Below are 72,089 nucleotides of genomic sequence, written 5' to 3' on the forward strand. Positions count from 1 at the left end.
AGGGCGCCCCTCAGACAGCAGCCCGCCAATGGGAGCCAAGAGAAGGCTGGCTGGGGGCGTGTCCCTGGGACACCAGGCCAATCAGAGTCGAGCGGAAGTGGCTGGTGGGCGGGCCTTCTGGAGGCTGCCCAATCAGCGTGCTGCAGGGCCGTGTGGGCGGTGCTCAATGCCGCTGGCCAATCACTGACTAGGTGCGCGGACCCTCCTGGGCGTGTCCAAGCACACTGGCCAATGAGATTGCTGGTGGGGTTCTGGGCGTGGCCTAGGCATCTGGCCTATCAGAGCCTGGCTGGCGCCCTGTGGGCGGGCCTTCTGAAGGAATCCCGCCAATGGGAGCTCAGAGCTGGCCTTAAAAGGCTGGGCGTGCTTCCAGGAAATGCGAAGCAGGGTTCAGCCCAGGGCCCTGCCTTGCAGAAGCTGTCCAGTGCGCATATGTATAACTCCGTTTGTGCCTGTGCCTCTGTGGATTTGTGTGTGTGTGTGTGTGTGTGTGTGTGTGTCTGAGGGAGGGAGAGAGAGAGAACAACAGAATCACTGTGGCACAGGTGATTTTGTGCAAAACACTTGGCACATTCTGATTTACAGCTCAATATTGACACCAGGGCAGCTCTCCTTGGCCCTTGGTCACTTTTCTTCTTTTCAGATGTAAAGACACTGAAGAGGGAGAGGTTTTTGCCCTGAGGCTTGCACTGGGAACTAGCAGCTGCCCTGTTTGTGTTGCCAGACTAGGAAACCTGTGGTGCCTGTCCATGTGGAGAGTCTCCTGGATGAGTTCCTTCTCGAGCCTTTTTCGCTCGGTCACGTTGGAGCTGCATATAGCTAATGATTTGGAGATTTTATTCCTTTGGACAATTCTTTTCCTGATGCAAAGTTTCTCTCCAGGTTTTAGCAATCAATTGTGTGAATGTCACATCGAATCCATTGTAGAAAATGACTACATCAGTGTCTCTCTCTCTCTTTCTCTCTCTCTCTATCTCTCTCTCTCTCTATATATATATATATGTATTTAACATCTAGAGGTCTGAAAATATTTTTTAGCTAGAGACCTGCACAGCTCTGGATTAGGGTAGCAATGTGGATACACCTGGCCCTTCTGAGCCACAGTCATGAGAGACATCTCACAGAGCCATATCGTATATCACTCTACAAATCTCTCTCAGCACAAACTACCACTGCCAAATCATCTACTTCCCTCTTGCTCTTTTTGTCCACCGAGTCTTATCCCAAAACTGTAAATCAAAGAAGAAATAGACATAGTGCAGTTCCCTGCACACAGGACAGGCTGAGGCTGGACCAGGGAGATGCAATACGCCAGCCTGCATCTTGGCTGGAGCATCACTATGACTACTTCGAATTTGGAGAGGCGAGGGCAGTTTGGGAGAGTGGGCTGCCGGCCAAGGGTTGCTTCTCAGAGTGGCTAAGACCTAGATGTTCTAAGTGTTACCTTTCCTCACAAACATAAAATAGCAATGCCACTTGTAAGAAGTATGCATGGGCATGGAGGGTTTGTCTTCAGTGCTCTGGCACTGATCAACACAGGGCCAGAATTTCAGTCCTTGTCTGTCTCTGTCATTCTGTCTCTCTGACTGTCTCTACGTGCCTTCTTCACTGGGCCCTTACTGGAAGTCAGTGCATGCATCGTGAACTCAGCCTTCCTGGTGTTGAAATTTTCCTTTCTTTGCCCTTTGGATTATTTAGTCTCCTGCACATGGTGTAGTACAGAGGGGAACTGCGGAGACAGCGTTGCTGCTGCAGGTTCCAGGCATATGTCCATCTCCAGCTGCAGCTGTCCAGGCCCTCTGTGCTTGACTGCCATTCTCCAGGGCCCTGAGGCTGACACTCAGCCTCAATGCAGCCCTCCTCACCTTCCTGCACAGCATCCTTGTCCTTATTCCATGAGAGCCCCGGTCAAGGGAAGTGAAACTCGATCCCCCTGGCACACACACTGTGCTTTCCCTCTATTAAGCCAAATGGAAAGGATCTGTGGTACTGATGGCCACACCAGTGTCCAGATTTTTCCATGCAAAACGGAAGCTTCCAGTGTTCAGAAAGAGGGTGTTTTGATGGCTGTGAAATGTCTTTTCCAAGTGCCTCATGGTGTTTCAAATCCCTTTGAAACCTGAAGTTCTTTATTGTATCTAGGGGATATTTTCACCACTGGCCAGAAGGGCCACCCAACTAGGAGCACAGCTATCCAGGGGTCAGGAGGTCTTCCAGCCTGCTAGCTCCTGGAGGGATTCCTGAGTATGTCCTCAGGGCCCAAGTGTAAAAGGTGTTTCCAATTGCCTTGATTAGCAGCAGCCAGGCCCTCAGGTGAGGGGCGGGGCTGTGATCTTGACTGGAAGCCCCTAATTTGGCCAATGGAGGCATCCATCTTTTTTTGTCTGTCCATAGCAAGGGCCTGGGGAGTTTGTGCTTCCTGCAAGCAGAGCGACATTGTATGGGACACTCATGCAAGCCTACTTCTAGGAATCTCTCTGAGTGTGATGTGTGGACACCAGGACACCATGATCAGGGATGTGAGGCCACAGGAGCAATTGCCTTAGCCGGACCCAAAGGGTAGGTGTAAGGGGCCGGGTTCATCCACTATTGTTTGGTTCAACACACTTCCCATCTATGTGGAAACACAGCCCTTTCTGGGTACTTTCTGGGCTTGTAATCTGCTGCCCTGAGCAGTGGACTGAGAGCCTGGAGGCTGAGTAGGCAGCCAAACGTGACTGGACAGGCTCAAGCCCCTGAATTCTGAGGGGTGCCCCAGCTTCCCCCATTGGCAGTGTTTGGATCATAGTGAGGCATGGCGTTGATTCAGAACTCAGGAGAGTGAGACATGAGAGTCCCTTTGCATATGCATTCTTGCTTAGCCACAATCTGGGCTAGCTGGCTTGCCCTGACCAGATAGGTTCTCTGTACATAAGTTGCAGGAGAGGCTGGCTCCCTTGCCACCCATGCTCTGAGACTACTTCAGGTGATCTCTGAGCACACACAGACACACACAAACAGACAGACAGACACACACACACACACACACACACACATTACTGTCAGGTTGGTAGTAGAGCCTATGGTGAAGGCTGGGGCTGTCTGGGGTCTGTGGGCATGAGAGCTGCTGCCTTACAATCTCTACAAGCCAGGTTTGAACCTGTCATCAATGAACACAGTGTAGGAGGTTTTTGAATTCTGGTCTCTTTCCAACTCATCTATTTCTCTTCTCGCCTTCTCTATCTCTAACTCTCACATGCTCTCACACACTCTGTCTTCACTCATTAATATTTTACTTAGATTCTTATTTTACTGACAGGCCCAGATAGACAAAGAGAGTTACCAGAGCACTGCTGAGCTCTGGCTTGTTGTGTTGGCGAATTCACCTAGGCTACTGGAGCCTCAGTTTGTAAGTCTTTCTGACACAAGCCATATTCTGTCTCCTCATTTCCATGCCAGTATCACTCAGAGTTTATAATAAAGATATACATACATGTATATATATACATATAGATTTATATATCTGTCATTTTTAGAATGTTCGACCTATGTATTTGACCTTCTTTCAGAATTACCACATTTATAACAGCCTAGTTTTTCTGAAATAATTGGCCATATAGTTGGAGCAGGATTCAATACAATTATAAATAATAGAACCTTCCAGTAGCATTTCTAATCGTGTTTCTATTAGCATCCTTATTGTAATTATCATGGCCCAGATCTTCCCTCCTTTTTCTAGTGTAAGCTTCAATACGTATGTGTTTGTTTTCTTTCTCCGGAAATCTTAATGTCCCTGGACCCTGAAGTGTTAGGGAATTTTTGAAGCCGCCCTCTGTTTCTCAGCAGATGGTTTCTATGTTTCTGCTGTCATCAGGTCTTCTTGTGGTTTTTGTCTTTATTTATTTTTATTGTTTCAAGTCCTCCTAGATCATCCCAATTTATTTACATATTTATTCATTTAGTCAGGTATCACATGTGGCATCATTTCTTCTGCTTGAGAGTTTTTCTCTTATAACTGAAGGGAACTTTTGATGCACAATACATTTCCTGGGGCAAATACTACACACATATGGTGAAGGCTTGGGTTGTCTGGGGTCTGTGGGCATTAGAGCTGCTGCGTGACAATCTCTACAACCCAGGTTTGAACCTGTCATGAATGAACACAGCCTAGGGGTTTTTTGACTTCTGGTCTATTTCCAACTCTTCTATTTCTCTTCTCACCATCTCTGTCTCTGACTCTCACAGGCTCTCTCTCACTCTGTCTGAACTCAGGAATATTTTACTTATATCCTTATTTTATTGACAGGCCCAGATATACAAAGAGAGTGGCCAGAGCACTGCTGAGCTCTGGCTGGTTTTGTTTGTGATTTCACCTAGGCTACTGGAGACTCTGATTGGTAGGTCTCTCTGACTTAAGCCATATTCTGTCTCCTCATATCCATGGCAGTATCTCTCAGACTTTATAATAAAGATATACATCCATATACATATATAAATATACATATATATCTCTGTCATTTTTAGAATTGTCAACCTATGTAATTGATCTTAATCAGAATTCACACATTTACAACAGGTTCCTTTTTCCCTACTAATTGGCCACATAGTTGGAGCAGGATTCAATACAATTATAAATAATAGAACCTTCCAGTAGCATTTCTAATAGCATTTCTATCAGCATCCTTATTTTAATTATAATAGTACAGAACTTGCCTCCTTTCTCTAGTGTAAGCTTCAATAAATATGAGTTTCTTTTCATTCTCCCGAAATCTTAATTTCCCTGGACTCTGAAGGGTCTCGGAACTTTTGAAGCAGCCCTTGATTCACAGCAGATGGTTTCTATGTTTCTGCTGTCATCAGGTCTTCTTGTGCTTTTTGTTTTTATTTTTCATTTGTTTCAAATCCTCCTAGATAACCCCCATTTACTTGCATATTTATTTATTTATTTATTTATTTATTTATTTGGTTCTATATTACATGAGGGGTCCATTCTTCTGCTTGATAGATTTTTCTCTTATAATTGAAGGGAAGTTTACACTCACAATACATATCCTGTCGTAAATACTACACACATATGGTGAAGGCTGGGGTTGTCTGGGGTCTGTGGACAGGAGACTGATGCCTTACAATCTCGACAACCCAGGTTTGAACCTGTCATGTATGAACACAGAGTGGGAGCTTTTGGACTTCTGGTCTCTTTCCAACTCTTCTATTTCTCTTCTTGCCTTCTCTGTCTCTGACTCTCACAGGCTCTCACTCACTCTGTCTGCACTCATTAATATTTTACTTTTATATTATTTGACTGACAGGCCCAGATATACAAAGCGAGTCACCAGGGCCCGGCTGAACTCTGGATTGTTTTGCTGGCGATTTCACCTAGGTTTCTGGAGCCTCAGCTTTGTAAGTCTCTCTGTCACAAGCCATACTCTGTCTCCTCATAGCCATGCCAGTATCCCTCATAGTTGATAATAAAGATACACATACATATATGTACATATACATACATATATATATATATATATCAGACATTTTTAGAATTGTTGACCTTTTTATTTGATCTGAATGCAGAATTACCGCATTTATAATAGCCTCCTTATTCATAAATAATTGGTCACATAGTTGGAGCAGGATTCACTACAATTATAAATTATAAACTTTCCAGGAGCATTTCCAATAGCCTTTCTATCAGTATCCTTATTGTAATTATCATAGCACAGAACTTGCCTCCATTTTCTAGTGTAAGCTTCAAATCGTATGCGTTTCTTTTCATTCTCGGAATTCGTAATTTGCCTGGACTCTGTGTGTCAGGGAATTTTTGAAGCAGCCCTCTATTTCTCAGCAGACGTTTTCTATATTTCTGCTGTCATCAGGTCTTCCTGTGGTGTTTGTTTTTATTTTTTTATTTTTTTCAATTCCTCTTAGATCATTCCCATTTATTTGCATATTTATTTATTTATTTATTTCGTCCGATATCACATGAGGGGTCATTTCTTCTGCCTGATAGATTTTCTCTTATAATTGAAGGGAACTTTTGACACACAATACATTTCCTTTTGCAGATACTACACACTACTACAACTGCTACTGCACTGTTTTTGACAGTGACATCCAATGCACAATGGATTAGTATTGCATGGCTCTAGAGAATGTTCGCTATTTAACCTACAATGTTTTTAACCTCACAAATATTTATTCTGTTCTTTCTTGGGGGATGAATGGTTTACAGTCAACAGTTCCATGTAATAGTGGGCACGGGGGGTAATTTTTCCCACTACCCCTGTATTTCTGTACATCCTTTGTAACTTTCTTATTGAGGAGAAGCAAACAGTCATAAATTGAGAGAGCAGGGCCCAAGCAGGAAGAGAGACAGAGAGACATCTGCAGCTCTGATTTGTCACTAGCCCAGCTTTTCCCTAGCTGGGTAAGTGTGACCAGGGGCTCAAAACAGGGTCCTGGGATTCCACATAGTTCCCTGGCAGCTCCACCAGCTGTCCCTCCAACCCATGCTCCCTTCGTTGTCCATGTAACTATGGATCTGCTCTAGGCATTTCTCACCTTCATATGCCAGAAACTTAACACTTCTCCCTTCCACCCATGAAACTTTGACCTTTTGCTAGGGTGCGAAACAGCAACTCCAATCCAAGTTATTTTCGGGAGAAGTGTGTACGTATCTGTGGGAAGGTGTGTGTGTGTGTGTGTGTGTGTGTGTGTGTGTGTGTGTAAGTGTGCATAAGTGTGTTTCAGTTAAGATTACCGCTGTTGTTTCTTTATTCCTGACACAGGGACTTAGGAACTGGGTTGTGTTATGACAAAGGAAGTTTCCACTGCACAAGTGGTTTTTCAAGTATGAATTGGCACATTGGATTGTGGACTCTGTTGTGCATTCTCCCAGGTGGTCCTCAGATGGGTTCTTTCCTTTGCTATTCCCATGCTGTGTGTAATTTTCTGGGTAGACTCAAAGAGGAGTGGCATGGGGAGCTCAGCTGCATTCTGCTGTATGTCCACAAGGTGGCGGCAAAGACCATAGTTGAGTGTAGTGATTCTGTGGAATGAGGAGAACTCTAGGAATTGTGGCCCGTGGACAGCAGGGTTGAAATTGACGTAGAGTGCCCTAGACATCTGTTCTTTCCTGTGGGGTGGGGGGATCCCCCATTTGGCTTTGCAAGTGGAAGGGGTTTCTCTCTTTGCCTGGGATGACTCTACTGGGAGCTTGTGAATCCCTGTGCTCAGCTGCATTCTGCTGGGTGTCCACAAGAGGGCAGCACCAGGGCGGGACTAAGGCTCCATGGGGCAAGTGCCCTGAGGCACTGGGCTAGGAGAGTGGCGACAGTGTTTCTGGGTGTGCCCCAAGAGCATGGCCAGCCTAGCGCAGGCAGGCAGTGTCCTAAGGACGGGCCCAGACAGGAGCTGTGGGGGTCGTGTTTGCAGAAACAGGGCCTTCAGAGGATGGCAGAAAGTCCCCGGGGGCGGGCCTCAGAGCCCGTGCCCAATGAGCCTGAGGGGAGGGCCCAGTGGGTATTCATAGAGACAGCTGGCCAATCAGAGAGGAGGAACGTCACCCTCAGGGGCGTGAAGCAAGAGCTGGCCAATGAGAACAGAGGAGGAGTTGCGTGGGCGGGCCTCAGAGAGCAGCCCACCAATGAGAGCCTGGGTGCTGGCTCTGGGTGGGCGTACCCCTGGAGGTCAGCCAATCAGGGTCCAGCGGAAGTGCCTGGGGGGCGGGCCCTCGGGAGGCTGTCCAATGAACGCCTGGGGCGGGCCTCGTGGGCGGAGCCCAGGAGGCTGGCCAATCATGGGGCAAGGGCGGTGACCTTCCTGGGCGTGCCTTAGGAACTGGCCTATCAGAGGGCGCCCCTCAGACAGCAGCCCGCCAATGGGAGCCAAGAGAAGGCTGGCTGGGGGCGTGTCCCTGGGACACCAGGCCAATCAGAGTCGAGCGGAAGTGGCTGGTGGGCGGGCCTTCTGGAGGCTGCCCAATCAGCGTGCTGCAGGGCCGTGTGGGCGGTGCTCAATGCCGCTGGCCAATCACTGACTAGGTGCGCGGACCCTCCTGGGCGTGTCCAAGCACACTGGCCAATGAGATTGCTGGTGGGGTTCTGGGCGTGGCCTAGGCATCTGGCCTATCAGAGCCTGGCTGGCGCCCTGTGGGCGGGCCTTCTGAAGGAATCCCGCCAATGGGAGCTCAGAGCTGGCCTTAAAAGGCTGGGCGTGCTTCCAGGAAATGCGAAGCAGGGTTCAGCCCAGGGCCCTGCCTTGCAGAAGCTGTCCAGTGCGCATATGTATAACTCCGTTTGTGCCTGTGCCTCTGTGGATTTGTGTGTGTGTGTGTGTGTGTGTGTGTGTGTCTGAGGGAGGGAGAGAGAGAGAACAACAGAATCACTGTGGCACAGGTGATTTTGTGCAAAACACTTGGCACATTCTGATTTACAGCTCAATATTGACACCAGGGCAGCTCTCCTTGGCCCTTGGTCACTTTTCTTCTTTTCAGATGTAAAGACACTGAAGAGGGAGAGGTTTTTGCCCTGAGGCTTGCACTGGGAACTAGCAGCTGCCCTGTTTGTGTTGCCAGACTAGGAAACCTGTGGTGCCTGTCCATGTGGAGAGTCTCCTGGATGAGTTCCTTCTCGAGCCTTTTTCGCTCGGTCACGTTGGAGCTGCATATAGCTAATGATTTGGAGATTTTATTCCTTTGGACAATTCTTTTCCTGATGCAAAGTTTCTCTCCAGGTTTTAGCAATCAATTGTGTGAATGTCACATCGAATCCATTGTAGAAAATGACTACATCAGTGTCTCTCTCTCTCTTTCTCTCTCTCTCTATCTCTCTCTCTCTCTCTCTATATATATATGTATTTAACATCTAGAGGTCTGAAAATATTTTTTAGCTAGAGACCTGCACAGCTCTGGATTAGGGTAGCAATGTGGATACACCTGGCCCTTCTGAGCCACAGTCATGAGAGACATCTCACAGAGCCATATCGTATATCACTCTACAAATCTCTCTCAGCACAAACTACCACTGCCAAATCATCTACTTCCCTCTTGCTCTTTTTGTCCACCGAGTCTTATCCCAAAACTGTAAATCAAAGAAGAAATAGACATAGTGCAGTTCCCTGCACACAGGACAGGCTGAGGCTGGACCAGGGAGATGCAATACGCCAGCCTGCATCTTGGCTGGAGCATCACTATGACTACTTCGAATTTGGAGAGGCGAGGGCAGTTTGGGAGAGTGGGCTGCCGGCCAAGGGTTGCTTCTCAGAGTGGCTAAGACCTAGATGTTCTAAGTGTTACCTTTCCTCACAAACATAAAATAGCAATGCCACTTGTAAGAAGTATGCATGGGCATGGAGGGTTTGTCTTCAGTGCTCTGGCACTGATCAACACAGGGCCAGAATTTCAGTCCTTGTCTGTCTCTGTCATTCTGTCTCTCTGACTGTCTCTACGTGCCTTCTTCACTGGGCCCTTACTGGAAGTCAGTGCATGCATCGTGAACTCAGCCTTCCTGGTGTTGAAATTTTCCTTTCTTTGCCCTTTGGATTATTTAGTCTCCTGCACATGGTGTAGTACAGAGGGGAACTGCGGAGACAGCGTTGCTGCTGCAGGTTCCAGGCATATGTCCATCTCCAGCTGCAGCTGTCCAGGCCCTCTGTGCTTGACTGCCATTCTCCAGGGCCCTGAGGCTGACACTCAGCCTCAATGCAGCCCTCCTCACCTTCCTGCACAGCATCCTTGTCCTTATTCCATGAGAGCCCCGGTCAAGGGAAGTGAAACTCGATCCCCCTGGCACACACACTGTGCTTTCCCTCTATTAAGCCAAATGGAAAGGATCTGTGGTACTGATGGCCACACCAGTGTCCAGATTTTTCCATGCAAAACGGAAGCTTCCAGTGTTCAGAAAGAGGGTGTTTTGATGGCTGTGAAATGTCTTTTCCAAGTGCCTCATGGTGTTTCAAATCCCTTTGAAACCTGAAGTTCTTTATTGTATCTAGGGGATATTTTCACCACTGGCCAGAAGGGCCACCCAACTAGGAGCACAGCTATCCAGGGGTCAGGAGGTCTTCCAGCCTGCTAGCTCCTGGAGGGATTCCTGAGTATGTCCTCAGGGCCCAAGTGTAAAAGGTGTTTCCAATTGCCTTGATTAGCAGCAGCCAGGCCCTCAGGTGAGGGGCGGGGCTGTGATCTTGACTGGAAGCCCCTAATTTGGCCAATGGAGGCATCCATCTTTTTTTGTCTGTCCATAGCAAGGGCCTGGGGAGTTTGTGCTTCCTGCAAGCAGAGCGACATTGTATGGGACACTCATGCAAGCCTACTTCTAGGAATCTCTCTGAGTGTGATGTGTGGACACCAGGACACCATGATCAGGGATGTGAGGCCACAGGAGCAATTGCCTTAGCCGGACCCAAAGGGTAGGTGTAAGGGGCCGGGTTCATCCACTATTGTTTGGTTCAACACACTTCCCATCTATGTGGAAACACAGCCCTTTCTGGGTACTTTCTGGGCTTGTAATCTGCTGCCCTGAGCAGTGGACTGAGAGCCTGGAGGCTGAGTAGGCAGCCAAACGTGACTGGACAGGCTCAAGCCCCTGAATTCTGAGGGGTGCCCCAGCTTCCCCCATTGGCAGTGTTTGGATCATAGTGAGGCATGGCGTTGATTCAGAACTCAGGAGAGTGAGACATGAGAGTCCCTTTGCATATGCATTCTTGCTTAGCCACAATCTGGGCTAGCTGGCTTGCCCTGACCAGATAGGTTCTCTGTACATAAGTTGCAGGAGAGGCTGGCTCCCTTGCCACCCATGCTCTGAGACTACTTCAGGTGATCTCTGAGCACACACAGACACACACAAACAGACAGACAGACACACACACACACACACACACACACATTACTGTCAGGTTGGTAGTAGAGCCTATGGTGAAGGCTGGGGCTGTCTGGGGTCTGTGGGCATGAGAGCTGCTGCCTTACAATCTCTACAAGCCAGGTTTGAACCTGTCATCAATGAACACAGTGTAGGAGGTTTTTGAATTCTGGTCTCTTTCCAACTCATCTATTTCTCTTCTCGCCTTCTCTATCTCTAACTCTCACATGCTCTCACACACTCTGTCTTCACTCATTAATATTTTACTTAGATTCTTATTTTACTGACAGGCCCAGATAGACAAAGAGAGTTACCAGAGCACTGCTGAGCTCTGGCTTGTTGTGTTGGCGAATTCACCTAGGCTACTGGAGCCTCAGTTTGTAAGTCTTTCTGACACAAGCCATATTCTGTCTCCTCATTTCCATGCCAGTATCACTCAGAGTTTATAATAAAGATATACATACATGTATATATATACATATAGATTTATATATCTGTCATTTTTAGAATGTTCGACCTATGTATTTGACCTTCTTTCAGAATTACCACATTTATAACAGCCTAGTTTTTCTGAAATAATTGGCCATATAGTTGGAGCAGGATTCAATACAATTATAAATAATAGAACCTTCCAGTAGCATTTCTAATCGTGTTTCTATTAGCATCCTTATTGTAATTATCATGGCCCAGATCTTCCCTCCTTTTTCTAGTGTAAGCTTCAATACGTATGTGTTTGTTTTCTTTCTCCGGAAATCTTAATGTCCCTGGACCCTGAAGTGTTAGGGAATTTTTGAAGCCGCCCTCTGTTTCTCAGCAGATGGTTTCTATGTTTCTGCTGTCATCAGGTCTTCTTGTGGTTTTTGTCTTTATTTATTTTTATTGTTTCAAGTCCTCCTAGATCATCCCAATTTATTTACATATTTATTCATTTAGTCAGGTATCACATGTGGCATCATTTCTTCTGCTTGAGAGTTTTTCTCTTATAACTGAAGGGAACTTTTGATGCACAATACATTTCCTGGGGCAAATACTACACACATATGGTGAAGGCTTGGGTTGTCTGGGGTCTGTGGGCATTAGAGCTGCTGCGTGACAATCTCTACAACCCAGGTTTGAACCTGTCATGAATGAACACAGCCTAGGGGTTTTTTGACTTCTGGTCTATTTCCAACTCTTCTATTTCTCTTCTCACCATCTCTGTCTCTGACTCTCACAGGCTCTCTCTCACTCTGTCTGAACTCAGGAATATTTTACTTATATCCTTATTTTATTGACAGGCCCAGATATACAAAGAGAGTGGCCAGAGCACTGCTGAGCTCTGGCTGGTTTTGTTTGTGATTTCACCTAGGCTACTGGAGACTCTGATTGGTAGGTCTCTCTGACTTAAGCCATATTCTGTCTCCTCATATCCATGGCAGTATCTCTCAGACTTTATAATAAAGATATACATCCATATACATATATAAATATACATATATATCTCTGTCATTTTTAGAATTGTCAACCTATGTAATTGATCTTAATCAGAATTCACACATTTACAACAGGTTCCTTTTTCCCTACTAATTGGCCACATAGTTGGAGCAGGATTCAATACAATTATAAATAATAGAACCTTCCAGTAGCATTTCTAATAGCATTTCTATCAGCATCCTTATTTTAATTATAATAGTACAGAACTTGCCTCCTTTCTCTAGTGTAAGCTTCAATAAATATGAGTTTCTTTTCATTCTCCCGAAATCTTAATTTCCCTGGACTCTGAAGGGTCTCGGAACTTTTGAAGCAGCCCTTGATTCACAGCAGATGGTTTCTATGTTTCTGCTGTCATCAGGTCTTCTTGTGCTTTTTGTTTTTATTTTTCATTTGTTTCAAATCCTCCTAGATAACCCCCATTTACTTGCATATTTATTTATTTATTTATTTATTTATTTATTTGGTTCTATATTACATGAGGGGTCCATTCTTCTGCTTGATAGATTTTTCTCTTATAATTGAAGGGAAGTTTACACTCACAATACATATCCTGTCGTAAATACTACACACATATGGTGAAGGCTGGGGTTGTCTGGGGTCTGTGGACAGGAGACTGATGCCTTACAATCTCGACAACCCAGGTTTGAACCTGTCATGTATGAACACAGAGTGGGAGCTTTTGGACTTCTGGTCTCTTTCCAACTCTTCTATTTCTCTTCTTGCCTTCTCTGTCTCTGACTCTCACAGGCTCTCACTCACTCTGTCTGCACTCATTAATATTTTACTTTTATATTATTTGACTGACAGGCCCAGATATACAAAGCGAGTCACCAGGGCCCGGCTGAACTCTGGATTGTTTTGCTGGCGATTTCACCTAGGTTTCTGGAGCCTCAGCTTTGTAAGTCTCTCTGTCACAAGCCATACTCTGTCTCCTCATAGCCATGCCAGTATCCCTCATAGTTGATAATAAAGATACACATACATATATGTACATATACATACATATATATATATATATATCAGACATTTTTAGAATTGTTGACCTTTTTATTTGATCTGAATGCAGAATTACCGCATTTATAATAGCCTCCTTATTCATAAATAATTGGTCACATAGTTGGAGCAGGATTCACTACAATTATAAATTATAAACTTTCCAGGAGCATTTCCAATAGCCTTTCTATCAGTATCCTTATTGTAATTATCATAGCACAGAACTTGCCTCCATTTTCTAGTGTAAGCTTCAAATCGTATGCGTTTCTTTTCATTCTCGGAATTCGTAATTTGCCTGGACTCTGTGTGTCAGGGAATTTTTGAAGCAGCCCTCTATTTCTCAGCAGACGTTTTCTATATTTCTGCTGTCATCAGGTCTTCCTGTGGTGTTTGTTTTTATTTTTTTATTTTTTTCAATTCCTCTTAGATCATTCCCATTTATTTGCATATTTATTTATTTATTTATTTCGTCCGATATCACATGAGGGGTCATTTCTTCTGCCTGATAGATTTTCTCTTATAATTGAAGGGAACTTTTGACACACAATACATTTCCTTTTGCAGATACTACACACTACTACAACTGCTACTGCACTGTTTTTGACAGTGACATCCAATGCACAATGGATTAGTATTGCATGGCTCTAGAGAATGTTCGCTATTTAACCTACAATGTTTTTAACCTCACAAATATTTATTCTGTTCTTTCTTGGGGGATGAATGGTTTACAGTCAACAGTTCCATGTAATAGTGGGCACGGGGGGTAATTTTTCCCACTACCCCTGTATTTCTGTACATCCTTTGTAACTTTCTTATTGAGGAGAAGCAAACAGTCATAAATTGAGAGAGCAGGGCCCAAGCAGGAAGAGAGACAGAGAGACATCTGCAGCTCTGATTTGTCACTAGCCCAGCTTTTCCCTAGCTGGGTAAGTGTGACCAGGGGCTCAAAACAGGGTCCTGGGATTCCACATAGTTCCCTGGCAGCTCCACCAGCTGTCCCTCCAACCCATGCTCCCTTCGTTGTCCATGTAACTATGGATCTGCTCTAGGCATTTCTCACCTTCATATGCCAGAAACTTAACACTTCTCCCTTCCACCCATGAAACTTTGACCTTTTGCTAGGGTGCGAAACAGCAACTCCAATCCAAGTTATTTTCGGGAGAAGTGTGTACGTATCTGTGGGAAGGTGTGTGTGTGTGTGTGTGTGTGTGTGTGTGTGTGTGTGTAAGTGTGCATAAGTGTGTTTCAGTTAAGATTACCGCTGTTGTTTCTTTATTCCTGACACAGGGACTTAGGAACTGGGTTGTGTTATGACAAAGGAAGTTTCCACTGCACAAGTGGTTTTTCAAGTATGAATTGGCACATTGGATTGTGGACTCTGTTGTGCATTCTCCCAGGTGGTCCTCAGATGGGTTCTTTCCTTTGCTATTCCCATGCTGTGTGTAATTTTCTGGGTAGACTCAAAGAGGAGTGGCATGGGGAGCTCAGCTGCATTCTGCTGTATGTCCACAAGGTGGCGGCAAAGACCATAGTTGAGTGTAGTGATTCTGTGGAATGAGGAGAACTCTAGGAATTGTGGCCCGTGGACAGCAGGGTTGAAATTGACGTAGAGTGCCCTAGACATCTGTTCTTTCCTGTGGGGTGGGGGGATCCCCCATTTGGCTTTGCAAGTGGAAGGGGTTTCTCTCTTTGCCTGGGATGACTCTACTGGGAGCTTGTGAATCCCTGTGCTCAGCTGCATTCTGCTGGGTGTCCACAAGAGGGCAGCACCAGGGCGGGACTAAGGCTCCATGGGGCAAGTGCCCTGAGGCACTGGGCTAGGAGAGTGGCGACAGTGTTTCTGGGTGTGCCCCAAGAGCATGGCCAGCCTAGCGCAGGCAGGCAGTGTCCTAAGGACGGGCCCAGACAGGAGCTGTGGGGGTCGTGTTTGCAGAAACAGGGCCTTCAGAGGATGGCAGAAAGTCCCCGGGGGCGGGCCTCAGAGCCCGTGCCCAATGAGCCTGAGGGGAGGGCCCAGTGGGTATTCATAGAGACAGCTGGCCAATCAGAGAGGAGGAACGTCACCCTCAGGGGCGTGAAGCAAGAGCTGGCCAATGAGAACAGAGGAGGAGTTGCGTGGGCGGGCCTCAGAGAGCAGCCCACCAATGAGAGCCTGGGTGCTGGCTCTGGGTGGGCGTACCCCTGGAGGTCAGCCAATCAGGGTCCAGCGGAAGTGCCTGGGGGGCGGGCCCTCGGGAGGCTGTCCAATGAGCGCCTGGGGCGGGCCTCGTGGGCGGAGCCCAGGAGGCTGGCCAATCATGGGGCAAGGGCGGTGACCTTCCTGGGCGTGCCTTAGGAACTGGCCTATCAGAGGGCGCCCCTCAGACAGCAGCCCGCCAATGGGAGCCAAGAGAAGGCTGGCTGGGGGCGTGTCCCTGGGACACCAGGCCAATCAGAGTCGAGCGGAAGTGGCTGGTGGGCGGGCCTTCCGGAGGCTGCCCAATCAGCGTGCTGCAGGGCCGTGTGGGCGGTGCTCAAGGCCGCTGGCCAATCACTGAGTAGGGGCCCGGACCCTCCTGGGCGTGTCCAAGCACACTGGCCAATGAGATTGCTGGTGGGGTTCTGGGCGTGGCCTAGGCCTCTGGCCTATCAGAGCCTGGCTGGCGCCCTGTGGGCGGGCCTTCTGAAGGAATCCCGCCAATGGGAGCTCAGAGCTGGCCTTAAAAGGCTGGGCGTGCTTCCAGGAAATGCGAAGCAGGGTTGAGCCCAGGGCCCTGCCTTGCAGAAGCTGTCCAGTGCGCATATGTATAACTCCGTTTGTGCCTGTGCCTCTGTGGATTTGTGTGTGTGTGTGTGTGTGTGTGTGTGTGTGTGTGTCTGAGGGAGGGAGAGAGAGAGAGAACAACAGAATCACTGTGGCACAGGTGATTTTGTGCAAAACACTTGGCACATTCTGATTTACAGCTCAATATTGACACCAGGGCAGCTCTCCTTGGCCCTTGGTCACTTTTCTTCTTTTCAGATGTAAAGACACTGAAGAGGGAGGGGTTTTTGCCCTGAGGCTTGCACTGGGAACTAGCAGCTGCCCTGTTTGTGTTGCCAGACTAGGAAACCTGTGGTGCCTGTCCATGTGGAGAGTCTCCTGGATGAGTTCCTTCTCGAGCCTTTTTCGCTCGGTCACGTTGGAGCTGCATATAGCTAATGATTTGGAGATTTTATTCCTTTGGACAATTCTTTTCCTGATGCAAAGTTTCTCTCCAGGTTTTAGCAATCAATTGTGTGAATGTCACATCGAATCCATTGTATAAAATGACTACATCAGTGTCTCTCTCTCTCTTTCTCTCTCTCTCTATCTCTCTCTCTATATATATATATGTATGTAACATGTAGAGGTCTGAAAATATTTTTTAGCTAGAGACCTGCACAGCTCTGGATTAGGGTAGCAATGTGGATACACCTGGCCCTTCTGAGCCACAGTCATGAGAGACATCTCACAGAGCCATATCGTATATCACTCTACAAATCTCTCTCAGCACAAACTACCACTGCCAAATCATCTACTTCCCTCTTGCTCTTTTTGTCCACCGAGTCTTATCCCAAAACTGTAAATCAAAGAAGAAATAGACATAGTGCAGTTCCCTGCACACAGGACAGGCTGAGGCTGGACCAGGGAGATGCAATACGCCAGCCTGCATCTTGGCTGGAGCATCACTATGACTACTTCGAATTTGGAGAGGCGAGGGCAGTTTGGGAGAGTGGGCTGCCGGCCAAGGGTTGCTTCTCAGAGTGGCTAAGACCTAGATGTTCTAAGTGTTACCTTTCCTCACAAACATAAAATAGCAATGCCACTTGTAAGAAGTATGCATGGGCATGGAGGGTTTGTCTTCAGTGCTCTGGCACTGATCAACACAGGGCCAGAATTTCAGTCCTTGTCTGTCTCTGTCATTCTGTCTCTCTGACTGTCTCTACGTGCCTTCTTCACTGGGCCCTTACTGGAAGTCAGTGCATGCATCGTGAACTCAGCCTTCCTGGTGTTGAAATTTTCCTTTCTTTGCCCTTTGGATTATTTAGTCTCCTGCACATGGTGTAGTACAGAGGGGAACTGCGGAGACAGCGTTGCTGCTGCAGGTTCCAGGCATATGTCCATCTCCAGCTGCAGCTGTCCAGGCCCTCTGTGCTTGACTGCCATTCTCCAGGGCCCTGAGGCTGACACTCAGCCTCAATGCAGCCCTCCTCACCTTCCTGCACAGCATCCTTGTCCTTATTCCATGAGAGCCCCGGTCAAGGGAAGTGAAACTCGATCCCCCTGGCACACACACTGTGCTTTCCCTCTATTAAGCCAAATGGAAAGGATCTGTGGTACTGATGGCCACACCAGTGTCCAGATTTTTCCATGCAAAACGGAAGCTTCCAGTGTTCAGAAAGAGGGTGTTTTGATGGCTGTGAAATGTCTTTTCCAAGTGCCTCATGGTGTTTCAAATCCCTTTGAAACCTGAAGTTCTTTCTTGTATCTAGGGGATATTTTCACCACTGGCCAGAAGGGCCGCCCAACTAGGAGCACAGCTATCCAGGGGTCAGGAGGTCTTCCAGCCTGCTAGCTCCTGGAGGGATTCCTGAGTATGTCCTCAGGGCCCAAGTGTAAAAGGTGTTTCCAATTGCCTTGATTAGCAGCAGCCAGGCCCTCAGGTGAGGGGCGGGGCTGTGATCTTGACTGGAAGCCCCTAATTTGGCCAATGGAGGCATCCATCTTTTTTTGTCTGTCCATAGCAAGGGCCTGGGGAGTTTGTGCTTCCTGCAAGCAGAGCGACATTGTATGGGACACTCATGCAAGCCTACTTCTAGGAATCTCTCTGAGTGTGATGTGTGGACACCAGGACACCATGATCAGGGATGTGAGGCCACAGGAGCAATTGCCTTAGCCGGACCCAAAGGGTAGGTGTAAGGGGCCGGGTTCATCCACTATTGTTTGGTTCAACACACTTCCCATCTATGTGGAAACACAGCCCTTTCTGGGTACTTTCTGGGCTTGTAATCTGCTGCCCTGAGCAGTGGACTGAGAGCCTGGAGGCTGAGTAGGCAGCCAAACGTGACTGGACAGGCTCAAGCCCCTGAATTCTGAGGGGTGCCCCAGCTTCCCCCATTGGCAGTGTTTGGATCATAGTGAGGCATGGCGTTGATTCGGAACTCAGGAGAGTGAGACATGAGAGTCCCTTTGCATATGCATTCTTGCTTAGCCACAATCTGGGCTAGCTGGCTTGCCCTGACCAGATAGGTTCTCTGTACATAAGTTGCAGGAGAGGCTGGCTCCCTTGCCACCCATGCTCTGAGACTACTTCAGGTGATCTCTGAGCACACACAGACACACACAAACAGACAGACACACACACACACACACACACACACACACACACATTACTGTCAGGTTGGTAGTAGAGCCTATGGTGAAGGCTGGGGCTGTCTGGGGTCTGTGGGCATGAGAGCTGCTGCCTTACAATCTCTACAAGCCAGGTTTGAACCTGTCATCAATGAACACAGTGTAGGAGGTTTTTGAATTCTGGTCTCTTTCCAACTCATCTATTTCTCTTCTCGCCTTCTCTATCTCTAACTCTCACATGCTCTCACACACTCTGTCTTCACTCATTAATATTTTACTTAGATTCTTATTTTACTGACAGGCCCAGATAGACAAAGAGAGTTACCAGAGCACTGCTGAGCTCTGGCTTGTTGTGTTGGCGAATTCACCTAGGCTACTGGAGCCTCAGTTTGTAAGTCTTTCTGACACAAGCCATATTCTGTCTCCTCATTTCCATGCCAGTATCACTCAGAGTTTATAATAAAGATATACATACATGTATATATATACATATAGATTTATATATCTGTCATTTTTAGAATGTTCGACCTATGTATTTGACCTTCTTTCAGAATTACCACATTTATAACAGCCTAGTTTTTCTGAAATAATTGGCCATATAGTTGGAGCAGGATTCAATACAATTATAAATAATAGAACCTTCCAGTAGCATTTCTAATCGTGTTTCTATTAGCATCCTTATTGTAATTATCATGGCCCAGATCTTCCCTCCTTTTTCTAGTGTAAGCTTCAATACGTATGTGTTTGTTTTCTTTCTCCGGAAATCTTAATGTCCCTGGACCCTGAAGTGTTAGGGAATTTTTGAAGCCGCCCTCTGTTTCTCAGCAGATGGTTTCTATGTTTCTGCTGTCATCAGGTCTTCTTGTGGTTTTTGTCTTTATTTATTTTTATTGTTTCAAGTCCTCCTAGATCATCCCCATTTATTTACATATTTATTCATTTAGTCAGGTATCACATGTGGCATCATTTCTTCTGCTTGAGAGTTTTTCTCTTATAACTGAAGGGAACTTTTGATGCACAATACATTTCCTGGGGCAAATACTACACACATATGGTGAAGGCTTGGGTTGTCTGGGGTCTGTGGGCATTAGAGCTGCTGCGTGACAATCTCTACAACCCAGGTTTGAACCTGTCATGAATGAACACAGCCTAGGGGTTTTTTGACTTCTGGTCTATTTCCAACTCTTCTATTTCTCTTCTCGCCATCTCTGTCTCTGACTCTCACAGGCTCTCTCTCACTCTGTCTGAACTCAGGAATATTTTACTTATATCCTTATTTTATTGACAGGCCCAGATATACAAAGAGAGTGACCAGAGCACTGCTGAGCTCTGGCTGGTTTTGTTTGTGATTTCACCTAGGCTACTGGAGACTCTGATTGGTAGGTCTCTCTGACTTAAGCCATATTCTGTCTCCTCATATCCATGGCAGTATCTCTCAGACTTTATAATAAAGATATACATCCATATACATATATAAATATACATATATATCTCTGTCATTTTTAGAATTGTCAACCTATGTAATTGATCTTAATCAGAATTCACACATTTACAACAGGTTCCTTTTTCCCTACTAATTGGCCACATAGTTGGAGCAGGATTCAATACAATTATAAATAATAGAACCTTCCAGTAGCATTTCTAATAGCATTTCTATCAGCATCCTTATTTTAATTATAATAGTACAGAACTTGCCTCCTTTCTCTAGTGTAAGCTTCAATAAATATGAGTTTCTTTTCATTCTCCCGAAATCTTAATTTCCCTGGACTCTGAAGGGTCTCGGAACTTTTGAAGCAGCCCTTGATTCACAGCAGATGGTTTCTATGTTTCTGCTGTCATCAGGTCTTCTTGTGCTTTTTGTTTTTATTTTTCATTTGTTTCAAATCCTCCTAGATAACCCCCATTTACTTGCATATTTATTTATTTATTTATTTATTTATTTATTTATTTGGTTCTATATTACATGAGGGGTCCATTCTTCTGCTTGATAGATTTTTCTCTTATAATTGAAGGGAAGTTTACACTCACAATACATATCCTGTCGTAAATACTACACACATATGGTGAAGGCTGGGGTTGTCTGGGGTCTGTGGACAGGAGACTGATGCCTTACAATCTCGACAACCCAGGTTTGAACCTGTCATGTATGAACACAGAGTGGGAGCTTTTGGACTTCTGGTCTCTTTCCAACTCTTCTATTTCTCATCTTGCCTTCTCTGTCTCTGACTCTCACAGGCTCTCACTCACTCTGTCTGCACTCATTAATATTTTACTTTTATATTATTTGACTGACAGGCCCAGATATACAAAGCGAGTCACCAGGGCCCGGCTGAGCTCTGGATTGTTTTGTTGGCGATTTCACCTAGGTTTCTGGAGCCTCAGCTTTGTAAGTATCTCTGGCACAAGCCATACTCTGTCTCCTCATAGCCATGCCAGTATCCCTCATAGTTGATAATAAAGATACACATACATATATGTACATATACATACATATATATATATATATATATATATATCAGACATTTTTAGAATTGTTGACCTTTTCATTTGATCTGAATGCAGAATTACCGCATTTATAATAGCCTCCTTATTCATAAATAATTGGTCACATAGTTGGAGCAGGATTCACTACAATTATAAATTATAAACTTTCCAGGAGCATTTCCAATAGCCTTTCTATCAGTATCCTTATTGTAATTATCATAGCACAGAACTTGCCTCCATTTTCTAGTGTAAGCTTCAAATCGTATGCGTTTCTTTTCATTCTCAGAATTCGTAATTTGCCTGGACCCTGTGTGTCAGGGAATTTTTGAAGCAGCCCTCTATTTCCCAGCAGACGTTTTCTATATTTCTGCTGTCATCAGGTCTTCCTGTGGTGTTTGTTTTTATTTTTTATTTTTTTCAAATCCTCTTAGATCATTCCCATTTATTTGCATATTTATTTATTTATTTATTTCGTCCGATATCACATGAGGGGTCATTTCTTCTGCCTGATAGATTTTCTCTTATAATTGAAGGGAACTTTTGACACACAATACATTTCCTTTTGCAGATACTACACACTACTACAACTGCTACTGCACTGTTTTTGACAGTGACATCCAATGCACAATGGATTAGTATTGCATGGCTCTAGAGAATGTTCACTATTTAACCTACAATGTTTTTAACCTCACAAATATTTATTCTGTTCTTTCTTGGGGGATGAATGGTTTACAGTCAACAGTTCCATATAATAGTGGGCACGGGGGGGTAATTTTTCCCACTACCCCTGTATTTCTGTACATCCTTTGTAACTTTCTTATTGAGGAGAAGCAAACAGTCATAAATTGAGAGAGCAGGGCCCAAGCAGGAAGAGAGACAGAGAGACATCTGCAGCTCTGATTTGTCACTAGCCCAGCTTTTCCCTAGCTGGGTAAGTGTGACCAGGGGCTCAAAACAGGGTCCTGGGATTCCACATAGTTCCCTGGCAGCTCCACCAGCTGTTCCTCCAACCCATGCTCCCTTCGTTGTCCATGTAACTATCGATCTGCTCTAGGCATTTCTCACCTTCATATGCCAGAAACTTAACACTTCTCCCTTCCACCCATGAAACTTTGACCTTTTGCTAGGGTGCGAAACAGCAACTCCAATCCAAGTTATTTTCGGGAGAAGTGTGTACGTATCTGTGGGAAGGTGTGTGTGTGTGTGTGTGTGTGTGTGTGTGTGTGTGTGTAAGTGTGCATAAGTGTGTTTCAGTTAAGATTACCGCTGTTGTTTCTTTATTCCTGACACAGGGACTTAGGAACTGGGTTGTGTTATGACAAAGGAAGTTTCCACTGCACAAGTGGTTTTTCAAGTATGAATTGGCACATTGGATTGTGGACTCTGTTGTGCATTCTCCCAGGTGGTCCTCAGATGGGTTCTTTCCTTTGCTATTCCCATGCTGTGTGTAATTTTCTGGGTAGACTCAAAGAGGAGTGGCATGGGGAGCTCAGCTGCATTCTGCTGTATGTCCACAAGGTGGCGGCAAAGACCATAGTTGAGTGTAGTGATTCTGTGGAATGAGGAGAACTCTAGGAATTGTGGCCCGTGGACAGCAGGGTTGAAATTGACGTAGAGTGCCCTAGACATCTGTTCTTTCCTGTGGGGTGGGGGGATCCCCCATTTGGCTTTGCAAGTGGAAGGGGTTTCTCTCTTTGCCTGGGATGACTCTACTGGGAGCTTGTGAATCCCTGTGCTCAGCTGCATTCTGCTGGGTGTCCACAAGAGGGCAGCACCAGGGCGGGACTAAGGCTCCATGGGGCAAGTGCCCTGAGGCACTGGGCTAGGAGAGTGGCGACAGTGTTTCTGGGTGTGCCCCAAGAGCATGGCCAGCCTAGCGCAGGCAGGCAGTGTCCTAAGGACGGGCCCAGACAGGAGCTGTGGGGGTCGTGTTTGCAGAAACAGGGCCTTCAGAGGATGGCAGAAAGTCCCCGGGGGCGGGCCTCAGAGCCCGTGCCCAATGAGCCTGAGGGGAGGGCCCAGTGGGTATTCATAGAGACAGCTGGCCAATCAGAGAGGAGGAACGTCACCCTCAGGGGCGTGAAGCAAGAGCTGGCCAATGAGAACAGAGGAGGAGTTGCGTGGGCGGGCCTCAGAGAGCAGCCCACCAATGAGAGCCTGGGTGCTGGCTCTGGGTGGGCGTACCCCTGGAGGTCAGCCAATCAGGGTCCAGCGGAAGTGCCTGGGGGGCGGGCCCTCGGGAGGCTGTCCAATGAGCGCCTGGGGCGGGCCTCGTGGGCGGAGCCCAGGAGGCTGGCCAATCATGGGGCAAGGGCGGTGACCTTCCTGGGCGTGCCTTAGGAACTGGCCTATCAGAGGGCGCCCCTCAGACAGCAGCCCGCCAATGGGAGCCAAGAGAAGGCTGGCTGGGGGCGTGTCCCTGGGACACCAGGCCAATCAGAGTCGAGCGGAAGTGGCTGGTGGGCGGGCCTTCCGGAGGCTGCCCAATCAGCGTGCTGCAGGGCCGTGTGGGCGGTGCTCAAGGCCGCTGGCCAATCACTGACTTGGGGCCCGGACCCTCCTGGGCGTGTCCAAGCACACTGGCCAATGAGATTGCTGGTGGGGTTCTGGGCGTGGCCTAGGCATCTGGCCTATCAGAGCCTGGCTGGCGCCCTGTGGGCGGGCCTTCTGAAGGAATCCCGCCAATGGGAGCTCAGAGCTGGCCTTAAAAGGCTGGGCGTGCTTCCAGGAAATGCGAAGCAGGGTTCAGCCCAGGGCCCTGCCTTGCAGAAGCTGTCCAGTGCGCATGTGTATAACTCCGTTTGTGCCTGTGCCTCTGTGGATTTGTGTGTGTGTGTGTGTGTGTGTGTGTGTGTGTGTGTCTGAGGGAGGGAGAGAGAGAGAGAACAACAGAATCACTGTGGCACAGGTGATTTTGTGCAAAACACTTGGCACATTCTGATTTACAGCTCAATATTGACACCAGGGCAGCTCTCCTTGGCCCTTGGTCACTTTTCTTCTTTTCAGATGTAAAGACACTGAAGAGGGAGAGGTTTTTGCCCTGAGGCTTGCACTGGGAACTAGCAGCTGCCCTGTTTGTGTTGCCAGACTAGGAAACCTGTGGTGCCTGTCCATGTGGAGAGTCTCCTGGATGAGTTCCTTCTCGAGCCTTTTTCGCTCGGTCCCGTTGGAGCTGCATATAGCTAATGATTTGGAGATTTTATTCCTTTGGACAATTCTTTTCCTGATGCAAAGTTTCTCTCCAGGTTTTAGCAATCAATTGTGTGAATGTCACATCGAATCCATTGTATAAAATGACTACATCAGTGTCTCTCTCTCTCTTTCTCTCTCTCTCTATCTCTCTCTCTATATATATATATGTATGTAACATGTAGAGGTCTGAAAATATTTTTTAGCTAGAGACCTGCACAGCTCTGGATTAGGGTAGCAATGTGGATACACCTGGCCCTTCTGAGCCACAGTCATGAGAGACATCTCACAGAGCCATATCGTATATCACTCTACAAATCTCTCTCAGCACAAACTACCACTGCCAAATCATCTACTTCCCTCTTGCTCTTTTTGTCCACCGAGTCTTATCCCAAAACTGTAAATCAAAGAAGAAATAGACATAGTGCAGTTCCCTGCACACAGGACAGGCTGAGGCTGGACCAGGGAGATGCAATACGCCAGCCTGCATCTTGGCTGGAGCATCACTATGACTACTTCGAATTTGGAGAGGCGAGGGCAGTTTGGGAGAGTGGGCTGCCGGCCAAGGGTTGCTTCTCAGAGTGGCTAAGACCTAGATGTTCTAAGTGTTACCTTTCCTCACAAACCTAAAATAGCAATGCCACTTGTAAGAAGTATGCATGGGCATGGAGGGTTTGTCTTCAGTGCTCTGGCACTGATCAACACAGGGCCAGAATTTCAGTCCTTGTCTGTCTCTGTCATTCTGTCTCTCTGACTGTCTCTACGTGCCTTCTTCACTGGGCCCTTACTGGAAGTCAGTGCATGCATCGTGAACTCAGCCTTCCTGGTGTTGAAATTTTCCTTTCTTTGCCCTTTGGATTATTTAGTCTCCTGCACATGGTGTAGTACAGAGGGGAACTGCGGAGACAGCGTTGCTGCTGCAGGTTCCAGGCATATGTCCATCTCCAGCTGCAGCTGTCCAGGCCCTCTGTGCTTGACTGCCATTCTCCAGGGCCCTGAGGCTGACACTCAGCCTCAATGCAGCCCTCCTCACCTTCCTGCACAGCATCCTTGTCCTTATTCCATGAGAGCCCCGGTCAAGGGAAGTGAAACTCGATCCCCCTGGCACACACACTGTGCTTTCCCTCTATTAAGCCAAATGGAAAGGATCTGTGGTACTGATGGCCACACCAGTGTCCAGATTTTTCCATGCAAAACGGAAGCTTCCAGTGTTCAGAAAGAGGGTGTTTTGATGGCTGTGAAATGTCTTTTCCAAGTGCCTCATGGTGTTTCAAATCCCTTTGAAACCTGAAGTTCTTTCTTGTATCTAGGGGATATTTTCACCACTGGCCAGAAGGGCCGCCCAACTAGGAGCACAGCTATCCAGGGGTCAGGAGGTCTTCCAGCCTGCTAGCTCCTGGAGGGATTCCTGAGTATGTCCTCAGGGCCCAAGTGTAAAAGGTGTTTCCAATTGCCTTGATTAGCAGCAGCCAGGCCCTCAGGTGAGGGGCGGGGCTGTGATCTTGACTGGAAGCCCCTAATTTGGCCAATGGAGGCATCCATCTTTTTTTGTCTGTCCATAGCAAGGGCCTGGGGAGTTTGTGCTTCCTGCAAGCAGAGCGACATTGTATGGGACACTCATGCAAGCCTACTTCTAGGAATCTCTCTGAGTGTGATGTGTGGACACCAGGACACCATGATCAGGGATGTGAGGCCACAGGAGCAATTGCCTTAGCCGGACCCAAAGGGTAGGTGTAAGGGGCCGGGTTCATCCACTATTGTTTGGTTCAACACACTTCCCATCTATGTGGAAACACAGCCCTTTCTGGGTACTTTCTGGGCTTGTAATCTGCTGCCCTGAGCAGTGGACTGAGAGCCTGGAGGCTGAGTAGGCAGCCAAACGTGACTGGACAGGCTCAAGCCCCTGAATTCTGAGGGGTGCCCCAGCTTCCCCCATTGGCAGTGTTTGGATCATAGTGAGGCATGGCGTTGATTCGGAACTCAGGAGAGTGAGACATGAGAGTCCCTTTGCATATGCATTCTTGCTTAGCCACAATCTGGGCTAGCTGGCTTGCCCTGACCAGATAGGTTCTCTGTACATAAGTTGCAGGAGAGGCTGGCTCCCTTGCCACCCATGCTCTGAGACTACTTCAGGTGATCTCTGAGCACACACAGACACACACAAACAGACAGACACACACACACACACACACACACACACACACACACATTACTGTCAGGTTGGTAGTAGAGCCTATGGTGAAGGCTGGGGCTGTCTGGGGTCTGTGGGCATGAGAGCTGCTGCCTTACAATCTCTACAAGCCAGGTTTGAACCTGTCATCAATGAACACAGTGTAGGAGGTTTTTGAATTCTGGTCTCTTTCCAACTCATCTATTTCTCTTCTCGCCTTCTCTATCTCTAACTCTCACATGCTCTCACACACTCTGTCTTCACTCATTAATATTTTACTTAGATTCTTATTTTACTGACAGGCCCAGATAGACAAAGAGAGTTACCAGAGCACTGCTGAGCTCTGGCTTGTTGTGTTGGCGAATTCACCTAGGCTACTGGAGCCTCAGTTTGTAAGTCTTTCTGACACAAGCCATATTCTGTCTCCTCATTTCCATGCCAGTATCACTCAGAGTTTATAATAAAGATATACATACATGTATATATATACATATAGATTTATATATCTGTCATTTTTAGAATGTTCGACCTATGTATTTGACCTTCTTTCAGAATTACCACATTTATAACAGCCTAGTTTTTCTGAAATAATTGGCCATATAGTTGGAGCAGGATTCAATACAATTATAAATAATAGAACCTTCCAGTAGCATTTCTAATCGTGTTTCTATTAGCATCCTTATTGTAATTATCATGGCCCAGATCTTCCCTCCTTTTTCTAGTGTAAGCTTCAATACGTATGTGTTTGTTTTCTTTCTCCGGAAATCTTAATGTCCCTGGACCCTGAAGTGTTAGGGAATTTTTGAAGCCGCCCTCTGTTTCTCAGCAGATGGTTTTTATGTTTCTGCTGTCATCAGGTCTTCTTGTGGTTTTTGTCTTTATTTATTTTTATTGTTTCAAGTCCTCCTAGATCATCCCCATTTATTTACATATTTATTCATTTAGTCAGGTATCACATGTGGCATCATTTCTTCTGCTTGAGAGTTTTTCTCTTATAACTGAAGGGAACTTTTGATGCACAATACATTTCCTGGGGCAAATACTACACACATATGGTGAAGGCTTGGGTTGTCTGGGGTCTGTGGGCATTAGAGCTGCTGCGTGACAATCTCTACAACCCAGGTTTGAACCTGTCATGAATGAACACAGCCTAGGGGTTTTTTGACTTCTGGTCTATTTCCAACTCTTCTATTTCTCTTCTCGCCATCTCTGTCTCTGACTCTCACAGGCTCTCTCTCACTCTGTCTGAACTCAGGAATATTTTACTTATATCCTTATTTTATTGACAGGCCCAGATATACAAAGAGAGTGACCAGAGCACTGCTGAGCTCTGGCTGGTTTTGTTTGTGATTTCACCTAGGCTACTGGAGACTCTGATTGGTAGGTCTCTCTGACTTAAGCCATATTCTGTCTCCTCATATCCATGGCAGTATCTCTCAGACTTTATAATAAAGATATACATCCATATACATATATAAATATACATATATATCTCTGTCATTTTTAGAATTGTCAACCTATGTAATTGATCTTAATCAGAATTCACACATTTACAACAGGTTCCTTTTTCCCTACTAATTGGCCACATAGTTGGAGCAGGATTCAATACAATTATAAATAATAGAACCTTCCAGTAGCATTTCTAATAGCATTTCTATCAGCATCCTTATTTTAATTATAATAGTACAGAACTTGCCTCCTTTCTCTAGTGTAAGCTTCAATAAATATGAGTTTCTTTTCATTCTCCCGAAATCTTAATTTCCCTGGACTCTGAAGGGTCTCGGAACTTTTGAAGCAGCCCTTGATTCACAGCAGATGGTTTCTATGTTTCTGCTGTCATCAGGTCTTCTTGTGCTTTTTGTTTTTATTTTTCATTTGTTTCAAATCCTCCTAGATAACCCCCATTTACTTGCATATTTATTTATTTATTTATTTATTTATTTATTTATTTGGTTCTATATTACATGAGGGGTCCATTCTTCTGCTTGATAGATTTTTCTCTTATAATTGAAGGGAAGTTTACACTCACAATACATATCCTGTCGTAAATACTACACACATATGGTGAAGGCTGGGGTTGTCTGGGGTCTGTGGACAGGAGACTGATGCCTTACAATCTCGACAACCCAGGTTTGAACCTGTCATGTATGAACACAGAGTGGGAGCTTTTGGACTTCTGGTCTCTTTCCAACTCTTCTATTTCTCTTCTTGCCTTCTCTGTCTCTGACTCTCACAGGCTCTCACTCACTCTGTCTGCACTCATTAATATTTTACTTTTATATTATTTGACTGACAGGCCCAGATATACAAAGCGAGTCACCAGGGCCCGGCTGAGCTCTGGATTGTTTTGTTGGCGATTTCACCTAGGTTTCTGGAGCCTCAGCTTTGTAAGTCTCTCTGTCACAAGCCATACTCTGTCTCCTCATAGCCATGCCAGTATCCCTCATAGTTGATAATAAAGATACACATACATATATGTACATATACATACATATATATATATATATATCAGACATTTTTAGAATTGTTGACCTTTTTATTTGATCTGAATGCAGAATTACCGCATTTATAATAGCCTCCTTATTCATAAATAATTGGTCACATAGTTGGAGCAGGATTCACTACAATTATAAATTATAAACTTTCCAGGAGCATTTCCAATAGCCTTTCTATCAGTATCCTTATTGTAATTATCATAGCACAGAACTTGCCTCCATTTTCTAGTGTAAGCTTCAAATCGTATGCGTTTCTTTTCATTCTCGGAATTCGTAATTTGCCTGGACTCTGTGTGTCAGGGAATTTTTGAAGCAGCCCTCTATTTCTCAGCAGACGTTTTCTATATTTCTGCTGTCATCAGGTCTTCCTGTGGTGTTTGTTTTTATTTTTTTATTTTTTTCAATTCCTCTTAGATCATTCCCATTTATTTGCATATTTATTTATTTATTTATTTCGTCCGATATCACATGAGGGGTCATTTCTTCTGCCTGATAGATTTTCTCTTATAATTGAAGGGAACTTTTGACACACAATACATTTCCTTTTGCAGATACTACACACTACTACAACTGCTACTGCACTGTTTTTGACAGTGACATCCAATGCACAATGGATTAGTATTGCATGGCTCTAGAGAATGTTCGCTATTTAACCTACAATGTTTTTAACCTCACAAATATTTATTCTGTTCTTTCTTGGGGGATGAATGGTTTACAGTCAACAGTTCCATGTAATAGTGGGCACGGGGGGTAATTTTTCCCACTACCCCTGTATTTCTGTACATCCTTTGTAACTTTCTTATTGAGGAGAAGCAAACAGTCATAAATTGAGAGAGCAGGGCCCAAGCAGGAAGAGAGACAGAGAGACATCTGCAGCTCTGATTTGTCACTAGCCCAGCTTTTCCCTAGCTGGGTAAGTGTGACCAGGGGCTCAAAACAGGGTCCTGGGATTCCACATAGTTCCCTGGCAGCTCCACCAGCTGTCCCTCCAACCCATGCTCCCTTCGTTGTCCATGTAACTATGGATCTGCTCTAGGCATTTCTCACCTTCATATGCCAGAAACTTAACACTTCTCCCTTCCACCCATGAAACTTTGACCTTTTGCTAGGGTGCGAAACAGCAACTCCAATCCAAGTTATTTTCGGGAGAAGTGTGTACGTATCTGTGGGAAGGTGTGTGTGTGTGTGTGTGTGTGTGTGTGTGTGTGTGTAAGTGTGCATAAGTGTGTTTCAGTTAAGATTACCGCTGTTGTTTCTTTATTCCTGACACAGGGACTTAGGAACTGGGTTGTGTTATGACAAAGGAAGTTTCCACTGCACAAGTGGTTTTTCAAGTATGAATTGGCACATTGGATTGTGGACTCTGTTGTGCATTCTCCCAGGTGGTCCTCAGATGGGTTCTTTCCTTTGCTATTCCCATGCTGTGTGTAATATTCTGGGTAGACTCAAAGAGGAGTGGCATGGGGAGCTCAGCTGCATTCTGCTGTATGTCCACAAGGTGGCGGCAAAGACCATAGTTGAGTGTAGTGATTCTGTGGAATGAGGAGAACTCTAGGAATTGTGGCCCGTGGACAGCAGGGTTGAAATTGACGTAGAGTGCCCTAGACATCTGTTCTTTCCTGTGGGGTGGGGGGATCCCCCATTTGGCTTTGCAAGTGGAAGGGGTTTCTCTCTTTGCCTGGTATGACTCTACTGGGAGCTTGTGAATCCCTGTGCTCAGCTGCATTCTGCTGGGTGTCCACAAGAGGGCAGCACCAGGGCGGGACTAAGGCTCCATGGGGCAAGTGCCCTGAGGCACTGGGCTAGGAGAGTGGCGACAGTGTTTCTGGGTGTGCCCCAAGAGCATGGCCAGCCTAGCGCAGGCAGGCAGTGTCCTAAGGACGGGCCCAGACAGGAGCTGTGGGGGTCGTGTTTGCAGAAACAGGGCCTTCAGAGGATGGCAGAAAGTCCCCGGGGGCGGGCCTCAGAGCCCGTGCCCAATGAGCCTGAGGGGAGGGCCCAGTGGGTATTCATAGAGACAGCTGGCCAATCAGAGAGGAGGAACGTCACCCTCAGGGGCGTGAAGCAAGAGCTGGCCAATGAGAACAGAGGAGGAGTTGCGTGGGCGGGCCTCAGAGAGCAGCCCACCAATGAGAGCCTGGGTGCTGGCTCTGGGTGGGCGTACCCCTGGAGGTCAGCCAATCAGGGTCCAGCGGAAGTGCCTGGGGGGGCGGGCCCTCGGGAGGCTGTCCAATGAGCGCCTGGGGCGGGCCTCGTGGGCGGAGCCCAGGAGGCTGGCCAATCATGGGGCAAGGGCGGTGACCTTCCTGGGCGTGCCTTAGGAACTGGCCTATCAGAGGGCGCCCCTCAGACAGCAGCCCGCCAATGGGAGCCAAGAGAAGGCTGGCTGGGGGCGTGTCCCTGGGACACCAGGCCAATCAGAGTCGAGCGGAAGTGGCTGGTGGGCGGGCCTTCTGGAGGCTGCCCAATCAGCGTGCTGCAGGGCCGTGTGGGCGGTGCTCAATGCCGCTGGCCAATCACTGACTAGGTGCGCGGACCCTCCTGGGCGTGTCCAAGCACACTGGCCAATGAGATTGCTGGTGGGGTTCTGGGCGTGGCCTAGGCCTCTGGCCTATCAGAGCCTGGCTGGCGCCCTGTGGGCGGGCCTTCTGAAGGAATCCCGCCAATGGGAGCTCAGAGCTGGCCTTAAAAGGCTGGGCGTGCTTCCAGGAAATGCGAAGCAGGGTTCAGCCCAGGGCCCTGCCTTGCAGAAGCTGTCCAGTGCGCATGTGTATAACTCCGTTTGTGCCTGTGCCTCTGTGGATTTGTGTGTGTGTGTGTGTGTGTGTGTGTGTGTCTGAGGGAGGGAGAGAGAGAGAACAACAGAATCACTGTGGCACAGGTGATTTTGTGCAAAACACTTGGCACATTCTGATTTACAGCTCAATATTGACACCAGGGCAGCTCTCCTTGGCCCTTGGTCACTTTTCTTCTTTTCAGATGTAAAGACACTGAAGAGGGAGAGGTTTTTGCCCTGAGGCTTGCACTGGGAACTAGCAGCTGCCCTGTTTGTGTTGCCAGACTAGGAAACCTGTGGTGCCTGTCCATGTGGAGAGTCTCCTGGATGAGTTCCTTCTCGAGCCTTTTTCGCTCGGTCCCGTTGGAGCTGCATATAGCTAATGATTTGGAGATTTTATTCCTTTGGACAATTCTTTTCCTGATGCAAAGTTTCTCTCCAGGTTTTAGCAATCAATTGTGTGAATGTCACATCGAATCCATTGTAGAAAATGACTACATCAGTGTCTCTCTCTCTTTCTCTCTCTCTCTCTATCTCTCTCTCTATATATATATGTATGTAACATGTAGAGGTCTGAAAATATTTTTTAGCTAGAGACCTGCACAGCTCTGGATTAGGGTAGCAATGTGGATACACCTGGCCCTTCTGAGCCACAGTCATGAGAGACATCTCACAGAGCCATATCGTATATCACTCTACAAATCTCTCTCAGCACAAACTACCACTGCCAAATCATCTACTTCCCTCTTGCTCTTTTTGTCCACCGAGTCTTATCCCAAAACTGTAAATCAAAGAAGAAATAGACATAGTGCAGTTCCCTGAACACAGGACAGGCTGAGGCTGGACCAGGGAGATGCAATACGCCAGCCTGCATCTTGGCTGGAGCATCACTATGACTACTTCGAATTTGGAGAGGCAAGGGCAGTTTGGGAGAGTGGGCTGCCGGCCAAGGGTTGCTTCTCAGAGTGGCTAATACCTAGATGTTCTAAGTGTTACCTTTCCTCACAAACATAAAATAGCAATGCCACTTGTAAGAAGTATGCATGGGCATGGAGGGTTTGTCTTCAGTGCTCTGGCACTGATCAACACAGGGCCAGAATTTCAGTCCTTGTCTGTCTCTGTCATTCTGTCTCTCTGACTGTCTCTACGTGCCTTCTTCACTGGGCCCTTACTGGAAGTCAGTGCATGCATCGTGAACTCAGCCTTCCTGGTGTTGAAATTTTCCTTTCTTTGCCCTTTGGATTATTTAGTCTCCTGCACATGGTGTAGTACAGAGGGGAACTGCGGAGACAGCGTTGCTGCTGCAGGTTCCAGGCATATGTCCATCTCCAGCTGCAGCTGTCCAGGCCCTCTGTGCTTGACTGCCATTCTCCAGGGCCCTGAGGCTGACACTCAGCCTCAATGCAGCCCTCCTCACCTTCCTGCACAGCATCCTTGTCCTTATTCCATGAGAGCCCCGGTCAAGGGAAGTGAAACTCGATCCCCCTGGCACACACACTGTGCTTTCCCTCTATTAAGCCAAATGGAAAGGATCGGTGGTACTGATGGCCACGCCAGTGTCCAGATTTTTCCATGCAAAACGGAAGCTTCCAGTGTTCAGAAAGAGGGTGTTTTGATGGCTGTGAAATGTCTTTTCCAAGTGCCTCATGGTGTTTCAAATCCCTTTGAAACCTGAAGTTCTTTCTTGTATCTAGGGGATATTTTCACCACTGGCCAGAAGGGCCGCCCAACTAGGAGCACAGCTATCCAGGGGTCAGGAGGTCTTCCAGCCTGCTAGCTCCTGGAGGGATTCCTGAGTATGTCCTCAGGGCCCAAGTGTAAAAGGTGTTTCCAATTGCCTTGATTAGCAGCAGCCAGGCCCTCAGGTGAGGGGCGGGGCTGTGATCTTGACTGGAAGCCCCTAATTTGGCCAATGGAGGCATCCATCTTTTTTTGTCTGTCCATAGCAAGGGCCTGGGGAGTTTGTGCTTCCTGCAAGCAGAGCGACATTGTATGGGACACTCATGCAAGCCTACTTCTAGGAATCTCTCTGAGTGTGATGTGTGGACACCAGGACACCATGATCAGGGATGTGAGGCCACAGGAGCAATTGCCTTAGCCGGACCCAAAGGGTAGGTGTAAGGGGCCGGGTTCATCCACTATTGTTTGGTTCAACACACTTCCCATCTATGTGGAAACACAGCCCTTTCTGGGTACTTTCTGGGCTTGTAATCTGCTGCCCTGAGCAGTGGACTGAGAGCCTGGAGGCTGAGTAGGCAGCCAAACGTGACTGGACAGGCTCAAGCCCCTGAATTCTGAGGGGTGCCCCAGCTTCCCCCATTGGCAGTGTTTGGATCATAGTGAGGCATGGCGTTGATTCGGAACTCAGGAGAGTGAGACATGAGAGTCCCTTTGCATATGCATTCTTGCTTAGCCACAATCTGGGCTAGCTGGCTTGCCCTGACCAGATAGGTTCTCTGTACATAAGTTGCAGGAGAGGCTGGCTCCCTTGCCACCCATGCTCTGAGACTACTTCAGGTGATCTCTGAGCACACACAGACACACACAAACAGACAGACACACACACACACACACACACACACACACACACACATTACTGTCAGGTTGGTAGTAGAGCCTATGGTGAAGGCTGGGGCTGTCTGGGGTCTGTGGGCATGAGAGCTGCTGCCTTACAATCTCTACAAGCCAGGTTTGAACCTGTCATCAATGAACACAGTGTAGGAGGTTTTTGAATTCTGGTCTCTTTCCAACTCATCTATTTCTCTTCTCGCCTTCTCTATCTCTAACTCTCACATGCTCTCACACACTCTGTCTTCACTCATTAATATTTTACTTAGATTCTTATTTTACTGACAGGCCCAGATAGACAAAGAGAGTTACCATAGCACTGCTGAGCTCTGGCTTGTTGTGTTGGCGAATTCACCTAGGCTACTGGAGCCTCAGTTTGTAAGTCTTTCTGACACAAGCCATATTCTGTCTCCTCATTTCCATGCCAGTATCACTCAGAGTTTATAATAAAGATATACATACATGTATATATATACATATAGATTTATATATCTGTCATTTTTAGAATGTTCGACCTATGTATTTGACCTTCTTTCAGAATTACCACATTTATAACAGCCTAGTTTTTCTGAAATAATTGGCCATATAGTTGGAGCAGGATTCAATACAATTATAAATAATAGAACCTTCCAGTAGCATTTCTAATCGTGTTTCTATTAGCATCCTTATTGTAATTATCATGGCCCAGATCTTCCCTCCTTTTTCTAGTGTAAGCTTCAATACGTATGTGTTTGTTTTCTTTCTCCGGAAATCTTAATGTCCCTGGACCCTGAAGTGTTAGGGAATTTTTGAAGCAGCCCTCTGTTTTTCAGCAGATGGTTTCTATGTTTCTGCTGTCATCAGGTCTTCTTGTGGTTTTTGTCTTTATTTATTTTTATTGTTTCAAGTCCTCCTAGATCATCCCCATTTATTTACATATTTATTCATTTAGTCAGGTATCACATGTGGCATCATTTCTTCTGCTTGAGAGTTTTTCTCTTATAACTGAAGGGAACTTTTGATGCACAATACATTTCCTGGGGCAAATACTACACACATATGGTGAAGGCTTGGGTTGTCTGGGGTCTGTGGGCATTAGAGCTGCTGCGTGACAATCTCTACAACCCAGGTTTGAACCTGTCATGAATGAACACAGCCTAGGGGGTTTTTGACTTCTGTTCTATTTCCAACTCTTCTATTTCTCTTCTCGCCATCTCTGTCTCTGACTCTCACAGGCTCTCTCTCACTCTGTCTGAACTCAGGAATATTTTACTTATATCCTTATTTTATTGACAGGCCCAGATATACAAAGAGAGTGGCCAGAGCACTGCTGAGCTCTGGCTGGTTTTGTTTGTGATTTCACCTAGGCTACTGGAGCCTCTGATTGGTAAGTCTCTCTGACTTAAGCCATATTCTGTCTCCTCATATCCATGGCAGTATCTCTCAGACTTTATAATAAAGATATACATCCATATACATATATAAATATACATATATATCTCTGTCATTTTTAGAATTGTCAACCTATGTAATTGATCTTAATCAGAATTCACACATTTACAACAGGTTCCTTTTTCCCTACTAATTGGCCACATAGTTGGAGCAGGATTCAATACAATTATAAATAATAGAACCTTCCAGTAGCATTTCTAATCGTGTTTCTATTAGCATCCTTATTGTAATTATCATGGCCCAGATCTTCCCTCCTTTTTCTAGTGTAAGCTTCAATACGTATGTGTTTGTTTTCTTTCTCCGGAAATCTTAATGTCCCTGGACCCTGAAGTGTTAGGGAATTTTTGAAGCAGCCCTCTGTTTCTCAGCAGATGGTTTCTATGTTTCTGCTGTCATCAGGTCTTCTTGTGGTTTTTGTCTTTATTTATTTTTATTGTTTCAAGTCCTCCTAGATCATCCCCATTTATTTGCATATTTATTCATTTAGTCAGGTATCACATGTGGCATCATTTCTTCTGCTTGAGAGATTTTCTCTTATAACTGAAGGGAACTTTTGATGCACAATACATTTCCTGGGGCAAATACTACACACATATGGTGAAGGCTTGGGTTGTCTGGGGTCTGTGGGCATTAGAGCTGCTGCGTGACAATCTCTACAACCCAGGTTTGAACCTGTCATGAATGAACACAGTCTAGGGGGTTTTTGACTTCTGTTCTATTTCCAACTCTTCTATTTCTCTTCTCGCCATCTCTGTCTCTGACTCTCACAGGCTCTCTCTCACTCTGTCTGAACTCAGGAATATTTTACTTATATCCTTATTTTATTGACAGGCCCAGATATACAAAGAGAGTGGCCAGAGCACTGCTGAGCTCTGGCTGGTTTTGTTTGTGATTTCACCTAGGCTACTGGAGCCTCTGATTGGTAAGTCTCTCTGACTTAAGCCATATTCTGTCTCCTCATATCCATGGCAGTATCTCTCAGACTTTATAATAAAGATATACATCCATATACATATATAAATATACATATATATCTCTGTCATTTTTAGAATTGTCAACCTATGTAATTGATCTTAATCAGAATTCACACATTTACAACAGGTTCCTTTTTCCCTACTAATTGGCCACATAGTTGGAGCAGGATTCAATACAATTATAAATAATAGAACCTTCCAGTAGCATTTCTAATCGTGTTTCTATTAGCATCCTTATTGTAATTATCATGGCCCAGATCTTCCCTCCTTTTTCTAGTGTAAGCTTCAATACGTATGTGTTTGTTTTCTTTCTCCGGAAATCTTAATGTCCCTGGACCCTGAAGTGTTAGGGAATTTTTGAAGCAGCCCTCTGTTTCTCAGCAGATGGTTTCTATGTTTCTGCTGTCATCAGGTCTTCTTGTGGTTTTTGTCTTTATTTATTTTTATTGTTTCAAGTCCTCCTAGATCATCCCCATTTATTTGCATATTTATTCATTTAGTCAGGTATCACATGTGGCATCATTTCTTCTGCTTGAGAGATTTTCTCTTATAACTGAAGGGAACTTTTGATGCACAATACATTTCCTGGGGCAAATACTACACACATATGGTGAAGGCTTGGGTTGTCTGGGGTCTGTGGGCATTAGAGCTGCTGCGTGACAATCTCTACAACCCAGGTTTGAACCTGTCATGAATGAACACAGTCTAGGGGGTTTTTGACTTCTGTTCTATTTCCAACTCTTCTATTTCTCTTCTCGCCATCTCTGTCTCTGACTCTCACAGGCTCTCTCTCACTCTGTCTGAACTCAGGAATATTTTACTTATATCCTTATTTTATTGACAGGCCCAGATATACAAAGAGAGTGGCCAGAGCACTGCTGAGCTCTGGCTGGTTTTGTTTGTGATTTCACCTAGGCTACTGGAGCCTCTGATTGGTAAGTCTCTCTGACTTAAGCCATATTCTGTCTCCTCATATCCATGGCAGTATCTCTCAGACTTTATAATAAAGATATACATCCATATACATATATAAATATACATATATATCTCTGTCATTTTTAGAATTGTCAACCTATGTAATTGATCTTAATCAGAATTCACACATTTACAACAGGTTCCTTTTTCCCTACTAATTGGCCACATAGTTGGAGCAGGATTCAATACAATTATAAATAATAGAACCTTCCAGTAGCATTTCTAATAGCATTTCTATCAGCATCCTTATTTTAATTATCATAGTACAGAACTTGCCTCCTTTCTCTAGTGTAAGCTTCAATAAATATGAGTTTCTTTTCATTCTCCCGAAATCTTAATTTCCCTGGACTCTGAAGGGTCTCGGAACTTTTGAAGCAGCCCTTGATTCACAGCAGATGGTTTCTATGTTTCTGCTGTCATCAGGTCTTCTTGTGCTTTTTGTTTTTATTTTTCATTTGTTTCAAATCCTCCTAGATAACCCCCATTTACTTGCATATTTATTTATTTATTTATTTATTTGGTTCTATATTACATGAGGGGTCCATTCTTCTGCTTGATAGATTTTTCTCTTATAATTGAAGTGAAGTTTACACTCACAATACATATCCTGTCGTAAATACTACACACATATGGTGAAGGCTGGGGTTGTCTGGGGTCTGTGGACAGGAGACTGATGCCTTACAATCTCGACAACCCAGGTTTGAACCTGTCATGTATGAACACAGAGTGGGAGCTTTTGGACTTCTGGTCTCTTTCCAACTCTTCTATTTCTCTTCTTGCCTTCTCTGTCTCTGACTCTCACAGGCTCTCACTCACTCTGTCTGCACTCATTAATATTTTACTTTTATATTATTTGACTGACAGGCCCAGATATACAAAGCGAGTCACCAGGGCCCGGCTGAGCTCTGGATTGTTTTGTTGGCGATTTCACCTAGGTTTCTGGAGCCTCAGCTTTGTAAGTCTCTCTGGCACAAGCCATACTCTGTCTCCTCATAGCCATGCCAGTATCCCTCATAGTTGATAATAAAGATACACATACATATATGTACATATACATACATATATATATATATATATATATATATATCAGACATTTTTAGAATTGTTGACCTTTTTATTTGATCTGAATGCAGAATTACCGCATTTATAATAGCCTCCTTATTCATAAATAATTGGTCACATAGTTGGAGCAGGATTCACTACAATTATAAATTATAAACTTTCCAGGAGCATTTCCAATAGCCTTTCTATCAGTATCCTTATTGTAATTATCATAGCACAGACCTTGCCTCCATTTTCTAGTGTAAGCTTCAAATCGTATGCGTTTCTTTTCATTCTCGGAATTCGTAATTTGCCTGGACTCTGTGTGTCAGGGAATTTTTGAAGCAGCCCTCTATTTCTCAGCAGACGTTTTCTATATTTCTGCTGTCATCAGGTCTTCCTGTGGTGTTTGTTTTTATTTTTTTATTTTTTTCAAATCCTCTTAGATCATTCCCATTTATTTGCATATTTATTTATTTATTTATTTCGTCCGATATCACATGAGGGGTCATTTCTTCTGCCTGATAGATTTTCTCTTATAATTGAAGGGAACTTTTGACACACAATACATTTCCTTTTGCAGATACTACACACTACTACAACTGCTACTGCACTGTTTTTGACAGTGACATCCAATGCACAATGGATTAGTATTGCATGGCTCTAGAGAATGTTCGCTATTTAACCTACAATGTTTTTAACCTCACAAATATTTATTCTGTTCTTTCTTGGGGGATGAATGGTTTACAGTCAACAGTTCCATGTAATAGTGGGCACGGGGGGTAATTTTTCCCACTACCCCTGTATTTCTGTACATCCTTTGTAACTTTCTTATTGAGGAGAAGCAAACAGTCATAAATTGAGAGAGCAGGGCCCAAGCAGGAAGAGAGACAGAGAGACATCTGCAGCTCTGATTTGTCACTAGCCCAGCTTTTCCCTAGCTGGGTAAGTGTGACCAGGGGCTCAAAACAGGGTCCTGGGATTCCACATAGTTCCCTGGCAGCTCCACCAGCTGTCCCTCCAACCCATGCTCCCTTCGTTGTCCATGTAACTATGGATCTGCTCTAGGCATTTCTCACCTTCATATGCCAGAAACTTAACACTTCTCCCTTCCACCCATGAAACTTTGACCTTTTGCTAGGGTGCGAAACAGCAACTCCAATCCAAGTTATTTTCGGGACAAGTGTGTACGTATCTGTGGGAAGGTGTGTGTGTGTGTGTGTGTGTGTGTGTGTGTGTGTGTGTGTGTGTAAGTGTGCATAAGTGTGTTTCAGTTAAGATTACCGCTGTTGTTTCTTTATTCCTGACACAGGGACTTAGGAACTGGGTTGTGTTATGACAAAGGAAGTTTCCACTGCACAAGTGGTTTTTCAAGTATGAATTGGCACATTGGATTGTGGACTCTGTTGTGCATTCTCCCAGGTGGTCCTCAGATGGGTTCTTTCCTTTGCTATTCCCATGCTGTGTGTAATTTTCTGGGTAGACTCAAAGAGGAGTGGCATGGGGAGCTCAGCTGCATTCTGCTGTATGTCCACAAGGTGGCGGCAAAGACCATAGTTGAGTGTAGTGATTCTGTGGAATGAGGAGAACTCTAGGAATTGTGGCCCGTGGACAGCAGGGTTGAAATTGACGTAGAGTGCCCTAGACATCTGTTCTTTCCTGTGGGGTGGGGGGATCCCCCATTTGGCTTTGCAAGTGGAAGGGGTTTCTCTCTTTGCCTGGTATGACTCTACTGGGAGCTTGTGAATCCCTGTGCTCAGCTGCATTCTGCTGGGTGTCCACAAGAGGGCAGCACCAGGGCGGGACTAAGGCTCCATGGGGCAAGTGCCCTGAGGCACTGGGCTAGGAGAGTGGCGACAGTGTTTCTGGGTGTGCCCCAAGAGCATGGCCAGCCTAGCGCAGGCAGGCAGTGTCCTAAGGACGGGCCCAGACAGGAGCTGTGGGGGTCGTGTTTGCAGAAACAGGGCCTTCAGAGGATGGCAGAAAGTCCCCGGGGGCGGGCCTCAGAGCCCGTGCCCAATGAGCCTGAGGGGAGGGCCCAGTGGGTATTCATAGAGACAGCTGGCCAATCAGAGAGGAGGAACGTCACCCTCAGGGGCGTGAAGCAAGAGCTGGCCAATGAGAACAGAGGAGGAGTTGCGTGGGCGGGCCTCAGAGAGCAGCCCACCAATGAGAGCCTGGGTGCTGGCTCTGGGTGGGCGTACCCCTGGAGGTCAGCCAATCAGGGTCCAGCGGAAGTGCCTGGGGGGCGGGCCCTCGGGAGGCTGTCCACTGAACGCCTGGGGCGGGCCTCGTGGGCGGAGCCCAGGAGGCTGGCCAATCATGGGGCAAGGGCGGTGACCTTCCTGGGCGTGCCTTAGGAACTGGCCTATCAGAGGGCGCCCCTCAGACAGCAGCCCGCCAATGGGAGCCAAGAGAAGGCTGGCTGGGGGCGTGTCCCTGGGACACCAGGCCAATCAGAGTCGAGCGGAAGTGGCTGGTGGGCGGGCCTTCTGGAGGCTGCCCAATCAGCGTGCTGCAGGGCCGTGTGGGCGGTGCTCAATGCCGCTGGCCAATCACTGACTAGGTGCGCGGACCCTCCTGGGCGTGTCCAAGCACACTGGCCAATGAGATTGCTGGTGGGGTTCTGGGCGTGGCCTAGGCATCTGGCCTATCAGAGCCTGGCTGGCGCCCTGTGGGCGGGCCTTCTGAAGGAATCCCGCCAATGGGAGCTCAGAGCTGGCCTTAAAAGGCTGGGCGTGCTTCCAGGAAATGCGAAGCAGGGTTCAGCCCAGGGCCCTGCCTTGCAGAAGCTGTCCAGTGCGCATGTGTATAACTCCGTTTGTGCCTGTGCCTCTGTGGATTTGTGTGTGTGTGTGTGTGTGTGTGTGTGTGTGTGTGTCTGAGGGAGGGAGAGAGAGAGAACAACAGAATCACTGTGGCACAGGTGATTTTGTGCAAAACACTTGGCACATTCTGATTTACAGCTCAATATTGACACCAGGGCAGCTCTCCTTGGCCCTTGGTCACTTTTCTTCTTTTCAGATGTAAAGACACTGAAGAGGGAGAGGTTTTTGCCCTGAGGCTTGCACTGGGAACTAGCAGCTGCCCTGTTTGTGTTGCCAGACTAGGAAACCTGTGGTGCCTGTCCATGTGGAGAGTCTCCTGGATGAGTTCCTTCTCGAGCCTTTTTCGCTCGGTCCCGTTGGAGCTGCATATAGCTAATGATTTGGAGATTTTATTCCTTTGGACAATTCTTTTCCTGATGCAAAGTTTCTCTCCAGGTTTTAGCAATCAATTGTGTGAATGTCACATCGAATCCATTGTAGAAAATGACTACATCAGTGTCTCTCTCTCTCTTTCTCTCTCTCTCTATCTCTCTCTCTCTCTCTATATATATATATGTATGTAACATCTAGAGGTCTGAAAATATTTTTTAGCTAGAGACCTGCACAGCTCTGGATTAGGGTAGCAATGTGGATACACCTGGCCCTTCTGAGCCACAGTCATGAGAGACATCTCACAGAGCCATATCGTATATCACTCTACAAATCTCTCTCAGCACAAACTACCACTGCCAAATCATCTACTTCCCTCTTGCTCTTTTTGTCCACCGAGTCTTATCCCAAAACTGTAAATCAAAGAAGAAATAGACATAGTGCAGTTCCCTGCACACAGGACAGGCTGAGGCTGGACCAGGGAGATGCAATACGCCAGCCTGCATCTTGGCTGGAGCATCACTATGACTACTTCGAATTTGGAGAGGCGAGGGCAGTTTGGGAGAGTGGGCTGCCGGCCAAGGGTTGCTTCTCAGAGTGGCTAAGACCTAGATGTTCTAAGTGTTACCTTTCCTCACAAACATAAAATAGCAATGCCACTTGTAAGAAGTATGCATGGGCATGGAGGGTTTGTCTTCAGTGCTCTGGCACTGATCAACACAGGGCCAGAATTTCAGTCCTTGTCTGTCTCTGTCATTCTGTCTCTCTGACTGTCTCTACGTGCCTTCTTCACTGGGCCCTTACTGGAAGTCAGTGCATGCATCGTGAACTCAGCCTTCCTGGTGTTGAAATTTTCCTTTCTTTGCCCTTTGGATTATTTAGTCTCCTGCACATGGTGTAGTACAGAGGGGAACTGCGGAGACAGCGTTGCTGCTGCAGGTTCCAGGCATATGTCCATCTCCAGCTGCAGCTGTCCAGGCCCTCTGTGCTTGACTGCCATTCTCCAGGGCCCTGAGGCTGACACTCAGCCTCAATGCAGCCCTCCTCACCTTCCTGCACAGCATCCTTGTCCTTATTCCATGAGAGCCCCGGTCAAGGGAAGTGAAACTCGATCCCCCTGGCACACACACTGTGCTTTCCCTCTATTAAGCCAAATGGAAAGGATCTGTGGTACTGATGGCCACACCAGTGTCCAGATTTTTCCATGCAAAACGGAAGCTTCCAGTGTTCAGAAAGAGGGTGTTTTGATGGCTGTGAAATGTCTTTTCCAAGTGCCTCATGGTGTTTCAAATCCCTTTGAAACCTGAAGTTCTTTATTGTATCTAGGGGATATTTTCACCACTGGCCAGAAGGGCCACCCAACTAGGAGCACAGCTATCCAGGGGTCAGGAGGTCTTCCAGCCTGCTAGCTCCTGGAGGGATTCCTGAGTATGTCCTCAGGGCCCAAGTGTAAAAGGTGTTTCCAATTGCCTTGATTAGCAGCAGCCAGGCCCTCAGGTGAGGGGCGGGGCTGTGATCTTGACTGGAAGCCCCTAATTTGGCCAATGGAGGCATCCATCTTTTTTTGTCTGTCCATAGCAAGGGCCTGGGGAGTTTGTGCTTCCTGCAAGCAGAGCGACATTGTATGGGACACTCATGCAAGCCTACTTCTAGGAATCTCTCTGAGTGTGATGTGTGGACACCAGGACACCATGATCAGGGATGTGAGGCCACAGGAGCAATTGCCTTAGCCGGACCCAAAGGGTAGGTGTAAGGGGCCGGGTTCATCCACTATTGTTTGGTTCAACACACTTCCCATCTATGTGGAAACACAGCCCTTTCTGGGTACTTTCTGGGCTTGTAATCTGCTGCCCTGAGCAGTGGACTGAGAGCCTGGAGGCTGAGTAGGCAGCCAAACGTGACTGGACAGGCTCAAGCCCCTGAATTCTGAGGGGTGCCCCAGCTTCCCCCATTGGCAGTGTTTGGATCATAGTGAGGCATGGCGTTGATTCGGAACTCAGGAGAGTGAGACATGAGAGTCCCTTTGCATATGCATTCTTGCTTAGCCACAATCTGGGCTAGCTGGCTTGCCCTGACCAGATAGGTTCTCTGTACATAAGTTGCAGGAGAGGCTGGCTCCCTTGCCACCCATGCTCTGAGACTACTTCAGGTGATCTCTGAGCACACACAGACACACACAAACAGACAGACACACACACACACACACACACACACACATTACTGTCAGGTTGGTAGTAGAGCCTATGGTGAAGGCTGGGGCTGTCTGGGGTCTGTGGGCATGAGAGCTGCTGCCTTACAATCTCTACAAGCCAGGTTTGAACCTGTCATCAATGAACACAGTGTAGGAGGTTTTTGAATTCTGGTCTCTTTCCAACTCATCTATTTCTCTTCTCGCCTTCTCTATCTCTAACTCTCACATGCTCTCACACACTCTGTCTTCACTCATTAATATTTTACTTAGATTCTTATTTTACTGACAGGCCCAGATAGACAAAGAGAGTTACCAGAGCACTGCTGAGCTCTGGCTTGTTGTGTTGGCGAATTCACCTAGGCTACTGGAGCCTCAGTTTGTAAGTCTTTCTGACACAAGCCATATTCTGTCTCCTCATTTCCATGCCAGTATCACTCAGAGTTTATAATAAAGATATACATACATGTATATATATACATATAGATTTATATATCTGTCATTTTTAGAATGTTCGACCTATGTATTTGACCTTCTTTCAGAATTACCACATTTATAACAGCCTAGTTTTTCTGAAATAATTGGCCATATAGTTGGAGCAGGATTCAATACAATTATAAATAATAGAACCTTCCAGTAGCATTTCTAATCGTGTTTCTATTAGCATCCTTATTGTAATTATCATGGCCCAGATCTTCCCTCCTTTTTCTAGTGTAAGCTTCAATACGTATGTGTTTGTTTTCTTTCTCCGGAAATCTTAATGTCCCTGGACCCTGAAGTGTTAGGGAATTTTTGAAGCCGCCCTCTGTTTCTCAGCAGATGGTTTCTATGTTTCTGCTGTCATCAGGTCTTCTTGTGGTTTTTGTCTTTATTTATTTTTATTGTTTCAAGTCCTCCTAGATCATCCCCATTTATTTACATATTTATTCATTTAGTCAGGTATCACATGTGGCATCATTTCTTCTGCTTGAGAGTTTTTCTCTTATAACTGAAGGGAACTTTTGATGCACAATACATTTCCTGGGGCAAATACTACACACATATGGTGAAGGCTTGGGTTGTCTGGGGTCTTTGGGCATTAGAGCTGCTGCGTGACAATCTCTACAACCCAGGTTTGAACCTGTCATGAATGAACACAGCCTAGGGGGTTTTTGACTTCTGGTCTATTTCCAACTTTTCTATTTCTCTTCTGGCCATCTCTGTCTCTGACTCTCACAGGCTCTCTCTCACTCTGTCTGAACTCAGGAATATTTTACTTATATCCTTATTTTATTGACAGGCCCAGATATACAAAGAGAGTGGCCAGAGCACTGCTGAGCTCTGGCTGGTTTTGTTTGTGATTTCACCTAGGCTACTGGAGCCTCTGATTGGTAAGTCTCTCTGACTTAAGCCATATTCTGTCTCCTCATATCCATGGCAGTATCTCTCAGACTTTATAATAAAGATATACATCCATATACATATATAAATATACATATATATCTCTGTCATTTTTAGAATTGTCAACCTATGTAATTGATCTTAATCAGAATTCACACATTTACAACAGGTTCCTTTTTCCCTACTAATTGGCCACATAGTTGGAGCAGGATTCAATACAATTATAAATAATAGAACCTTCCAGTAGCATTTCTAATAGCATTTCTATCAGCATCCTTATTTTAATTATCATAGTACAGAACTTGCCTCCTTTCTCTAGTGTAAGCTTCAATAAATATGAGTTTCTTTTCATTCTCCCGAAATCTTAATTTCCCTGGACTCTGAAGGGTCTCGGAACTTTTGAAGCAGCCCTTGATTCACAGCAGATGGTTTCTATGTTTCTGCTGTCATCAGGTCTTCTTGTGCTTTTTGTTTTTATTTTTCATTTGTTTCAAATCCTCCTAGATAACCCCCATTTACTTGCATATTTATTTATTTATTTATTTATTTGGTTCTATATTACATGAGGGGTCCATTCTTCTGCTTGATAGATTTTTCTCTTATAATTGAAGGGAAGTTTACACTCACAATACATATCCTGTCGTAAATACTACACACATATGGTGAAGGCTGGGGTTGTCTGGGGTCTGTGGACAGGAGACTGATGCCTTACAATCTCGACAACCCAGGTTTGAACCTGTCATGTATGAACACAGAGTGGGAGCTTTTGGACTTCTGGTCTCTTTCCAACTCTTCTATTTCTCTTCTTGCCTTCTCTGTCTCTGACTCTCACAGGCTCTCACTCACTCTGTCTGCACTCATTAATATTTTACTTTTATATTATTTGACTGACAGGCCCAGATATACAAAGCGAGTCACCAGGGCCCGGCTGAGCTCTGGATTGTTTTGTTGGCGATTTCACCTAGGTTTCTGGAGCCTCAGCTTTGTAAGTCTCTCTGGCACAAGCCATACTCTGTCTCCTCATAGCCATGCCAGTATCCTTCATAGTTGATAATAAAGATACACATACATATATGTACATATACATACATACATATATATATATATATCAGACATTTTTAGAATTGATGACCTTTTTATTTGATCTGAATGCAGAATTACCGCATTTATAATAGCCTCCTTATTCATAAATAATTGGTCACATAGTTGGAGCAGGATTCACTACAATTATAAATTATAAACTTTCCAGGAGCATTTCCAATAGCCTTTCTATCAGTATCCTTATTGTAATTATCATAGCACAGAACTTGCCTCCATTTTCTAGTGTAAGCTTCAAATCGTATGCGTTTCTTTTCATTCTCAGAATTCGTAATTTGCCTGGACCCTGTGTGTCAGGGAATTTTTGAAGCAGCCCTCTATTTCTCAGCAGACGTTTTCTATATTTCTGCTGTCATCAGGTCTTCCTGTGGTGTTTGTTTTTATTTTTTATTTTTTTCAAATCCTCTTAGATCATTCCCATTTATTTGCATATTTATTTATTTATTTATTTCGTCCGATATCACATGAGGGGTCATTTCTTCTGCCTGATAGATTTTCTCTTATAATTGAAGGGAACTTTTGACACACAATACATTTCCTTTTGCAGATACTACACACTACTACAACTGCTACTGCACTGTTTTTGACAGTGACATCCAATGCACAATGGATTAGTATTGCATGGCTCTAGAGAATGTTCGCTATTTAACCTACAATGTTTTTAACCTCACAAATATTTATTCTGTTCTTTCTTAGGGGATGAATGGTTTACAGTCAACAGTTCCATGTAATAGTGGGCACGGGGGGTAATTTTTCCCACTACCCCTGTATTTCTGTACATCCTTTGTAACTTTCTTATTGAGGAGAAGCAAACAGTCATAAATTGAGAGAGCAGGGCCCAAGCAGGAAGAGAGACAGAGAGACATCTGCAGCTCTGATTTGTCACTAGCCCAGCTTTTCCCTAGCTGGGTAAGTGTGACCAGGGGCTCAAAACAGGGTCCTGGGATTCCACATAGTTCCCTGGCAGCTCCACCAGCTGTCCCTCCAACCCATGCTCCCTTCGTTGTCCATGTAAGTATGGATCTGCTCTAGGCATTTCTCACCTTCATATGCCAGAAACTTAACACTTCTCCCTTCCACCCATGAAACTTTGACCTTTTGCTAGGGTGCGAAACAGCAACTCCAATCCAAGTTATTTTCGGGACAAGTGTGTACGTATCTGTGGGAAGGTGTGTGTGTGTGTGTGTGTGTGTGTGTGTGTAAGTGTGCATAAGTGTGTTTCAGTTAAGATTACCGCTGTTGTTTCTTTATTCCTGACACAGGGACTTAGGAACTGGGTTGTGTTATGACAAAGGAAGTTTCCACTGCACAAGTGGTTTTTCAAGTATGAATTGGCACATTGGATTGTGGACTCTGTTGTGCATTCTCCCAGGTGGTCCTCAGATGGGTTCTTTCCTTTGCTATTCCCATGCTGTGTGTAATTTTCTGGGTAGACTCAAAGAGGAGTGGCATGGGGAGCTCAGCTGCATTCTGCTGTATGTCCACAAGGTGGCGGCAAAGACCATAGTTGAGTGTAGTGATTCTGTGGAATGAGGAGAACTCTAGGAATTGTGGCCCGTGGACAGCAGGGTTGAAATTGACGTAGAGTGCCCTAGACATCTGTTCTTTCCTGTGGGGTGGGGGGATCCCCCATTTGGCTTTGCAAGTGGAAGGGGTTTCTCTCTTTGCCTGGGATGACTCTACTGGGAGCTTGTGAATCCCTGTGCTCAGCTGCATTCTGCTGGGTGTCCACAAGAGGGCAGCACCAGGGCGGGACTAAGGCTCCATGGGGCAAGTGCCCTGAGGCACTGGGCTAGGAGAGTGGCGACAGTGTTTCTGGGTGTGCCCCAAGAGCATGGCCAGCCTAGCGCAGGCAGGCAGTGTCCTAAGGACGGGCCCAGACAGGAGCTGTGGGGGTCGTGTTTGCAGAAACAGGGCCTTCAGAGGATGGCAGAAAGTCCCCGGGGGCGGGCCTCAGAGCCCGTGCCCAATGAGCCTGAGGGGAGGGCCCAGTGGGTATTCATAGAGACAGCTGGCCAATCAGAGAGGAGGAACGTCACCCTCAGGGGCGTGAAGCAAGAGCTGGCCAATGAGAACAGAGGAGGAGTTGCGTGGGCGGGCCTCAGAGAGCAGCCCACCAATGAGAGCCTGGGTGCTGGCTCTGGGTGGGCGTACCCCTGGAGGTCAGCCAATCAGGGTCCAGCGGAAGTGCCTGGGGGGCGGGCCCTCGGGAGGCTGTCCAATGAGCGCCTGGGGCGGGCCTCGTGGGCGGAGCCCAGGAGGCTGGCCAATCATGGGGCAAGGGCGGTGACCTTCCTGGGCGTGCCTTAGGAACTGGCCTATCAGAGGGCGCCCCTCAGACAGCAGCCCGCCAATGGGAGCCAAGAGAAGGCTGGCTGGGGGCGTGTCCCTGGGACACCAGGCCAATCAGAGTCGAGCGGAAGTGGCTGGTGGGCGGGCCTTCTGGAGGCTGCCCAATCAGCGTGCTGCAGGGCCGTGTGGGCGGTGCTCAATGCCGCTGGCCAATCACTGACTAGGTGCGCGGACCCTCCTGGGCGTGTCCAAGCACACTGGCCAATGAGATTGCTGGTGGGGTTCTGGGCGTGGCCTAGGCATCTGGCCTATCAGAGCCTGGCTGGCGCCCTGTGGGCGGGCCTTCTGAAGGAATCCCGCCAATGGGAGCTCAGAGCTGGCCTTAAAAGGCTGGGCGTGCTTCCAGGAAATGCGAAGCAGGGTTCAGCCCAGGGCCCTGCCTTGCAGAAGCTGTCCAGGGCGCATGTGTATAACTCCGTTTGTGCCTGTGCCTCTGTGGATTTGTGTGTGTGTGTGTGTGTGTGTGTGTGTGTGTGTGTGTGTGTCTGAGGGAGGGAGAGAGAGAGAGAACAACAGAATCACTGTGGCACAGGTGATTTTGTGCAAAACACTTGGCACATTCTGATTTACAGCTCAATATTGACACCAGGGCAGCTCTCCTTGGCCCTTGGTCACTTTTCTTCTTTTCAGATGTAAAGACACTGAAGAGGGAGAGGTTTTTGCCCTGAGGCTTGCACTGGGAACTAGCAGCTGCCCTGTTTGTGTTGCCAGACTAGGAAACCTGTGGTGCCTGTCCATGTGGAGAGTCTCCTGGATGAGTTCCTTCTCGAGCCTTTTTCGCTCGGTCCCGTTGGAGCTGCATATAGCTAATGATTTGGAGATTTTATTCCTTTGGACAATTCTTTTCCTGATGCAAAGTTTCTCTCCAGGTTTTAGCAATCAATTGTGTGAATGTCACATCGAATCCATTGTAGAAAATGACTACATCAGTGTCTCTCTCTCTCTTTCTCTCTCTCTCTATCTCTCTCTCTCTATATATATATATATATGTATTTAACATCTAGAGGTCTGAAAATATTTTTTAGCTAGAGACCTGCACAGCTCTGGATTAGGGTAGCAATGTGGATACACCTGGCCCTTCTGAGCCACAGTCATGAGAGACATCTCACAGAGCCATATCGTATATCACTCTACAAATCTCTCTCAGCACAAACTACCACTGCCAAATCATCTACTTCCCTCTTGCTCTTTTTGTCCACCGAGTCTTATCCCAAAACTGTAAATCAAAGAAGAAATAGACATAGTGCAGTTCCCTGCACACAGGACAGGCTGAGGCTGGACCAGGGAGATGCAATACGCCAGCCTGCATCTTGGCTGGAGCATCACTATGACTACTTCGAATTTGGAGAGGCGAGGGCAGTTTTGCAGAGTGGGCTGCCGGCCAAGGGTTGCTTCTCAGAGTGGCTAAGACCTAGATGTTCTAAGTGTTACCTTTCCTCACAAACCTAAAATAGCAATGCCACTTGTAAGAAGTATGCATGGGCATGGAGGGTTTGTCTTCAGTGCTCTGGCACTGATCAACACAGGGCCAGAATTTCAGTCCTTGTCTGTCTCTGTCATTCTGTCTCTCTGACTGTCTCTACGTGCCTTCTTCACTGGGCCCTTACTGGAAGTCAGTGCATGCATCGTGAACTCAGCCTTCCTGGTGTTGAAATTTTCCTTTCTTTGCCCTTTGGATTATTTAGTCTCCTGCACATGGTGTAGTACAGAGGGGAACTGCGGAGACAGCGTTGCTGCTGCAGGTTCCAGGCATATGTCCATCTCCAGCTGCAGCTGTCCAGGCCCTCTGTGCTTGACTGCCATTCTCCAGGGCCCTGAGGCTGACACTCAGCCTCAATGCAGCCCTCCTCACCTTCCTGCACAGCATCCTTGTCCTTATTCCATGAGAGCCCCGGTCAAGGGAAGTGAAACTCGATCCCCCTGGCACACACACTGTGCTTTCCCTCTATTAAGCCAAATGGAAAGGATCTGTGGTACTGATGGCCACACCAGTGTCCAGATTTTTCCATGCAAAACGGAAGCTTCCAGTGTTCAGAAAGAGGGTGTTTTGATGGCTGTGAAATGTCTTTTCCAAGTGCCTCATGGTGTTTCAAATCCCTTTGAAACCTGAAGTTCTTTCTTGTATCTAGGGGATATTTTCACCACTGGCCAGAAGGGCCACCCAACTAGGAGCACAGCTATCCAGGGGTCAGGAGGTCTTCCAGCCTGCTAGCTCCTGGAGGGATTCCTGAGTATGTCCTCAGGGCCCAAGTGTAAAAGGTGTTTCCAATTGCCTTGATTAGCAGCAGCCAGGCCCTCAGGTGAGGGGCGGGGCTGTGATCTTGACTGGAAGCCCCTAATTTGGCCAATGGAGGCATCCATCTTTTTTTGTCTGTCCATAGCAAGGGCCTGGGGAGTTTGTGCTTCCTGCAAGCAGAGCGACATTGTATGGGACACTCATGCAAGCCTACTTCTAGGAATCTCTCTGAGTGTGATGTGTGGACACCAGGACACCATGATCAGGGATGTGAGGCCACAGGAGCAATTGCCTTAGCCGGACCCAAAGGGTAGGTGTAAGGGGCCGGGTTCATCCACTATTGTTTGGTTCAACACACTTCCCATCTATGTGGAAACACAGCCCTTTCTGGGTACTTTCTGGGCTTGTAATCTGCTGCCCTGAGCAGTGGACTGAGAGCCTGGAGGCTGAGTAGGCAGCCAAACGTGACTGGACAGGCTCAAGCCCCTGAATTCTGAGGGGTGCCCCAGCTTCCCCCATTGGCAGTGTTTGGATCATAGTGAGGCATGGCGTTGATTCGGAACTCAGGGGAGTGAGACATGAGAGTCCCTTTGCATATGCATTCTTGCTTAGCCACAATCTGGGCTAGCTGGCTTGCCCTGACCAGATAGGTTCTCTGTACATAAGTTGCAGGAGAGGCTGGCTCCCTTGCCACCCATGCTCTGAGACTACTTCAGGTGATCTCTGAGCACACACAGACACACACAAACAGACAGACACACACACACACACACACACACACACACATTACTGTCAGGTTGGTAGTAGAGCCTATGGTGAAGGCTGGGGCTGTCTGGGGTCTGTGGGCATGAGAGCTGCTGCCTTACAATCTCTACAAGCCAGGTTTGAACCTGTCATCAATGAACACAGTGTAGGAGGTTTTTGAATTCTGGTCTCTTTCCAACTCATCTATTTCTCTTCTCGCCTTCTCTATCTCTAACTCTCACATGCTCTCACACACTCTGTCTTCACTCATTAATATTTTACTTAGATTCTTATTTTACTGACAGGCCCAGATAGACAAAGAGAGTTACCAGAGCACTGCTGAGCTCTGGCTTGTTGTGTTGGCGAATTCACCTAGGCTACTGGAGCCTCAGTTTGTAAGTCTTTCTGACACAAGCCATATTCTGTCTCCTCATTTCCATGCCAGTATCACTCAGAGTTTATAATAAAGATATACATACATGTATATATATATACATATAGATTTATATATCTGTCATTTTTAGAATGTTCGACCTATGTATTTGACCTTCTTTCAGAATTACCACATTTATAACAGCCTAGTTTTTCTGAAATAATTGGCCATATAGTTGGAGCAGGATTCAATACAATTATAAATAATAGAACCTTCCAGTAGCATTTCTAATCGTGTTTCTATTAGCATCCTTATTGTAATTATCATGGCCCAGATCTTCCCTCCTTTTTCTAGTGTAAGCTTCAATACGTATGTGTTTGTTTTCTTTCTCCGGAAATCTTAATGTCCCTGGACCCTGAAGTGTTAGGGAATTTTTGAAGCAGCCCTCTGTTTCTCAGCAGATGGTTTCTATGTTTCTGCTGTCATCAGGTCTTCTTGTGGTTTTTGTCTTTATTTATTTTTATTGTTTCAAGTCCTCCTAGATCATCCCCATTTATTTACATATTTATTCATTTAGTCAGGTATCACATGTGGCATCATTTCTTCTGCTTGAGAGTTTTTCTCTTATAACTGAAGGGAACTTTTGATGCACAATACATTTCCTGGGGCAAATACTACACACATATGGTGAAGGCTTGGGTTGTCTGGGGTCTGTGGGCATTAGAGCTGCTGCGTGACAATCTCTACAACCCAGGTTTGAACCTGTCATGAATGAACACAGCCTAGGGGTTTTTTGACTTCTGGTCTATTTCCAACTCTTCTATTTCTCTTCTCGCCATCTCTGTCTCTGACTCTCACAGGCTCTCTCTCACTCTGTCTGAACTCAGGAATATTTTACTTATATCCTTATTTTATTGACAGGCCCAGATATACAAAGAGAGTGGCCAGAGCACTGCTGAGCTCTGGCTGGTTTTGTTTGTGATTTCACCTAGGCTACTGGAGCCTCTGATTGGTAAGTCTCTCTGACTTAAGCCATATTCTGTCTCCTCATATCCATGGCAGTATCTCTCAGACTTTATAATAAAGATATACATCCATATACATATATAAATATACATATATATCTCTGTCATTTTTAGAATTGTCAACCTATGTAATTGATCTTAATCAGAATTCACACATTTACAACAGGTTCCTTTTTCCCTACTAATTGGCCACATAGTTGGAGCAGGATTCAATACAATTATAAATAATAGAACCTTCCAGTAGCATTTCTAATAGCATTTCTATCAGCATCCTTATTTTAATTATCATAGTACAGAACTTGCCTCCTTTCTCTAGTGTAAGCTTCAATAAATATGAGTTTCTTTTCATTCTCCCGAAATCTTAATTTCCCTGGACTCTGAAGGGTCTCGGAACTTTTGAAGCAGCCCTTGATTCACAGCAGATGGTTTCTATGTTTCTGCTGTCATCAGGTCTTCTTGTGCTTTTTGTTTTTATTTTTCATTTGTTTCAAATCCTCCTAGATAACCCCCATTTACTTGCATATTTATTTATTTATTTATTTATTTGGTTCTATATTACATGAGGGGTCCATTCTTCTGCTTGATAGATTTTTCTCTTATAATTGAAGGGAAGTTTACACTCACAATACATATCCTGTCGTAAATACTACACACATATGGTGAAGGCTGGGGTTGTCTGGGGTCTGTGGACAGGAGACTGATGCCTTACAATCTCGACAACCCAGGTTTGAACCTGTTATGTATGAACACAGAGTGGGAGCTTTTGGACTTCTGGTCTCTTTCCAACTCTTCTATTTCTCTTCTTGCCTTCTCTGTTTCTGACTCTCACAGGCTCTCACTCACTCTGTCTGCACTCATTAATATTTTACTTTTATATTATTTGACTGACAGGCCCAGATATACAAAGCGAGTCACCAGGGCCCGGCTGAGCTCTGGATTGTTTTGTTGGCGATTTCACCTAGGTTTCTGGAGCCTCAGCTTTGTAAGTCTCTCTGGCACAAGCCATACTCTGTCTCCTCATAGCCATGCCAGTATCCTTCATAGTTGATAATAAAGATACACATACATATATGTACATATACATACATACATATATATATATATATCAGACATTTTTAGAATTGATGACCTTTTTATTTGATCTGAATGCAGAATTACCGCATTTATAATAGCCTCCTTATTCAGAAATAATTGGTCACATAGTTGGAGCAGGATTCACTACAATTATAAATTATAAACTTTCCAGGAGCATTTCCAATAGCCTTTCTATCAGTATCCTTATTGTAATTATCATAGCACAGAACTTGCCTCCATTTTCTAGTGTAAGCTTCAAATCGTATGCGTTTCTTTTCATTCTCAGAATTCGTAATTTGCCTGGACCCTGTGTGTCAGGGAATTTTTGAAGCAGCCCTCTATTTCTCAGCAGACGTTTTCTATATTTCTGCTGTCATCAGGTCTTCCTGTGGTGTTTGTTTTTATTTTTTATTTTTTTCAAATCCTCTTAGATCATTCCCATTTATTTGCATATTTATTTATTTATTTATTTCGTCCGATATCACATGAGGGGTCATTTCTTCTGCCTGATAGATTTTCTCTTATAATTGAAGGGAACTTTTGACACACAATACATTTCCTTTTGCAGATACTACACACTACTACAACTGCTACTGCACTGTTTTTGACAGTGACATCCAATGCACAATGGATTAGTATTGCATGGCTCTAGAGAATGTTCGCTATTTAACCTACAATGTTTTTAACCTCACAAATATTTATTCTGTTCTTTCTTGGGGGATGAATGGTTTACAGTCAACAGTTCCATATAATATTGGGCACGGGGGGGTAATTTTTCCCACTACCCCTGTATTTCTGTACATCCTTTGTAACTTTCTTATTGAGGAGAAGCAAACAGTCATAAATTGAGAGAGCAGGGCCCAAGCAGGAAGAGAGACAGAGAGACATCTGCAGCTCTGATTTGTCACTAGCCCAGCTTTTCCCTAGCTGGGTAAGTGTGACCAGGGGCTCAAAACAGGGTCCTGGGATTCCACATAGTTCCCTGGCAGCTCCACCAGCTGTTCCTCCAACCCATGCTCCCTTCGTTGTCCATGTAACTATCGATCTGCTCTAGGCATTTCTCACCTTCATATGCCAGAAACTTAACACTTCTCCCTTCCACCCATGAAACTTTGACCTTTCGCTAGGGTGCAAAACAGCAACTCCAATCCAAGTTATTTTCGGGACAAGTGTGTACGTCTCTGTGGGAAGGTGTGTGTGTGTGTGTGTGTGTGTGTGTGTGTGTGTAAGTGTGCATAAGTGTGTTTCAGTTAAGATTACCGCTGTTGTTTCTTTATTCCTGACACAGGGACTTAGGAACTGGGTTGTGTTATGACAAAGGAAGTTTCCACTGCACAAGTGGTTTTTCAAGTATGAATTGGCACATTGGATTGTGGACTCTGTTGTGCATTCTCCCAGGTGGTCCTCAGATGGGTTCTTTCCTTTGCTATTCCCATGCTGTGTGTAATTTTCTGGGTAGACTCAAAGAGGAGTGGCATGGGGAGCTCAGCTGCATTCTGCTGTATGTCCACAAGGTGGCGGCAAAGACCATAGTTGAGTGTAGTGATTCTGTGGAATGAGGAGAACTCTAGGAATTGTGGGCCGTGGACAGCAGGGTTGAAATTGACGTAGAGTGCCCTAGACATCTGTTCTTTCCTGTGGGGTGGGGGGATCCCCCATTTGGCTTTGCAAGTGGAAGGGGTTTCTCTCTTTGCCTGGGATGACTCTACTGGGAGCTTGTGAATCCCTGTGCTCAGCTGCATTCTGCTGGGTGTCCACAAGAGGGCAGCACCAGGGCGGGACTAAGGCTCCATGGGGCAAGTGCCCTGAGGCACTGGGCTAGGAGAGTGGCGACAGTGTTTCTGGGTGTGCCCCAAGAGCATGGCCAGCCTAGCGCAGGCAGGCAGTGTCCTAAGGATGGGCCCAGACAGGAGCTGTGGGGGTCGTGTTTGCAGAAACAGGGCCTTCAGAGGATGGCAGAAAGTCCCCGGGGGTGGGCCTCAGAGCCCGTGCCCAATGAGCCTGAGGGGAGGGCCCAGTGGGTATTCATAGAGACAGCTGGCCAATCAGAGAGGAGGAACGTCACCCTCAGGGGCGTGAAGCAAGAGCTGGCCAATGAGAACAGAGGAGGAGTTGCATGGGCGGGCCTCAGAGAGCAGCCCACCAATGAGAGCCTGGGTGCTTGCTCTGGGTGGGCGTACCCCTGGAGGTCAGCCAATCAGGGTCCAGCGGAAGTGCCTGGGGGGCGGGCCCTCGGGAGGCTGTCCAATGAGCGCCTGGGGCGGGCCTCGTGGGCGGAGCCCAGGAGGCTGGCCAATCATGGGGCAAGGGCGGTGACCTTCCTGGGCGTGCCTTAGGAACTGGCCTATCAGAGGGCGCCCCTCAGACAGCAGCCCGCCAATGGGAGCCAAGAGAAGGCTGGCTGGGGGCGTCTCCTTGGGACACCAGGCCAATCAGAGTCGAGCGGAAGTGGCTGGTGGGCGGGCCTTCCGGAGGCTGCCCAATCAGCGTGCTGCAGGGCCGTGTGGGCGGTGCTCAAGGCCGCTGGCCAATCACTGACTAGGGGCCCGGACCCTCCTGGGCGTGTCCAAGCACACTGGCCAATGAGATTGCTGGTGGGGTTCTGGGCGTGGCCTAGGCCTCTGGCCTATCAGAGCCTGGCTGGCGCCCTGTGGGCGGGCCTTCTGAAGGAATCCCGCCAATGGGAGCTCAGAGTTGGCCTTAAAAGGCTGGGCGTGCTTCCAGGAAATGCTAAGCAGGGTTGAGCCCAGGGCCCTGCCTTGCAGAAGCTGTCCAGTGCGCATATGTATAACTCCGTTTGTGCCTGTGCCTCTGTGGATTTGTGTGTGTGTGTGTGTGTGTGTGTGTGTCTGAGGGAGGGAGAGTGAGAGAGAACAACAGAATCACTGTGGCACAGGTGATTTTGTGCAAAACACTTGGCACATTCTGATTTACAGCTCAATATTGACACCAGGGCAGCTCTCCTTGGCCCTTGGTCACTTTTCTTCTTTTCAGATGTAAAGACACTGAAGAGGGAGAGGTTTTTGCCCTGAGGCTTGCACTGGGAACTAGCAGCTGCCCTGTTTGTGTTGCCAGACTAGGAAACCTGTGGTGCCTGTCCATGTGGAGAGTCTCCTGGATGAGTTCCTTCTCGAGCCTTTTTCGCTCGGTCACGTTGGAGCTGCATATAGCTAATGATTTGGAGATTTTATTCCTTTGGACAATTCTTTTCCTGATGCAAAGTTTCTCTCCAGGTTTTAGCAATCAATTGTGTGAATGTCACATCGAATCCATTGTAGAAAATGACTACATCAGTGTCTCTCTCTCTCTTTCTCTCTCTCTCTCTCTCTCTCTCTCTCTCTATATATATATATATATATATATATATTTAACATCTAGAGGTCTGAAAATATTTTTTAGCTAGAGACCTGCACAGCTCTGGATTAGGGTAGCAATGTGGATACACCTGGCCCTTCTGAGCCACAGTCATGAGAGACATCTCACAGAGCCATATCGTATATCACTCTACAAATCTCTCTCAGCACAAACTACCACTGCCAAATCATCTACTTCCCTCTTGCTCTTTTTGTCCACCGAGTCTTATCCCAAAACTGTAAATCAAAGAAGAAATAGACATAGTGCAGTTCCCTGCACACAGGACAGGCTGAGGCTGGACCAGGGAGATGCAATACGCCAGCCTGCATCTTGGCTGGAGCATCACTATGACTACTTCGAATTTGGAGAGGCGAGGGCAGTTTGGGAGAGTGGGCTGCCGGCCAAGGGTTGCTTCTCAGAGTGGCTAAGACCTAGATGTTCTAAGTGTTACCTTTCCTCACAAACCTAAAATAGCAATGCCACTTGTAAGAAGTATGCATGGGCATGGAGGGTTTGTCTTCAGTGCTCTGGCACTGATCAACACAGGGCCAGAATTTCAGTCCTTGTCTGTCTCTGTCATTCTGTCTCTCTGACTGTCTCTACGTGCCTTCTTCACTGGGCCCTTACTGGAAGTCAGTGCATGCATCGTGAACTCAGCCTTCCTGGTGTTGAAATTTTCCTTTCTTTGCCCTTTGGATTATTTAGTCTCCTGCACATGGTGTAGTACAGAGGGGAACTGCGGAGACAGCGTTGCTGCTGCAGGTTCCAGGCATATGTCCATCTCCAGCTGCAGCTGTCCAGGCCCTCTGTGCTTGACTGCCATTCTCCAGGGCCCTGAGGCTGACACTCAGCCTCAATGCAGCCCTCCTCACCTTCCTGCACAGCATCCTTGTCCTTATTCCATGAGAGCCCCGGTCAAGGGAAGTGAAACTCGATCCCCCTGGCACACACACTGTGCTTTCCCTCTATTAAGCCAAATGGAAAGGATCTGTGGTACTGATGGCCACACCAGTGTCCAGATTTTTCCATGCAAAACGGAAGCTTCCAGTGTTCAGAAAGAGGGTGTTTTGATGGCTGTGAAATGTCTTTTCCAAGTGCCTCATGGTGTTTCAAATCCCTTTGAAACCTGAAGTTCTTTCTTGTATCTAGGGGATATTTTCACCACTGGCCAGAAGGGCCACCCAACTAGGAGCACAGCTATCCAGGGGTCAGGAGGTCTTCCAGCCTGCTAGCTCCTGGAGGGATTCCTGAGTATGTCCTCAGGGCCCAAGTGTAAAAGGTGTTTCCAATTGCCTTGATTAGCAGCAGCCAGGCCCTCAGGTGAGGGGCGGGGCTGTGATCTTGACTGGAAGCCCCTAATTTGGCCAATGGAGGCATCCATCTTTTTTTGTCTGTCCATAGCAAGGGCCTGGGGAGTTTGTGCTTCCTGCAAGCAGAGCGACATTGTATGGGACACTCATGCAAGCCTACTTCTAGGAATCTCTCTGAGTGTGATGTGTGGACACCAGGACACCATGATCAGGGATGTGAGGCCACAGGAGCAATTGCCTTAGCCGGACCCAAAGGGTAGGTGTAAGGGGCCGGGTTCATCCACTATTGTTTGGTTCAACACACTTCCCATCTATGTGGAAACACAGCCCTTTCTGGGTACTTTCTGGGCTTGTAATCTGCTGCCCTGAGCAGTGGACTGAGAGCCTGGAGGCTGAGTAGGCAGCCAAACGTGACTGGACAGGCTCAAGCCCCTGAATTCTGAGGGGTGCCCCAGCTTCCCCCATTGGCAGTGTTTGGATCATAGTGAGGCATGGCGTTGATTCGGAACTCAGGAGAGTGAGACATGAGAGTCCCTTTGCATATGCATTCTTGCTTAGCCACAATCTGGGCTAGCTGGCTTGCCCTGACCAGATAGGTTCTCTGTACATAAGTTGCAGGAGAGGCTGGCTCCCTTGCCACCCATGCTCTGAGACTACTTCAGGTGATCTCTGAGCACACACAGACACACACAAACAGACAGACACACACACACACACACACACACACACATTACTGTCAGGTTGGTAGTAGAGCCTATGGTGAAGGCTGGGGCTGTCTGGGGTCTGTGGGCATGAGAGCTGCTGCCTTACAATCTCTACAAGCCAGGTTTGAACCTGTCATCAATGAACACAGTGTAGGAGGTTTTTGAATTCTGGTCTCTTTCCAACTCATCTATTTCTCTTCTCGCCTTCTCTATCTCTAACTCTCACATGCTCTCACACACTCTGTCTTCACTCATTAATATTTTACTTAGATTCTTATTTTACTGACAGGCCCAGATAGACAAAGAGAGTTACCAGAGCACTGCTGAGCTCTGGCTTGTTGTGTTGGCGAATTCACCTAGGCTACTGGAGCCTCAGTTTGTAAGTCTTTCTGACACAAGCCATATTCTGTCTCCTCATTTCCATGCCAGTATCACTCAGAGTTTATAATAAAGATATACATACATGTATATATATACATATAGATTTATATATCTGTCATTTTTAGAATGTTCGACCTATGTATTTGACCTTCTTTCAGAATTACCACATTTATAACAGCCTAGTTTTTCTGAAATAATTGGCCATATAGTTGGAGCAGGATTCAATACAATTATAAATAATAGAACCTTCCAGTAGCATTTCTAATCGTGTTTCTATTAGCATCCTTATTGTAATTATCATGGCCCAGATCTTCCCTCCTTTTTCTAGTGTAAGCTTCAATACGTATGTGTTTGTTTTCTTTCTCCGGAAATCTTAATGTCCCTGGACCCTGAAGTGTTAGGGAATTTTTGAAGCCGCCCTCTGTTTCTCAGCAGATGGTTTCTATGTTTCTGCTGTCATCAGGTCTTCTTGTGGTTTTTGTCTTTATTTATTTTTATTGTTTCAAGTCCTCCTAGATCATCCCCATTTATTTACATATTTATTCATTTAGTCAGGTATCACATGTGGCATCATTTCTTCTGCTTGAGAGTTTTTCTCTTATAACTGAAGGGAACTTTTGATGCACAATACATTTCCTGGGGCAAATACTACACACATATGGTGAAGGCTTGGGTTGTCTGGGGTCTTTGGGCATTAGAGCTGCTGCGTGACAATCTCTACAACCCAGGTTTGAACCTGTCATGAATGAACACAGCCTAGGGGGTTTTTGACTTCTGGTCTATTTCCAACTCTTCTATTTCTCTTCTGGCCATCTCTGTCTCTGACTCTCACAGGCTCTCTCTCACTCTGTCTGAACTCAGGAATATTTTACTTATATCCTTATTTTATTGACAGGCCCAGATATACAAAGAGAGTGGCCAGAGCACTGCTGAGCTCTGGCTGGTTTTGTTTGTGATTTCACCTAGGCTACTGGAGCCTCTGATTGGTAAGTCTCTCTGACTTAAGCCATATTCTGTCTCCTCATATCCATGGCAGTATCTCTCAGACTTTATAATAAAGATATACATCCATATACATATATAAATATACATATATATCTCTGTCATTTTTAGAATTGTCAACCTATGTAATTGATCTTAATCAGAATTCACACATTTACAACAGGTTCCTTTTTCCCTACTAATTGGCCACATAGTTGGAGCAGGATTCAATACAATTATAAATAATAGAACCTTCCAGTAGCATTTCTAATAGCATTTCTATCAGCATCCTTATTTTAATTATCATAGTACAGAACTTGCCTCCTTTCTCTAGTGTAAGCTTCAATACATATGAGTTTCTTTTCATTCTCCCGAAATCTTAATTTCCCTGGACTCTGAAGGGTCTCGGAACTTTTGAAGCAGCCCTTGATTCACAGCAGATGGTTTCTATGTTTCTGCTGTCATCAGGTCTTCTTGTGCTTTTTGTTTTTATTTTTCATTTGTTTCAAATCCTCCTAGATAACCCCCATTTACTTGCATATTTATTTATTTATTTATTTATTTGGTTCTATATTACATGAGGGGTCCATTCTTCTGCTTGATAGATTTTTCTCTTATAATTGAAGGGAAGTTTACACTCACAATACATATCCTGTCGTAAATACTACACACATATGGTGAAGGCTGGGGTTGTCTGGGGTCTGTGGACAGGAGACTGATGCCTTACAATCTCGACAACCCAGGTTTGAACCTGTCATGTATGAACACAGAGTGGGAGCTTTTGGACTTCTGGTCTCTTTCCAACTCTTCTATTTCTCTTCTTGCCTTCTCTGTCTCTGACTCTCACAGGCTCTCACTCACTCTGTCTGCACTCATTAATATTTTACTTTTATATTATTTGACTGACAGGCCCAGATATACAAAGCGAGTCACCAGGGCCCGGCTGAGCTCTGGATTGTTTTGTTGGCGATTTCACCTAGGTTTCTGGAGCCTCAGCTTTGTAAGTCTCTCTGGCACAAGCCATACTCTGTCTCCTCATAGCCATGCCAGTATCCTTCATAGTTGATAATAAAGATACACATACATATATGTACATATACATACATACATATATATATATATATCAGACATTTTTAGAATTGATGACCTTTTTATTTGATCTGAATGCAGAATTACCGCATTTATAATAGCCTCCTTATTCATAAATAATTGGTCACATAGTTGGAGCAGGATTCACTACAATTATAAATTATAAACTTTCCAGGAGCATTTCCAATAGCCTTTCTATCAGTATCCTTATTGTAATTATCATAGCACAGAACTTGCCTCCATTTTCTAGTGTAAGCTTCAAATCGTATGCGTTTCTTTTCATTCTCAGAATTCGTAATTTGCCTGGACCCTGTGTGTCAGGGAATTTTTGAAGCAGCCCTCTATTTCTCAGCAGACGTTTTCTATATTTCTGCTGTCATCAGGTCTTCCTGTGGTGTTTGTTTTTATTTTTTATTTTTTTCAAATCCTCTTAGATCATTCCCATTTATTTGCATATTTATTTATTTATTTATTTCGTCCGATATCACATGAGGGGTCATTTCTTCTGCCTGATAGATTTTCTCTTATAATTGAAGGGAACTTTTGACACACAATACATTTCCTTTTGCAGATACTACACACTACTACAACTGCTACTGCACTGTTTTTGACAGTGACATCCAATGCACAATGGATTAGTATTGCATGGCTCTAGAGAATGTTCGCTATTTAACCTACAATGTTTTTAACCTCACAAATATTTATTCTGTTCTTTCTTGGGGGATGAATGGTTTACAGTCAACAGTTCCATATAATATTGGGCACGGGGGGTAATTTTTCCCACTACCCCTGTATTTCTGTACATCCTTTGTAACTTTCTTATTGAGGAGAAGCAAACAGTCATAAATTGAGAGAGCAGGGCCCAAGCAGGAAGAGAGACAGAGAGACATCTGCAGCTCTGATTTGTCACTAGCCCAGCTTTTCCCTAGCTGGGTAAGTGTGACCAGGGGCTCAAAACAGGGTCCTGGGATTCCACATAGTTCCCTGGCAGCTCCACCAGCTGTTCCTCCAACCCATGCTCCCTTCGTTGTCCATGTAACTATCGATCTGCTCTAGGCATTTCTCACCTTCATATGCCAGAAACTTAACACTTCTCCCTTCCACCCATGAAACTTTGACCTTTCGCTAGGGTGCAAAACAGCAACTCCAATCCAAGTTATTTTCGGGACAAGTGTGTACGTCTCTGTGGGAAGGTGTGTGTGTGTGTGTGTGTGTGTGTGTGTGTGTGTGTAAGTGTGCATAAGTGTGTTTCAGTTAAGATTACCGCTGTTGTTTCTTTATTCCTGACACAGGGACTTAGGAACTGGGTTGTGTTATGACAAAGGAAGTTTCCACTGCACAAGTGGTTTTTCAAGTATGAATTGGCACATTGGATTGTGGACTCTGTTGTGCATTCTCCCAGGTGGTCCTCAGATGGGTTCTTTCCTTTGCTATTCCCATGCTGTGTGTAATTTTCTGGGTAGACTCAAAGAGGAGTGGCATGGGGAGCTCAGCTGCATTCTGCTGTATGTCCACAAGGTGGCGGCAAAGACCATAGTTGAGTGTAGTGATTCTGTGGAATGAGGAGAACTCTAGGAATTGTGGGCCGTGGACAGCAGGGTTGAAATTGACGTAGAGTGCCCTAGACATCTGTTCTTTCCTGTGGGGTGGGGGGATCCCCCATTTGGCTTTGCAAGTGGAAGGGGTTTCTCTCTTTGCCTGGGATGACTCTACTGGGAGCTTGTGAATCCCTGTGCTCAGCTGCATTCTGCTGGGTGTCCACAAGAGGGCAGCACCAGGGCGGGACTAAGGCTCCATGGGGCAAGTGCCCTGAGGCACTGGGCTAGGAGAGTGGCGACAGTGTTTCTGGGTGTGCCCCAAGAGCATGGCCAGCCTAGCGCAGGCAGGCAGTGTCCTAAGGATGGGCCCAGACAGGAGCTGTGGGGGTCGTGTTTGCAGAAACAGGGCCTTCAGAGGATGGCAGAAAGTCCCCGGGGGTGGGCCTCAGAGCCCGTGCCCAATGAGCCTGAGGGGAGGGCCCAGTGGGTATTCATAGAGACAGCTGGCCAATCAGAGAGGAGGAACGTCACCCTCAGGGGCGTGAAGCAAGAGCTGGCCAATGAGAACAGAGGAGGAGTTGCATGGGCGGGCCTCAGAGAGCAGCCCACCAATGAGAGCCTGGGTGCTTGCTCTGGGTGGGCGTACCCCTGGAGGTCAGCCAATCAGGGTCCAGCGGAAGTGCCTGGGGGGCGGGCCCTCGGGAGGCTGTCCAATGAGCGCCTGGGGCGGGCCTCGTGGGCGGAGCCCAGGAGGCTGGCCAATCATGGGGCAAGGGCGGTGACCTTCCTGGGCGTGCCTTAGGAACTGGCCTATCAGAGGGCGCCCCTCAGACAGCAGCCCGCCAATGGGAGCCAAGAGAAGGCTGGCTGGGGGCGTCTCCTTGGGACACCAGGCCAATCAGAGTCGAGCGGAAGTGGCTGGTGGGCGGGCCTTCCGGAGGCTGCCCAATCAGCGTGCTGCAGGGCCGTGTGGGCGGTGCTCAAGGCCGCTGGCCAATCACTGACTAGGGGCCCGGACCCTCCTGGGCGTGTCCAAGCACACTGGCCAATGAGATTGCTGGTGGGGTTCTGGGCGTGGCCTAGGCCTCTGGCCTATCAGAGCCTGGCTGGCGCCCTGTGGGCGGGCCTTCTGAAGGAATCCCGCCAATGGGAGCTCAGAGTTGGCCTTAAAAGGCTGGGCGTGCTTCCAGGAAATGCTAAGCAGGGTTCAGCCCAGGGCCCTGCCTTGCAGAAGCTGTCCAGTGCGCATATGTATAACTCCGTTTGTGCCTGTGCCTCTGTGGATTTGTGTGTGTGTGTGTGTGTGTGTGTGTGTGTGTCTGAGGGAGGGAGAGTGAGAGAGAACAACAGAATCACTGTGGCACAGGTGATTTTGTGCAAAACACTTGGCACATTCTGATTTACAGCTCAATATTGACACCAGGGCAGCTCTCCTTGGCCCTTGGTCACTTTTCTTCTTTTCAGATGTAAAGACACTGAAGAGGGAGAGGTTTTTGCCCTGAGGCTTGCACTGGGAACTAGCAGCTGCCCTGTTTGTGTTGCCAGACTAGGAAACCTGTGGTGCCTGTCCATGTGGAGAGTCTCCTGGATGAGTTCCTTCTCGAGCCTTTTTCGCTCGGTCACGTTGGAGCTGCATATAGCTAATGATTTGGAGATTTTATTCCTTTGGACAATTCTTTTCCTGATGCAAAGTTTCTCTCCAGGTTTTAGCAATCAATTGTGTGAATGTCACATCGAATCCATTGTAGAAAATGACTACATCAGTGTCTCTCTCTCTCTTTCTCTCTCTCTCTCTCTCTCTCTATATATATATATATATATATGTATATATATATATTTAACATCTAGAGGTCTGAAAATATTTTTTAGCTAGAGACCTGCACAGCTCTGGATTAGGGTAGCAATGTGGATACACCTGGCCCTTCTGAGCCACAGTCATGAGAGACATCTCACAGAGCCATATCGTATATCACTCTACAAATCTCTCTCAGCACAAACTACCACTGCCAAATCATCTACTTCCCTCTTGCTCTTTTTGTCCACCGAGTCTTATCCCAAAACTGTAAATCAAAGAAGAAATAGACATAGTGCAGTTCCCTGCACACAGGACAGGCTGAGGCTGGACCAGGGAGATGCAATACGCCAGCCTGCATCTTGGCTGGAGCATCACTATGACTACTTCGAATTTGGAGAGGCGAGGGCAGTTTGGGAGAGTGGGCTGCCGGCCAAGGGTTGCTTCTCAGAGTGGCTAAGACCTAGATGTTCTAAGTGTTACCTTTCCTCACAAACCTAAAATAGCAATGCCACTTGTAAGAAGTATGCATGGGCATGGAGGGTTTGTCTTCAGTGCTCTGGCACTGATCAACACAGGGCCAGAATTTCAGTCCTTGTCTGTCTCTGTCATTCTGTCTCTCTGACTGTCTCTACGTGCCTTCTTCACTGGGCCCTTACTGGAAGTCAGTGCATGCATCGTGAACTCAGCCTTCCTGGTGTTGAAATTTTCCTTTCTTTGCCCTTTGGATTATTTAGTCTCCTGCACATGGTGTAGTACAGAGGGGAACTGCGGAGACAGCGTTGCTGCTGCAGGTTCCAGGCATATGTCCATCTCCAGCTGCAGCTGTCCAGGCCCTCTGTGCTTGACTGCCATTCTCCAGGGCCCTGAGGCTGACACTCAGCCTCAATGCAGCCCTCCTCACCTTCCTGCACAGCATCCTTGTCCTTATTCCATGAGAGCCCCGGTCAAGGGAAGTGAAACTCGATCCCCCTGGCACACACACTGTGCTTTCCCTCTATTAAGCCAAATGGAAAGGATCTGTGGTACTGATGGCCACACCAGTGTCCAGATTTTTCCATGCAAAACGGAAGCTTCCAGTGTTCAGAAAGAGGGTGTTTTGATGGCTGTGAAATGTCTTTTCCAAGTGCCTCATGGTGTTTCAAATCCCTTTGAAACCTGAAGTTCTTTCTTGTATCTAGGGGATATTTTCACCACTGGCCAGAAGGGCCACCCAACTAGGAGCACAGCTATCCAGGGGTCAGGAGGTCTTCCAGCCTGCTAGCTCCTGGAGGGATTCCTGAGTATGTCCTCAGGGCCCAAGTGTAAAAGGTGTTTCCAATTGCCTTGATTAGCAGCAGCCAGGCCCTCAGGTGAGGGGCGGGGCTGTGATCTTGACTGGAAGCCCCTAATTTGGCCAATGGAGGCATCCATCTTTTTTTGTCTGTCCATAGCAAGGGCCTGGGGAGTTTGTGCTTCCTGCAAGCAGAGCGACATTGTATGGGACACTCATGCAAGCCTACTTCTAGGAATCTCTCTGAGTGTGATGTGTGGACACCAGGACACCATGATCAGGGATGTGAGGCCACAGGAGCAATTGCCTTAGCCGGACCCAAAGGGTAGGTGTAAGGGGCCGGGTTCATCCACTATTGTTTGGTTCAACACACTTCCCATCTATGTGGAAACACAGCCCTTTCTGGGTACTTTCTGGGCTTGTAATCTGCTGCCCTGAGCAGTGGACTGAGAGCCTGGAGGCTGAGTAGGCAGCCAAACGTGACTGGACAGGCTCAAGCCCCTGAATTCTGAGGGGTGCCCCAGCTTCCCCCATTGGCAGTGTTTGGATCATAGTGAGGCATGGCGTTGATTCGGAACTCAGGAGAGTGAGACATGAGAGTCCCTTTGCATATGCATTCTTGCTTAGCCACAATCTGGGCTAGCTGGCTTGCCCTGACCAGATAGGTTCTCTGTACATAAGTTGCAGGAGAGGCTGGCTCCCTTGCCACCCATGCTCTGAGACTACTTCAGGTGATCTCTGAGCACACACAGACACACACAAACAGACAGACACACACACACACACACACACACACACACACATTACTGTCAGGTTGGTAGTAGAGCCTATGGTGAAGGCTGGGGCTGTCTGGGGTCTGTGGGCATGAGAGCTGCTGCCTTACAATCTCTACAAGCCAGGTTTGAACCTGTCATCAATGAACACAGTGTAGGAGGTTTTTGAATTCTGGTCTCTTTCCAACTCATCTATTTCTCTTCTCGCCTTCTCTATCTCTAACTCTCACATGCTCTCACACACTCTGTCTTCACTCATTAATATTTTACTTAGATTCTTATTTTACTGACAGGCCCAGATAGACAAAGAGAGTTACCAGAGCACTGCTGAGCTCTGGCTTGTTGTGTTGGCGAATTCACCTAGGCTACTGGAGCCTCAGTTTGTAAGTCTTTCTGACACAAGCCATATTCTGTCTCCTCATTTCCATGCCAGTATCACTCAGAGTTTATAATAAAGATATACATACATGTATATATATACATATAGATTTATATATCTGTCATTTTTAGAATGTTCGACCTATGTATTTGACCTTCTTTCAGAATTACCACATTTATAACAGCCTAGTTTTTCTGAAATAATTGGCCATATAGTTGGAGCAGGATTCAATACAATTATAAATAATAGAACCTTCCAGTAGCATTTCTAATCGTGTTTCTATTAGCATCCTTATTGTAATTATCATGGCCCAGATCTTCCCTCCTTTTTCTAGTGTAAGCTTCAATACGTATGTGTTTGTTTTCTTTCTCCGGAAATCTTAATGTCCCTGGACCCTGAAGTGTTAGGGAATTTTTGAAGCCGCCCTCTGTTTCTCAGCAGATGGTTTCTATGTTTCTGCTGTCATCAGGTCTTCTTGTGGTTTTTGTCTTTATTTATTTTTATTGTTTCAAGTCCTCCTAGATCATCCCCATTTATTTACATATTTATTCATTTAGTCAGGTATCACATGTGGCATCATTTCTTCTGCTTGAGAGTTTTTCTCTTATAACTGAAGGGAACTTTTGATGCACAATACATTTCCTGGGGCAAATACTACACACATATGGTGAAGGCTTGGGTTGTCTGGGGTCTTTGGGCATTAGAGCTGCTGCGTGACAATCTCTACAACCCAGGTTTGAACCTGTCATGAATGAACACAGCCTAGGGGGTTTTTGACTTCTGGTCTATTTCCAACTCTTCTATTTCTCTTCTGGCCATCTCTGTCTCTGACTCTCACAGGCTCTCTCTCACTCTGTCTGAACTCAGGAATATTTTACTTATATCCTTATTTTATTGACAGGCCCAGATATACAAAGAGAGTGGCCAGAGCACTGCTGAGCTCTGGCTGGTTTTGTTTGTGATTTCACCTAGGCTACTGGAGCCTCTGATTGGTAAGTCTCTCTGACTTAAGCCATATTCTGTCTCCTCATATCCATGGCAGTATCTCTCAGACTTTATAATAAAGATATACATCCATATACATATATAAATATACATATATATCTCTGTCATTTTTAGAATTGTCAACCTATGTAATTGATCTTAATCAGAATTCACACATTTACAACAGGTTCCTTTTTCCCTACTAATTGGCCACATAGTTGGAGCAGGATTCAATACAATTATAAATAATAGAACCTTCCAGTAGCATTTCTAATAGCATTTCTATCAGCATCCTTATTTTAATTATCATAGTACAGAACTTGCCTCCTTTCTCTAGTGTAAGCTTCAATAAATATGAGTTTCTTTTCATTCTCCCGAAATCTTAATTTCCCTGGACTCTGAAGGGTCTCGGAACTTTTGAAGCAGCCCTTGATTCACAGCAGATGGTTTCTATGTTTCTGCTGTCATCAGGTCTTCTTGTGCTTTTTGTTTTTATTTTTCATTTGTTTCAAATCCTCCTAGATAACCCCCATTTACTTGCATATTTATTTATTTATTTATTTATTTGGTTCTATATTACATGAGGGGTCCATTCTTCTGCTTGATAGATTTTTCTCTTATAATTGAAGGGAAGTTTACACTCACAATACATATCCTGTCGTAAATACTACACACATATGGTGAAGGCTGGGGTTGTCTGGGGTCTGTGGACAGGAGACTGATGCCTTACAATCTCGACAACCCAGGTTTGAACCTGTCATGTATGAACACAGAGTGGGAGCTTTTGGACTTCTGGTCTCTTTCCAACTCTTCTATTTCTCTTCTTGCCTTCTCTGTCTCTGACTCTCACAGGCTCTCACTCACTCTGTCTGCACTCATTAATATTTTACTTTTATATTATTTGACTGACAGGCCCAGATATACAAAGCGAGTCACCAGGGCCCGGCTGAGCTCTGGATTGTTTTGTTGGCGATTTCACCTAGGTTTCTGGAGCCTCAGCTTTGTAAGTCTCTCTGGCACAAGCCATACTCTGTCTCCTCATAGCCATGCCAGTATCCTTCATAGTTGATAATAAAGATACACATACATATATGTACATATACATACATACATATATATATATATATCAGACATTTTTAGAATTGATGACCTTTTTATTTGATCTGAATGCAGAATTACCGCATTTATAATAGCCTCCTTATTCATAAATAATTGGTCACATAGTTGGAGCAGGATTCACTACAATTATAAATTATAAACTTTCCAGGAGCATTTCCAATAGCCTTTCTATCAGTATCCTTATTGTAATTATCATAGCACAGAACTTGCCTCCATTTTCTAGTGTAAGCTTCAAATCGTATGCGTTTCTTTTCATTCTCAGAATTCGTAATTTGCCTGGACCCTGTGTGTCAGGGAATTTTTGAAGCAGCCCTCTATTTCTCAGCAGACGTTTTCTATATTTCTGCTGTCATCAGGTCTTCCTGTGGTGTTTGTTTTTATTTTTTATTTTTTTCAAATCCTCTTAGATCATTCCCATTTATTTGCATATTTATTTATTTATTTATTTCGTCCGATATCACATGAGGGGTCATTTCTTCTGCCTGATAGATTTTCTCTTATAATTGAAGGGAACTTTTGACACACAATACATTTCCTTTTGCAGATACTACACACTACTACAACTGCTACTGCACTGTTTTTGACAGTGACATCCAATGCACAATGGATTAGTATTGCATGGCTCTAGAGAATGTTCGCTATTTAACCTACAATGTTTTTAACCTCACAAATATTTATTCTGTTCTTTCTTAGGGGATGAATGGTTTACAGTCAACAGTTCCATGTAATAGTGGGCACGGGGGGTAATTTTTCCCACTACCCCTGTATTTCTGTACATCCTTTGTAACTTTCTTATTGAGGAGAAGCAAACAGTCATAAATTGAGAGAGCAGGGCCCAAGCAGGAAGAGAGACAGAGAGACATCTGCAGCTCTGATTTGTCACTAGCCCAGCTTTTCCCTAGCTGGGTAAGTGTGACCAGGGGCTCAAAACAGGGTCCTGGGATTCCACATAGTTCCCTGGCAGCTCCACCAGCTGTCCCTCCAACCCATGCTCCCTTCGTTGTCCATGTAAGTATGGATCTGCTCTAGGCATTTCTCACCTTCATATGCCAGAAACTTAACACTTCTCCCTTCCACCCATGAAACTTTGACCTTTTGCTAGGGTGCGAAACAGCAACTCCAATCCAAGTTATTTTCGGGACAAGTGTGTACGTATCTGTGGGAAGGTGTGTGTGTGTGTGTGTGTGTGTGTGTGTGTAAGTGTGCATAAGTGTGTTTCAGTTAAGATTACCGCTGTTGTTTCTTTATTCCTGACACAGGGACTTAGGAACTGGGTTGTGTTATGACAAAGGAAGTTTCCACTGCACAAGTGGTTTTTCAAGTATGAATTGGCACATTGGATTGTGGACTCTGTTGTGCATTCTCCCAGGTGGTCCTCAGATGGGTTCTTTCCTTTGCTATTCCCATGCTGTGTGTAATTTTCTGGGTAGACTCAAAGAGGAGTGGCATGGGGAGCTCAGCTGCATTCTGCTGTATGTCCACAAGGTGGCGGCAAAGACCATAGTTGAGTGTAGTGATTCTGTGGAATGAGGAGAACTCTAGGAATTGTGGCCCGTGGACAGCAGGGTTGAAATTGACGTAGAGTGCCCTAGACATCTGTTCTTTCCTGTGGGGTGGGGGGATCCCCCATTTGGCTTTGCAAGTGGAAGGGGTTTCTCTCTTTGCCTGGGATGACTCTACTGGGAGCTTGTGAATCCCTGTGCTCAGCTGCATTCTGCTGGGTGTCCACAAGAGGGCAGCACCAGGGCGGGACTAAGGCTCCATGGGGCAAGTGCCCTGAGGCACTGGGCTAGGAGAGTGGCGACAGTGTTTCTGGGTGTGCCCCAAGAGCATGGCCAGCCTAGCGCAGGCAGGCAGTGTCCTAAGGACGGGCCCAGACAGGAGCTGTGGGGGTCGTGTTTGCAGAAACAGGGCCTTCAGAGGATGGCAGAAAGTCCCCGGGGGCGGGCCTCAGAGCCCGTGCCCAATGAGCCTGAGGGGAGGGCCCAGTG

The sequence above is a fragment of the Erinaceus europaeus genome, chromosome 15, assembly GCF_950295315.1.
Source record: "Erinaceus europaeus chromosome 15, mEriEur2.1, whole genome shotgun sequence".
Classification (NCBI taxonomy): domain Eukaryota; kingdom Metazoa; phylum Chordata; class Mammalia; order Eulipotyphla; family Erinaceidae; genus Erinaceus; species Erinaceus europaeus.